The 57,321-nt window shown below is 40.2% G+C and overlaps 2 protein-coding genes across 2 annotated transcripts; both read right to left on the bottom strand.

The window, feature by feature from the left end:
* Positions 1-19,917: 19,917 nt before the first annotated feature.
* On the bottom strand, positions 19,918-23,394 carry LOC124289987. Its single transcript, XM_046726647.1, has 3 exons — positions 23,130-23,394; positions 22,052-22,196; positions 19,918-21,401 (listed from the first exon to the last, which is right to left on the bottom strand). Exons 1-3 carry the CDS (start codon positions 23,358-23,360, stop codon positions 19,936-19,938), a joined length of 1,842 nt encoding a protein of 613 aa, XP_046582603.1. The 5' UTR covers positions 23,361-23,394; the 3' UTR covers positions 19,918-19,935.
* A 7,695-nt stretch (positions 23,395-31,089) lies between these two features.
* Positions 31,090-34,010, bottom strand: LOC124289988. The gene is made up of 3 exons (XM_046726649.1): positions 33,746-34,010; positions 32,836-32,980; positions 31,090-32,549 (listed from the first exon to the last, which is right to left on the bottom strand). Exon 3 carries the CDS (start codon positions 31,969-31,971, stop codon positions 31,108-31,110), a length of 864 nt encoding a protein of 287 aa, XP_046582605.1. The 5' UTR covers positions 31,972-32,549; positions 32,836-32,980; positions 33,746-34,010; the 3' UTR covers positions 31,090-31,107.
* Positions 34,011-57,321: the final 23,311 nt, after the last annotated feature.

Below are 57,321 nucleotides of genomic sequence, written 5' to 3'. Positions count from 1 at the left end.
GACATATGTGCAGGACCTATCGACACCTTTCATGCTTACCAAGGAGGGCCTCAAACGCCGATTGACCACATCATCATCCCAGTAGAACTTCTCGACCTTATCACCTACGCAGAAGTAAAGGACGACAACCCGTTCAACATCTCTGATCACCACCCACTATTATGTTCGCTTAGAACAGATCTTCCTCACAAGCCTGATATACAACCTCTCATCTCCAGACCAGCTTGGGACAAGGCTATAAGGAGCAACTCCATTAAAGATTACACATTTGCTGTCTCACATACTCTCTGGGGAACTCAGCTGCCTGATGTACAATGCAAACTCAATGATATAGCAGATCTACATGAGCTCATCGTCTCGACTGTGCTGAACGCGGCAAAGGATTGCCTACCAATGAAGACATTTAAAAGTTACTTGTAGCCATATTGGAAAACTGAAGTGAAGTTGCATCACGACATGATGTTGAAAGCAAGGTCTCAATGGATCCTTGAAGGTAAGCCTAGAGGAATGCTACACGATTCATTCAGGGAATACAAGAAAGCAAAAGACGTCTTCAGGGCTGCAATGAAGAAAGCTGCATCAGACTATGAATCAGAGCACTTTAATAACTTGGATAACCTATTTGATATTGACAATAAAAGGTTTTGGTCCATCCTAAAGAACGGAGACAGAAAAGCTCAGATAACAAAACTACAGTCTGAAGGAAAGAGCACCAGAGACTCTGCTGAAATATGTCAAGCTCTCTCTGATCACATGAAGAAGATTTTCAGTGATAAGAAGGAAGTTCACTGTAATGAAAACTTCAAAAGTAGGATCAATGATAAAGTAGACAAACTGAAACAAGAAATACTTACCAAGAATGCCGACGCAAGCAGTATAATGACGTCAGAGGCCGAGATTAAAGCATGCTGTCACAGTCTGAAGAACAACAAAGCTGCTGGCTATGATGGAATATCATATGAACATTTGAAATATGGTGGGAAGTGTTTGTACAGATACATGACAGAATTATTCAACCGAATACTTACCACAGGAAACGTACCAAGCCAGTGGAATAAGGGGGTCATCATCCCCATTTACAAGGGAGGTATCAAGTCCAGAACCTCGCCAGACTCTTACAGGGGCGTCACGTTGCTCCCAGTCATATCTAAGGTATTTGAACTAGTATTAGGCAAACGAATCCCTCAGTTAAATGATTCGACAGACTTCCCTGATGGCCAACAGTGTGGTTTTGAGAAAGGTTTGTCATCTCTCCATGCGTCCTTCATGCTGCAAGAGATTGTGTATCGTTACACTGAACGAAACGACTCCCCTATCGTGGTGTTCCTCGACAGCTGCAAAGCCTTCGACACAGTCTGGCACAACGGACTGCTCTGGAAATTGCATCAGATGGACATCCCTCCGGGCCTCTGGTGGATCCTGTGCAACAAACTTACGCTGGAATGCAGAGCTGTGTACTCGCCAACAACATGTATTCACACTGGTTCAGTATCCAACGTAGCGTCCGGCAAGGTAGTATTCTCTCTGCAAAACTGTACCTCAATGAGCTCCTCATGAAACTTGACAAGTTGAAAAGAGGATCCTTTGTAATGGATATACATGTGGCTGCTCCGACCAAAGCAGACGACATCTCGCTGATAAGTCCTATATCTGCTAATGTCCAGACAATGGTGACTCTTTGTCAGGAATATAGCTCTAAATGGCAATTTACATTTTCTCCTCTCAAGAGTAGCATCATTATCTTCAACCCAAAAAGAAGAAAGAACTGTCACATTGAACTGTATGGCAAAGCTATACCAACAATCAAATGCACAAGACATGTTGGAATAACTCTCAACTCCAACTTTAACAACCGAGAAAGAACAGAAAATGCAAGCTCCAAAATGAAGTCGACCGCAATGATACTGATTCGAGCAGGCGTACACCATAAAGGACTCAATGCCATCACTTCCTCGAATCTAGTTAAATCAGTGTGTATACCAAGAGTCACGTTTGGTTGCGAACTGTGGACGGGCATCACTAAAGGGGAACTATTACATTAGAGGGAGCACAACGTTTTTGCCTAAAGCTGTGTCAAGGACTTCCCAAGACCACCAGGACAGACATTTGCAACTCGCTCCTCGGATGGTCTTCAGTAGCATCTCACATTCACACCAGAAAACTATTCTTCCTCGGTTCTCTTTGCAACAGCAAAAAACTTCTGTTGTCCTCTAAACTGTTTGTATCACGCCTCTTTGCATACAGACATTGCCCCATCAAGAAGCAACTTGGTTTTATTCCAGATGTTATCAACAGTCTTCAAAAGTATCACCTTTTACAGTATCTGGACAACTTCATCCATTCTGGCGTGTTCATGAAGCAATCGTCATGGAAAAAGATTGTCAAGAAAACAGTTATAGATCATGAGCTCTCAGACTGGTGTGAGCGCCTCAGAACTGATCCAGACCTGAAGCACTTCCGCGAAATCTACCCCTCACCGACTCTATTAGCTAGGAGACGGCCGGAACTGAAGAAGCAGTGCCAGATTACGGTGCAGCTCTGCGCCGTCTTAAGACCAACCAGATTTGTCCATGGACAGTGTGACCTATGCGGTGACGTATATGATGATCTCCTGGTACATGCCATATGTACCTGTGAGGTCAAAACAGAGACGAGAGACCTTCTGTGGTGCGACCTCATCCAAGTAAGACCTGTGGACCTGAGTGTGAGCTTGCATGACAAGGCAGATCTTGACCTGGTTTGCTGTCTGCTGACCTTCCGACCCCCTGTGACTCTGGCAGATGACGACCTATGGTCGTAGATAGAGACTGTTGTGAAAGGACTATCCTCCCTCTGTGCATAATTCTGCATATCTATTTCAATGAACTCTAAACCCTAATTTATCGAATTATCGCATTTCTATGTACTCTCCTATGGAGGAATAAAAGTGTATATATATATATATATATTCCTGATGTAGGATTTGAATAATAACAATCAAGGTTTAATTGATTCTCAAGGAGAATTTATTCACTGAAGTTTTCCAGCAACGAGTGCAACGGATGTTACGTGGCCACCGTTCCCATCAAAGGTGAAGGTGGCGGTGTTTGTTGCATGGACCCAAGAATGAGGGACTATGAACTCCCACACATTCCATTTCGTTTTCCCCTCAGTCTTCATAGAATCAAACAGCATGTAGCTTGAAAACAACCTATGGCCATTGAACATAACTGCCTTAGGTTCTGTATTAGCATTCTTGACTCGGCTGATTCCTACTCTAAGATAAGCCTCATGGTAGCCAGAGCTCGGTACACTGATGGTTGTCTGAGCACGCCCGTTGCTGATAGGGATGATCATGTCCTTGCCATAGTATGTGTTCTGGTTGTTCGTGTTGAGTCCAGCAAAGTTGTAGCTGGTTTTAAACTTGTAGAAGCAGGTTGACAATCCAGGAAGACTGACACTGCCATGAAGCTTAGACCTGTCAAAATGGGTATTTGGGTGAACAGCTGGCTTACCATTTTCGAACACAATACATGTCTGTTCACCTGTAGAAGGGTTGATCCAGTTGTTTGAAAAGTCTAGTTTTACATTCTCAGATTTACTACCAAAGTTGTGGAGAAGAACTGCTATCTCTTTGTTGTGAGGGTTTGCAAGGGCAAGAGGTGAAACTATTCTCTCCTGCGCATTGTATTGACTAGACAGCCTTAGAAACTTTTGATCATCAATAAAATATTTCCAAAACGTGAAGAATTTGGTGGCCTGAAGGCTGTGACCGTCAGTGGTAAATAAAGAATTTCGAAGGGAAGTGTGACCTGGGTATTGTTCATTTGTGAGGAGATATATTGTAGCTCTGTCCATAAACTCTCTCAGGTTTAGGAAAGAAAACATGAAACCATTTGCTTGATAAATGGTGTGAAACTGAGTCCTTCCATTTTCAACACTGGGTCCAATGCCAAGGTTAAGTAGACCTACCCCAAATTCGGTGTTTACTAACTCAACTTTTTTACCTTTCTTGAGATGAGAGTAATTCTCAACCATGTCAAGAGAAGCAAACAGACGAGCTTCGTTGATGCCGAAGTAGGCGTTGCTCGATAGATTATGCAGGTGATTGTAAGAATGGAAAGAGAAATAGTCCAAGTGATCAAGAGACATGTCCAGAAACTTAGCAGTTCTCTTCCAGGAGCTGAAGTTGTTTTCATCTGACTGTCGTAAGGCCATGCTCGTGTACGACGGTCCGGCAACTTTCATTCCAAATCTTGATTTCAGCTTGTCGGCGACTGCCCGATGGTAGTTTACATTCGTTTGTGGGTCAATATACTGTTCGTCCCAATCAGGTTCATTGATGACTTCAAAAATAGCGGGAAGGCGTCCTCCTGTGTAATCCTTGCAGCTCTGGACCATCAGCGACACAAACTCTGATGCAGCAGCAACATTGTTTGGGAATTTACCTTTGTGGTGAGATTTATCCATCCAGTTGGGCCAGTACAGACCTGAAGAGAAACCACAGTGACAGGGAATTTAAATCAAGGATTAAGTCTTAAACTACTGCAAGCATGACCGAGTGTACGTAAAGAGGTTTTCTTTGGGGACAGTTGAAATGTGTTGTGTGACAGTGTTATTCATAAATTTTGGATTCCCGCCACTGATCAGTGAAAGGCTAAAGGTGGGCTAGCCTAGTGGTTAAAGCGTTCGCTCGTCACGCCAAAGACTCGGATTCGATTCCACACATGGGTAAATTGTGTGAAGACCATTTTTGGTGTCCCCCACCGTGATACTGCTGGAATATTGCTGAACGCGGCGAAAAATCCAAACTCGCTCAATCACTCAACAATTCAAGCTTACTGTCTGTCATTTTGTTTCAACCAAAAACATAACATTTTCTCTTCACCTTTCATTTCCCAGATCATGTTGTCGATCTGATGCCCATAGTTTTGCAGTTGTCGGAGATATGTTAGAAATGTCCTCCTCTGGAGTGATTGGTCCTGGAGATACTTGGGGTCCGGATAACCGTGGTGACTTGGGCTTTGAGGCCACTGCATTAAAGAAAATAATATTGAATAAAATGTTTAGACACTTAGGAAAAAAGAAGACGACAAACAGTTGTATTTGTTACAACGTCTGTTTTAAATGAATCTGTATCAGCATTGAATGACAGTAACATTTGGCAAATGTATAGCACGTTTACAAAAATAAGCTGTGTATCATTCTCTGTTCATGCATCCTTGTGGATAGTCTGTCTCACAGTCCCTGAACCTGGTCTTCTTAGGGCTCATTTTTCAATATATACGGGTTGTTTGCTACTATCAAAATTATATATATTCAGAGACTAAGCCTTAGTCTACCTTGTGGACTATAATCTCTTTGAGAAACCAGTTGCACATAAATTATCTCATTCTAGTTTGGAGAAATAAGTGAGTGAGTGGGTATAGTTTTACGCCACTTTTAGAAATGGGCTTCGCACGTTGTACCCGTGTAGGGAATCGAATCCGGGTCTTTAGCGTGACAAACGAACGGTTTAACCACTAGGCTACCCCACCGGCCTGTAGAAATATGAAATTTCCAACGTTTGAAGTATGAATAAGTGGGAAATTGCTTTCTCCTAACGGTGTGTAACTACAACCACGTGACTGGCGATTCCGCCAGGTGGCGTTGATTAAGAGTATATATAAGGTTGATGAATTTAAATTCGTTCTCTCGCTTGTGCAAACAAGACCGTACATCTTTAAAATGGCCACAGACGCCAAATTAGACGCCATCTTGAAACAGCTGAATGCTAATAAAGATCAACTGGAAGAATCCTTTAACTCCCAGCTCGGTGCTTTACGACAAGAGTTCAGTCAAGCTTCTACTGATTTGAAGAAACTCAAAGCTGAAAAGGATTATACGTGGTCAAGGGAAGGAAATAAAATACAGTACAATTTCAACAGTGAGACAGTAGACTCTTTGAATACAGTTCTTTTGTCGATTCAGAATCAACGTTATGAAGAGGCTGAGACGGTTCTGACGTCAGCGATAGAAAGTGTCCAGAAAAGAAATAAGCACATCAAAATTGCGGATTCTAGTAAAGGGGGCTGGGAAACTGTGAGAAACTATGTTGCTAATGATCTCGCTGATGATTCTGACGATGACAAAAGGATTACTTCGGCTGAGAACAAGGCAGTCAGGAAACTTCGTCAAAAGCGTGCACGCCAATCACCGTACTCCACATCTAGGTCAGCTCGCCGCTCGTCGACGGTCGCTCGGCCCGTACAGTTTGCTGTGCAGCCTGTTCCTGCTCTTCAGCCTAGCCACTATCTTGATAAAGATGATTGGCTTATAAAATTTGACATCCATTCAGCTTATCACCATATTGATATTTATCCTGGTCATACAGATTACCTTGGGTTTGCGTGGCCAGACAAAGCTGGTAAACTTTGCTTCTATAAGTTTATGGTTTTACCCTTTGGCCTCACATCGGCACCCTATGTGTTTACGAAAGTGACTAGACAGCTGGTTAAAAAGTGCTGCCTGCTCTTTTTCGTGCAAAAAGTCAAAGGTCAGGTTCATGCTTGACCTGCGGTGAGTTCTCGCACTACCGACGAGACTGTCCCTACAGCGTCAGTACATCTAAAGCCTCGGTGGTCACAGGCGGAGTCTCGACCCCAGTCAACAAATAGTCAAGATCTGTCAGTTAAGTATTCTCATCGTGTTGATGTTGAGATCAATTCTTACAAACTAACTAACGACTATTATGAGTATGAGCGTCACAATTTGGCATTGATTTGATTGCTTTTGGGTATAAAATTCCATATATATCTATCCCTCCTTCTATGTTTATACCCAATAACAAGTCAGCTCTCAAACAGGATGGTTTTGTCACGCAGGCCATTGAAGAACTGATGATGAAACAGTTGATCCTGACCTGTCATCAACCACCTACCGTAATGAATCCTTTAACAGTGTCTGTTCAATCTTCGGGCAAAAAACGACTAATTCTTGATTTGTCCAGGGTGAATGCATTTGTCTTTAAAAGAACTGTGAAATATGAAGACTGGAAAACTGCTTTGCACTATATTGATAAAGATGATTGGCTTATAAAATTTGACATCCATTCAGCTTATCACCATATTGATATTTATCCTGGTCATACAGATTACCTTGGGTTTGCGTGGCCAGACAAAGCTGGTAAACTTTGCTTCTATAAGTTTATGGTTTTACCCTTTGGCCTCACATCGGCACCCTATATGTTAACGAAAGTGACTAGACAGCTGGTTAAAAAGTGGAGGTCATACGGACACAAAATAGTCACATTTTTGGATGATGGTATTTTGTCTGGATCCTCATCATCTATAACATTTTCAGCAGGTTTGGATATCAAGAATGATCTGCTCTTATCTGGTTTTGTACCTAAAGTTGAGAAATCTCTGTGGGTCCCTTCACAGAATATTGAATGGTTAGGATTTGGTATTGACACTACTACGATGACTATTTCTGTGCCAAAAGGCAAGATTGACAAGGTTAAACTTTCGATTGTTACTTTGCTTCAAAGCATTTGTAAGCCAATCTGTGTAAGGTAAGTTGCATCTGTCGTGGGTCAAATCATTGCCATGAAGTTAGTTGTGGGTCCGGTATCAAAACTTATGACAAGATCAGTCAGTATAGACATTCTCAAGGCAAGTTCGTGGTACAGTAAGATTGTTTTGTCGGATATCAGTATCGAACAGTTGAAATTCTGGTACGAGAACATAGAAACATATGATTCTAGATCCCTTGTACAATCAGCTACTGCTACAACTGTTGTTTATTCAGATGCGAGTGATGTTGGATTTGCAGGCTATAGTGTTAATGTAGATTGTGTACCTAGTTGTGGTCAGTGGTCCAGTGAAGAAGCTAGGCTTAGTTCAACTTGGTGAGAGCTCAAAGCTGTGCAATTGGTGTTTGAAAGTTTGATTTCAAGGTTAAGTCATCAACGCGTGAAGTGGCTCACTGATAATCAGAACGTTGTTAACATCATAACAAAGGGGAGCATGAAGCAACATCTACAGTCCATTGTTCTGAAGATTTTCGATTTGTGCCGAAAGTATAGTGTTGAGTTAGAGGCTCAGTGGATTCCCCGTTGTGCTAACCAAAAAGCTGATATTTTGAGTCGGTTGTTTGATCGTGATGATTGGGGTGTTTCTCAGGATGTTTTCCATAAAGCAGATGCTACTTGGGCACCTCATAATGTGGATAGATTTGCTTCTTACTACAATACGAAGTTGGAGTGTTTCAATTCTAAGTTCAGCAATCCTGGGAGTCAAACGGTAGATTGTTTCACAGTCAACTGGAGAGGAACTATGAGCTGGATTGTCCCGCATATAGGTTTGACTCCAAGGGTCATCAAGCACTTGAAAGAATGTCGTGCAGTTGGTACTTTAGTGGTTCCCGAGTGGCCTTCTGGGTGTTTCTGGCCGTTGATATGTGCTAAAAACGTGTTCATTCCACAGATCAAAGATTGGATGTATCTTCCCACAGTTAAGGAAGCGTATACAGCTTCTAGGATACAAGGGGGTTTGTTCGGCCAATCAGATTTAGATTTTAATATGCTTGCTCTGTTCATTGATTTTCGTTAATTTATGCTGTTTTCGTTTACAGAAGCTTTCCAGCACGTGTACAGGGACGAGTTGAGTGATCTCCCAGATAGTGTTAGAGCATTGGCTGATGATATCCCATCGATGTTGTCTGGAGCTGCAGCTGATTCGACAAACAGAAAGTATCAGTACGGGTTTGCTGCCTGGAAAAGGTGGGCGATATGTAATGAGATTTCTTTTGATTTACCTGTATCGCCGTTGCATTGTGCATTATATCTGGTATCAGTAATTCAACAAAGTGAAACTGTTTCCCCTGTGTTGACAGCTTTTTATAGCTTGCGCCATGCGCATTCAAGTATAGGACTTGTGAGTCCCACTGCTAACGGTTTAGTCAAGAGGGTCATGGAAGCAGCTAAGAGGAAGCTGGGTAAAGCTGTAGTTAAGAAAGAACCTATCACTGTAGCTATTCTTGAACGCTTGTATGATGACAAAATACAAGGAGCTGGGTTACCTGAGCTTAGATTGCTTTCAATGTGTTTATTGGCTTATGCAGGAGTTTTGCGATCAGCCGAGTTATTGTATATATCACGTTCTGATGTTGTATTTTGTCAATCTCATATGCCTTTTTTCATTGCAAAATCAAAGACTGACATTTACAGAGATGGTGCATGGGTTGTTATAGGTCGTACAAAAACAAAGCCTTGTCCAGTAGCTTGTTAAGAACGTTATCTTGATATGGCTGCGATTGAGTCTGATTCGGATCAGTATATTTTTAGATGTCTGACAAAATGTGCTTCTGGATATATCATTTAAAGGAAATGTTCCTATCTCATATACAAGATTAAGAGAGATATTCATTGATGCTTTACGTCCTTATGTTGATAACATAAAACAGTATGGTTTGCATAGCTTGCGCAGTGAAGGAGCAACGGCGGCTGCAAATAACGGATTACCAGATCGAATGTTTAAACGTCACGGACGATGGAGAAGCGGAAAAGCTAAAGACGGGTATATAAAAGATAGTTTGGAGCAAAGGATGAAGTTTCACTTTCTCTTGGCCTATGACTTTCTTTGCATATTCTCACCAGTCACAAGCGTATTCCAGTAAACTGTGTTGTGTTGGATGTCGTGGAACGATGTGATTAGGAGAAATGAAATTTCCAACGTTTGAAGTATGAATAAGTGGGAAATTGCTTTCTCCTAGCGGTGTGTAACTACAGCCACGTGACTGGCGATTCCGCCAAGTGGCGTTGATTAAGGGTATATATAAGGTTGATGAATTTAAACTCGTTCTCTCGCTTGTGCAAACAAGACCATATATCTTTAAGCTTTTTTATGTGTGTCATATTATGTAAAATGGTCCATGTGTGATTAATCATAATTACTGCTTCAGGTCATCAATTTGACTGGATCATTGGAGTAGAGATGAACAAATTTAGTAAGCTGTAAGTTTCATGTATTGTTCATTGGCCTGGCAAGTCATTATAATGTTGCATCTATTCTATATGAAGGTTTTGGCTGGCAAGCCATTATAATACTGCATGAGTTTGTTCTTCTTTGGGCTGGCAAGCCATTAGAATATTGCATATTTCTATATGAAATATATGTTTGAAAGCTATGGTCTGGCAAGCCATTAGAATATTGCACATTTCTATATGAAATGTATATCTGAAAGCTACTGGGCTGGCAAGCCATCATAATACTGTATGTGTTTGTATGTTTTTGGGTTGGCAAACCATTAGAAATTGCCTTTTCCTATATCATATGTATATATGTAAAGCTGTAGTTTGTATTCAGCTGGCCTGGTAAGCCACAGTAAACTGTGTTGTGTTGGATGTTGTTGAACGATGTGATTAGGAGAAAAAGCTTCTGACAATATATCTTTTCAGTAGGTACACGATGACATAAGCATTGTGCACGATTGTAATTTAAAAATCGAATGTTTTACTTCATACGTACATTTGGAAGGAGACTTTCCCTGTAGTCTCTGTTCACCCACCGTCCAGGAACCGCTCGGATAGATTTCATGTTTGGAATTAGGTTGATTTTGGTGAGCCCATTAACGTTGTTCCATCGTTCAACTTCATAATTGACACGTCCACCCTGGGAAAGCCACTCGTTGTAGATGGTGACGGTTGTGTCAGAAAACGCCGATCCCCACAGCAAAAGTGTACACAGAAGATGTGGAAACATTTTGCAGTGAAATATAGCGATATTTTTTTTGATCAACATGAACATGTAAGTGTTTAATCTAGGCCGTAGTCAGCTTGTGAATTAGCATGTGACAGCGCTCAAATAATCAGTAAACATTTATGATAAGAATAGACAATATTAATATGGCGAAGATTCTGGAGAAAGTCTGGATATATACTCTACCAAAACAGAAACGCATCATGAAAATAGCAATTTCATGTAGCAATGAATGAAAACGGGATTCGTTTTACAAAAGGTTTCGCTCTGTTTATGAGTCCTATGGTGTTTATGTTTTGAAACATCACAACAAAACACACCATCCATAAATTACCCGTATTTAGCAGCATGATTTTCAATTTCGGCGTGTAGTGTCACAGAATACACATTTCACATGCAATGCACGTGAAAGTTGGGGATCAGATCGTCTCAATGATGGGTATAAAAGGTTGATCGCTGTCTGTTGATTATTCACTGTATTTGGAATATTGTTGACGAACGCAAAATGCCACATCTAAGTGAAGCCAACCGTCATATCGCCATTGGTTTGCTTGACTGGCCAGTCTCAACGTGCAGTTTCCCGACGCATGAATGTTCACCAAAGCACCATTGCTGGGAGAGATATCGCCGGTAGAATGCGATAGCAGATGCCCCTCGTAGTGGGCGACCTCCAGCGACCACTGCGGCGCAGGATCGCTACATCCGGGTACATCACCTGCGTCATCGAACAGCTACGGCGACCACTACCGCTCGACAAATACCCGGAATGAGGAGGCTTTCTGCACAGACCGTCAGAAACAGGTTGAGAGAGGCTGGTTTACGTGCCAGAATATCTTATACTGGCCCTGTGCTTCGACAACAACATCGTCAACATCGAGTTCAATGGTGCACCAACGTTCGGGCCTGAAACCTACCGAAATGGCGTAGAATCTGGTTCAGTGATGAATCACGATTTCTATTGGAACGACGCGATGGAAGAATGCGGGTGTACAGACGTCGACATGAACGTTTCGCCGACTCTTGCGTTCCCCAGGTGGACAGATTCGGCCGGGACAGTGTTATGATGTGGGGAGCGATCACCTGCCGTAGGAGAAGTGATTTGGTGATGATCCAGGGCAACCTGACAGCTCAACGGTACTGTGACGAAATCCTATGCCCACACCTCCTTCCAATCATTGAGGGGCGGTGGGGTAGTCTTGTGGTTAAAGCGTTGGCTCGTCACGCCGAAGACCCGGGTTCGAATCCCCACATGGGTACAATGTGTGAAGCCCATTTCTAGTGTTCCCCGCCGTGATGTTGCTGGAATATTGCTAAAAGCGGCGTAAAACCAAACTCACTCAGTCAGTCTAATCATTGATCGCCAGAGGGAGTTGTTTCAACAGGACAATGCCAGGCCCCACACAGCACGTCACACTAGAGACTTCCTCCAGAACCACAACATGAATGTGCTCCCCTGGCCCTCAAGATCACCGGACTTAAACCCGATCGAACATCTGTGGGATGCCCTGGACAGACGGACGCGACGCCGTATCCCTCAGCCCAAGACACTTCAGCAACTAGCAGAGGCATTACAGGCGGAGTGGGCTGCGATTGGGCAACACGAGATTCTGAGACTTATTCGTTCGATGCCGAGGCGATGGCGTGCAGTTCTGGATGCCCACGGTAGTCACACGAGGTATTGACTTCAGCGCCACCACACGTCTCCATGTGACACTCAAACTGACTTTCCTCGAGTTGGTGCCAAAGACGGATAAGTCTGCATTCCCAGTGTGCAATTTCGCTATATTTCATTGACTCATAAAGCCTACAAGATGTTTCAAAATATACGAAAAAATAAAGTCGAAATTCCTATATGCGTTTCGTTTTTGGGAGACTATACATTAATCAACAATATGTATGAAAGTTTGATATTTCGTTTCTGTGTGAGTGAATGAGTGAGTTAACATTTAAGTCAATATTTCAGCCATATCGTGACTAAATCAAATTATAAATATATTAACAATTAAAGGTAAATTATAAAAATCAGTCAACGAAGGACAGTAACACAACTAGACTATCACACACATATATATATATATATATATCACGCCGAAATTGAAAATCATGCTGTTAAATAGGGGTATTTTATGGATGGTGTGTTTTGTTGTGATGTTTCAAAACATAAACACCATAGGACTCATATATATATATATATAAAAAACTAGTAATTGAATCTAAAATATTTTAGCTATACATGACAATGCAAAATAAAAACAGGCTATAGATTGCCAACGACTGAAGGTAGATCACCATACTAGGGACCATGGGGAGTTACAGTATATTTGAGTCCTACATGGGCCCTAGCTGGGTTTACACCATCCCTTCAACCGTTAGCAATTTAGACACATCTAGCCATACATTTAACAATACACATATACTACGATTAAAAATAGTGGAGAGGTTGAATTTACTTTGAATGTTTTGGGACTTACGTACCCTCTCAGGAGGCGGTGGGGTAAATTAGTGGTTAAAGCGTTCGTCCGTCACGCCAAAGACCCGGGTTCGATTCTCCACATGGGTACAATGTGTGAAGCCAATTTCTGGTGTCCCCCGTAGTGATATTGCTGGAATATTGCTGAAAGCGGCGTAAAACTAAACTCACTCACATTATCTCCGATGCATCACTTTGATAAAGGCAGCTGTAAAGCTGTAATGTAAATGATATTTTTGATAATAGAGTTACTTTCACATTTAGATTTAGAACTAATATATGGTGCTATATGGCGGCGGTCTGTAAATAATCGAATCTGGACCAGAAAATCCAGTGATCAACAGCATGAGCATCATTCTACACAATTGGGAACCGATGGCATGTGTCAACCAAGTCAGCGAGCCTGACCACCCGATCCTGTTAGTCGCCTCTTACGACAAGCATGGGTTTCTGAAGGCTAATATTCTAACCCGAACCTTCACGGGTCCGGTCTGTAAGTAGCCACGTGTGACAGTGTTATAGGGACATAGTTTCATAAGAACAGGACAGTTTCATAAGAACATATGTGTTACGAAACCATGGTCAAGGTGTTTCTTAATTCGGAAATAATATTCATAGAGCTTCAGGTGATCCACTGAATGGACAGGCAATTCTAAATCGACTACACAGATGGAGGCTGGACGCCCGACGTCAAAGTGTTATCCCTAGATAGATGGATCCTCACATTACTGCGGCAGCGCTGGACAAATGGTCGTTAGGGAAATCTTATGTTTTTGGATGAATAAACTTTTACTTTGGACTTCCTTGACAGGCGTAGCACAGTTTGGCGTAGACGAAATGCCTGTTTTGATGCCTTTATCATACATCTGTAATGCTTCTGAAACAAACATATGCCCATGACATAGTCACCATTGTACAATCAATGCTGCTTTTAGTATAGATGTCTTATGAATGTGGAAAATGTTTTGTCTCTTCTATTTAACGTTGGACAGAAGGATCTTTTGGGGGTTGGCTCAGTAATGGTGTGGGGTGGGATCACTCTTACTACCAGAACACCTTTACATGTGTCACTTGGCAGTACTGTCGTAACATCCTGGAACATCCTGAGTTGTCTTGAGAAAAGAGGGGGTTTCACATGATATTCATGAGATAAGGGGATTTGAGCAATAATCTTACATAATCCCTTGTCATCCATTATTCGCAGAAGATTATGACACCTTTTTAAGGACAAAGATATGCATACATTTCCTAAAATGCTGAACAGTTTGTCGATTCATAAGAAATAATCTACATTGTCTTTTCAAAAGTCAGAATGTGTACCGCACCACAAATCAAGATTCATGTCAGTATGTCATTAGATGTCATTATGACCCGAGTCTATTTTAAAATGTTCACGTGCTGTCCCGAAATATGCTCCATGTTTAATGACAAGGAAACCGCACCTTCATTTTGTCAGATTTAAAAAGTTACATCATTTTCTTAAATTGGTAAGTAAAGATAAGCATTTCCTAACAAAGCACGATCCTACGAGATTTACAAGGCATAAATATTGTGAGTGAGTGAGTTTAGTTTTACACCACTATATGGCGGCGGTCACTAAATAATCGAGTCTGGACCAGGCAATCCAGACAATCAACAGCATGAGCATCGATCTACTCAATTGGGATGCGATGACATTTGTCGTCCAAGTCTGAGAGCTTGACCACCCGTTCCCGTTTGTCGCCTCTTACGACAAACATGGGTTACTGAAGATCAATCCTAACCCGGATCGCCAAGAGTTAATTAAGTTAGTAGTCATATTGTAATTTTGGGGTACTAGTATTACATATGTGTTAAAACATGTGAAGGATAACAAAACAAATTCAAGAACAAGTTATGCAATATTTTCTGTCTAATAAAATAAAAACTCAAAGAATCAGGGTTGTGATTCACTTTCACAATGGTGAACTTATGAAGGAAAGGTACTGTATCGGGATACGCATAGTATCTCACCTATATAATATTGGCTATGAAACGTATCGATTCTCATTACACCTACTAGGGTCAATTGAATGCCTTCACATCTGAATAGAGAACTGATTGAACTGCATTTGATCCACAACTGTCTGGTTTCGTGAAAGAGATCTTCAAGATCAAAAATAGGGAATGAAGAAGAATCTGCTCATTGTGTTATAGAATGGATCAAGCCAGTGTGCACGAGAGAGAAAACAATATTGGCAGAAACATATACACTTCCAAACCAGGTGCCAACTTGCCCTACACGAGAAGCGTATAGCTGTTCCCACTGACAAGGGCCTCGAAGAAAGTATTTGTCTAAGATAGTATCACTTAATCAACTATTTTTAACGAAGACGTGGCTCATGGGGACAAGGTTAAGACATATAGTATTTTGGGTCACTAAGGACCACATTTAGTTTCCACCTGCCAGGTAACACATATGCACGACAGTTCAATACCACAGTCCATATCAACAATATACAGGTATATTAGTTTCCTAATGTAAAGTAAAGGTACATCTGGCAGAGCACTCACGAAACATACTGTTCGAATTAACTGAACATACGCGTAGTTCCGAGAAAGCTATATTGGTCAAAATTGATTGGCTTGGTTATTATGTGTGTTTCGGTGTGAGCCGTGGCTACTTTGTCCTTAAGGGATTTGTCTGGTCCAGGCCATATTATGCACAGGTGACAGGATGAGTTTGGCGTTAAACGGAAAGCAGTATTGCACTGAATAAATATTGGAATATATCTTATCATAATGGCAGTGATCACGCTTGGCTTGATAACGGTGTCATAATCTACATCAAAACATCGCTCTGTGTAATGGACACAGTGTTGTTTTCCTTAAATAGTTAAGCTTTGTGCATAACGAACATAACTGTATCATATTCGATCTGTAATATTTGACAACTTGTCACCTTTTCCGATTCATACCATTCGTCATATGAATCAAAGCAGAGTATTCGTCTGGAGAATTTATTCACTGACGTTTTCCTGCAACGAGTGCAACGAATGTCACATTGCCACAATACAGTACGACAGACAATAGGATGACACATCAATCAAGTCACTGTGAGTGACGCTTGAGGCAGCAAATCGCTACTTATGCATTGTAAATATGTAAGTAAGATTTTGTTTGAATGACCAGTTTTGTCATGAGACATCAAGTAAACATTATGGCAAAATGTTATTTGACAATGTTTGAGCAAGATGGTGTCTCGGTATGCACTGGACCTTGGCACATATGGCATTGTGTCTTCAATGTAATATTGTCTGTTAATGAGAGCGGTTTCGGTTTGGAATAAACGGAAGCATTTATGTTTTATACTTCGTTTAGTTTGCTTGTTCTTACTTGATAAAAGCTAAATTTTCCATTAGACACAATCAATGTTCTAACAGACATTACATTTACAATATAGCACCTAAAAGTGAGTGAGTTAAGATTTTACATCACATCGGACGTCGTCATATGAGCGAAATATTCTCAAGCACGACGTTAAACCCAATTTCACCTCACCTCACCTCACCTCACATCTCATCGGCAATGTTTCGGCCATATCGTGACGAGAACATATTTGACATTGAAATGGAATATATGTATATTATAAAAACCTGTCGGCGAAGGACAGTAAAACAACTAGAATATCACAATTAGAATTAAAACGAGCGTGAAAGTTAAAACTTATAGCACTATTTGGACAATACAATATAAAAACAGGCTATAGATCGCCAATAACTGAAGGTAGATCACCATACGAGGAACCATGGGGACTTACATTACTTTTGCTACCTGCATGGAGCCTAGCTGGATTTACACCATTCCTTCAGCCGCTGGCGATTGTAGGATAATTTAGCCGAAATTTAAAAGAACAAAAATACTACGTTTAAAAACTTGGTACGTGAAAATTGTACTTTGAAAGTTTTGGGCACTTAGGTACCCTCTCGGGAGGACAATGATTTTACGCTATTTCAACCCCCTTTGAGGATACAGCCATATCACCTAGGAATGAATTTCTGCAATGACAGATGATGCAAAGGAGCATTTGAAATATTATCGCTGAATTGTAGAGGCTTAAATAATAACTTTAAAAGGAAACAATTTTTCAGATTCTTGAGAAAAAAAGGCTCAAATCTATTGTTTACAAGATGTTCATTTTACAGCTGATCAGGAACAACTAATAAAACAACAATGGGGTATAGTGAATGGTACATAAGTTCATTTAAAAGAATGCAAGGGGGGCAGCAATTTTATTTAACAATAAGTTTCAATGTAAGGTCATGCAAATAATAACTGACAAAGATGATGGCAACTATGTAGCATTGGATGTGATTATCAATGATAAGATATATACTTTGGGCCAAATTCCGATAAACCAGAATTCATAAGAAACATTAGAGAAATAGCAGAATAATTAACAGGTGAAAATATTGTTATATGTGGTGATTGGAATTGTTGATTTATCCTGATAATGATACCTTCAACTTTAGACATATAAATAACCCTAAATCAGGCCAGGAATTGTTAGAGACAATAGATTTCATAGATCTCAAATACCCATGGCGAGAATTGCATCCTTCTACAAGAAGGTTCACCTGGCCACAACCAACACCACTAAAGCAAGCTCGATTAGACTATTTCTTAGTTTCCCATAATGTTCTCAATTCCGTAGAGGAACCAAGTATCAATTCAGATCACTCGATAGTGCCACTCACAATTATGTTTTCAGATATACAAAAAGGGAAAGGCTTCTAGAAGTTCAATAATTGGCTGTTAAAGGATACGAAATATGTGGAAATTATAAAAAAAATAATAAGCGATACCCTGGAACAATATCAAGACAAAACTATAGAAGATGAAAGAGTGTTTACACTTAATGATCAATTACTATGGGAAATGTTACTGTTAAACATAAGAGGAGCGTCAATACTTTTTTTCATCTACACGTAAAAAAGAAAACCTCTTGTGACACTGAAAAAGGGGGTTGCAAGCCTATTTACTAAAACACCAAGCTTAATCATCGTTTCAGCAGTATACCTACTCCACCAAAACATATAATAGAAATTTTCAGAAAAAATGTTTTCAATTCATCTGGAAGTTCAAACCAGACAAGATCAAGAGGGAGGTAATGGCACTACACTAATTGTGGCATTAGTGTACCTGTTGTAGAAAAAGTAATTGCAGATCAGAAATTAGGATGGTTAAAAGATTATTTACTAGTAAACCAAAGTGGGCAATCATATTTTTTGAAACTGCAGTGAATACAAATGTCATGACTTTGGCTGATAGTTCATATATCTATGAACATATTGCTCCAAATATTCATAACACCTTTTGGAACGAGAAACTGCTATTATGGAACTTATATCTGAACTGTGTTGACACTAAAGAAATACCTATTGAAGACATTATGAGCAAATCAGTTTGGTATAACAATTCCATAAAAAATGATGGTAAGCCCATATATATTGCACAGTGGCATAAAAAGGGTATAACATTTCTGAATGATTTTATTAATGAACATGGTAAAATATATTTGATATATTTGATGAATTCGTTAAAATATAGAATTAGAACCAATTTCGTGACTTATCGAGCAATAAAACAAGCTATGTTGAGTTATTTACAAAATATTAATAGGAATCATTTAGTGAAAATTCCTCAAGGACCAATATTGCCAAAATACATAATAAATCTGGATGTAAGGTACTTTATAAAATCTTGCATGAGCCTAATTTTACAAAACTTAAGACGTACAGAAAGTGGGAAAGCTACCTTAGGAAAACATTGACTGATACAGAATGGATAAACTATAATATGATGGTAAAAAGATGTACCCCGAGTAGTGAATTAAGATGGTTTAAGTTGAAGGTTCTACACAATATGCTGTGTACAAATAGTTATTTATTTAAGATTGGTTATGTACCATTTGCAGCTTGTACCTTATGTAACGAACCAAATGAAACAATTTCACATATCTTATGTAAATGTTTATATTCTGTTGATATATGGGAAAAGCTACTAGAATGGATTGGAAATTATACAGAGGGCAGAATCACCTTTAGTGAAGAGCATATATTGTTTAAAGGGTAAACATAATAATCCGTTGAATGTTGTTATCATGATAACAAAACCTCTCCTTTATACATTTAATAGGAAAAAAATGACTAAACCAAGCTTTATAACCTTTCAAAAAGAAACAGTAAGATATTACGAAACCTCAAGGTTTATTGCATATTCAAATTGTAACTTTGCAAGCTTTCATGCTTTCTGGTCTTCTTTCAATTTACTGTTTAGAAATCCTCTACACTAATTCCTGAAAATTGAATACATTATAAAATTATATATATACATACATGTATATGTGCATGTGTGTGTGCGTGTGTATCTGTATGTGTATGTATATATATATATATGTATTCTATGTGTGTATGCATGTATGTATGTGTGTATGCATGTGTGTGTATGTATGTATGCATGTATGTATATGTATGTATATATGTATGTATGTATGTATGTATGTATGTATATGTGTATGTGTATATATGTATGTGTTGCTATTACATTTACAACAAGTCAGATGAACTTATGAATGTTCAGAATGGATGGGAAAATGTAGCTTCAAAAGATCGAAAACAAATATCAAACAAGTCAGGGTCTGTATCCTCTACTACCCTGTCACCAATTTGTTGCTTATCATGTGGGAAATGAATCAACACAAACGAAGTATTTTTCTGGAGAATTTATTCACTGCAGTTTTCCTGCAACAAGTGCAACGGATGTCACGTTGCCACCGTCCCCATCAAAGGTCATGCTGACGGTGTTGGTTGTTTTTATCAGTGTTTCAGGTACCAAGAACTCCCATACGTTCCATGTTGTAGTCCTCCTTTTTGCATTCTTCATGGAATCAAACAGCATGTAGCTTGGAGACAAAGTGCGACCATTGAACACAACTGCCTTAGGTTTTGTATTGTCTCTCATGCCACGGCTAATTCCAACTCTAAGATGAGCCTCATGGTAGCCAGAGCTCGGTACACTGATGGTTGTCTTCGCACGTCCATTGCTAATGGGGACGAGCATTTCCTTGCCATAGTATGTATTCTGATTATCTGTGTGTAATCTGTTAAAGATGTAGTTGGTTTGAAATTTGTAGAAGCATGTTGATGATCCAGGCAGACCGACGGTGCCATTAAGCTTAGATATGTCGAAATGGGTATTGGGATGAACAGCTGGCTTACCCTTTTCGAACAGAATACATGTCTGTTCACCTGTAGAAGGGTTGAGCCAGTTGTTTGGAAAGTCCAGTTTTACGTTCTCAAATTTGTTGCCAAAGTTGTGGAGAAGAACTACCATCTCTTTGTTGTGGGGGTTTGCAAGAGCAAGTGGTGACACTATTTTCTCCTGTCCATCGTGTTGACTAGAAACCCGGAGAAACTTTTGATCATCAATAAAGTTTTTCCAGAACAGGAAGAATTTGGCAGGCTCAAGGCTATGACCATCAGTTGTAAATAAGGAATTCCGAAGGGAAGTATGACCTGGGTATTGCTCATTTGCGAGGAGATATATTGTAGCTCTGTCCATGAACTCTCTCAGGTTAAGGAAAGAAAACATGAAACCGTTCGCCTGATAAATTGTCTCAAAGTCTATCAGTGGATTTTCAAAATCGTACGCCACACCCAGGGAAAGTAAGCCTACTCCAAATTCAGTGTTGACTAATTGAACACTTTTTCCTTTCTTGATATGAGAGTAATTCTCTACCATGTCAAGGGAAGCAAACAGACGATCTTCATTGATGCCATAGTAGGATTTACTAGACGTATTGAACATATGGTTGTAGGAATGAAAAGAGAAAAAGTCCAAGTGATCAAGAGACATGTCCATAAAGTTAGCAGTTCTCTTCCAGAAGCTAAAGTTATTTTCATCTGCTAGTCGTAAGGCTTCACTCGTGTAGGATGGTCCGGCAACTTTCATTCCAAATCTTGATTTCAGTTTGTCGGCGACAGCCCTGTGGTAATTTATATTCGTTGGTGGATCAATATACTTTTCATCCCAGTCAGGTTCATTGATTACTTCAAATATGTAAGGAAGGCGTCCTGCTGTGTAGTCCTTGCAAGCCTGAACCATCAGTGACACAAACTCGGATGCAGCGTCAACATTGTTTGGGAATACATCTTTATGCTGAGACTTATCTATCCAGCCCGGCCAGGCCAAACCTGAAGGGATGCAAAATATATTGCAAATGAAATTTTCATTTCCAGCATATTTATCGGGTGTTCAGTTATGAAACGCAAATGACTGTGGATGTATTAGTGAGTGAGTCAGTTAAAATTTAAAGTCACATCGGCAGTGTTTCAGCCATATCGTGACTAGGAAAGTTGTAAATTTATAAATAAAAAAAATAAAAACTGTGGAGTATTAAGTCCCGTTGCATTTCAACTGTCGGTAACATTACAGATCAGATAGGTAGCAAAAGTACTGGTCCCTACGGTCCCTAGTATGGTGATCTACCTTTAGTTGTTGGCGACCTACAGGACGGTTTTATGTTGTATCGTCTTCTATAGTTAAGGTATTTTAGATTTAATTACTAGTTTAGAATTTACTTTTAGTTATTATAAATCTATTACATGATCTAGTCACGATGTGGCTGAAATATTGCCGATGTGACTTAAAATCTTAACTTATTCACACACTTAAAGACCAGAGTGGGACTCCCAATACCGACCAGTGAAATGTGAATATTCTCAGTTCAACTTTAAACACAGTGAAATACGTTTGACACCTTTCCTGTCTTCAGTTATGACTGAAACAAAAGCGTAAAAAATATGTTTATAAACTTATAAAATGATTATGTGACTTTTCAAACCTTTCATTTCCCACACCATGTTTGTGGTGTGAGGCCCGTAGTTTTGCAATTGTCGCAGATATGTTAGAAATGTCCTTCTCTGGAGAGAATGGTCCTGGAGATAGGTGGGATCCGGATAACCATGGTGACTTGGGCTTTCAGTCCACTGAATAAAATATATCAATATGGTAGTAAAGTGATGGGTTGTCTCTATGAAGAATTAGAGGATAAACACTTACGTCTTGTACAGCATCACTTTAAATGAGTTTGCTGCCGTTGAAAGACAATAAACTCTGAAAAGTTTCGACATGTCATTGACATTGTAAGCGAATCAACAGAGTGAGTGAGTGAGTTCGGTTTTACGCCGCTTTTAGCAATATTCCAGCAATATCAAGGCGGGGGACACCAGAAATGAGCTTCACACATTGTACCCATGTGGGGAATCGAACCCGGGTCTTCGGCGTGACGAGCGAACGCTTTAACCATTAGGCTACCCCACCGCCCCACGAATCAACAGAAAAAGTGATTTCATGGCAGACTCTTTGACCATGTGATGTGATGTGGCTTAGATCGGATTTGCACTTGAGATCAGCTGTACCACACCAACGCAAAATAGGCAGCACACAGGTAATCATTTTCGATTTTCCATTGACAAATTATTCCTTTGTTATATATCTTAAATGTTCAGAAAAAGACGGTTATTTTTTTAACAGCACTTATTCAGATACTGTCCTTAACTCCTTTCCAAGGAATTCATCTGCATTGACCCATCTGAGCTGACAGTCATGGCGGCCAGACTCGTTCAGAGGAGGTTTCCACAAATAATTACGTTGTTAGCAGTTAAAACAGACTTGGCTATTTTAAACATATATAATAAATAACGCTGGCATGGACGTCTTTGGATTATGAGCACTGAACTGCACCGTGAAATATACAGATACACCAGCTCATACATTCCATATGTCTCATTCTGAATTTAAGACAGAAATAATGCTCCTTACAATATACTGATTCGGTAGGCATACAAATCATGTACGAATCATATCACATCAAGTCCAAAATCCTTTTTGCATTGAAGATGGCTTTACTTCATACGTACATTTGCAAAGAGATCTTTTCTCAGGTCTCTGTTCACCCAACGCCCAGGAACAGCTCCGATAGATTTCATATTTGGAACAAGGTAGAATTGGGTGAGTCCATTAACGTTGTTCCATCGTTCAACTTCATAATTGACACGTCCACCCTGGGAGAGCCACTCGTTGTAGATTGTGACGGTTGTGTCAGCCAACGCTGCCCCACACAACACGGAGCACAGAAGCAATAACAACATTCTGCAGTGAAAGTATGATACTTCTTATCACCAGCTTGGGCTTTTAACTGTTTGCTGAAATCTGCATGTGACAGTCACAGGTGTAGCATTCCTCAAGTAATCTTTGAAACATTTTTCAGATAAGAATAGTGAGTGAATGAGTTTATTTGTACGCCGCTTTTAGCAATATTCCAGCAATATCACGGCAGCGGACACCAGAAATGGGCTTCATACATTGTACCATTCGTATGCTTTAATCACAAGGCTACCCCACCGCCCCAAGATAAGAGTCGAGAAGTACAGCTTTCACAGACTCAACACAATGCTCCTCCCAGTTCGTGTTACAATTTCTAAACGTTTAACAATAGACATCACGTTCATTTTATAACAATGTGTTTTTATAAATTATATCAAGAGACAACATATGCAAATATATCAGAAATATGTCCTGTTATGGAGATCTTGCTGTGCCATGACACCGTTGTTTGTACTGTGACTCGTGTTCCATTCCATGCCATGTACATATATCATACATGTCTGAAAGGAAAACTTAATCTACACAAGCAAACTCTCTACCCACTCGGCTACAACAATGCCCTTATGGAGCTTAACCACACAATCCCTTGTAATGTAAGTGAAACCAAAAACAACACCGCCAAGGTAGGCCTGTTGAGCTTGCTACTTTTAAAACAAAATATTCAATCTGTTTCTAATTTGTGACAAACCTAATAAATGGTGTAAGGAAATATAATTTTATCGTTTGAAAACATATATGTAAGATATTACTATATCAATTCCAGAAAGTATTTTGCGCCAGTAAAGACATGTAACCCTTCTACATTACACAATAAGAGCATTAAAAGTATTTTTCTGTCATTGTTGAAATGATTTACATTTTTTTAGAAACAGTGTTAATTATTCTTTTAAAAATAGTGATCAACGTTACATGAATATGTTATTACAAATTAGAACAAGATTTCCACTAGATGCCGAGGATGTATACAGAAATAGACAAATTAATAGAATAACTCATTTTGAGTCCTAAAAGTATTTATTTTGTTTAACAAAAAAAACCCAAAACAAACAAATAAATTCGAGTCCCACTTGTCTGTTTCCTTTTCTATTCAGCCAATGACGATCCGGGTTAGAATTGGTCTTCAGTAACCAATGCCTTTCGTAAGTGTTGACTTAAAGGATCGGGTGGTCAGGCTCGCTGACTTGGTTGACACATGTCATTGTATCCCAATTGCGTAGATCGATGCTCATGATGTTGAACACTGGATTGTCTGGTCCAGACTTGATTATTTAGATACCGCCGCCATATAGCTTGAATATTGCTGAGGGCAGCATAAAACTAAACTCACTCACTCCATTTCGATTCTGTCCAAATCCTTAACTTTGCCTACAACGAATAAAAAATCTGACTTTTGTAGTTTTCTAGAGTTTCTGTATTTTCGTTTTCCATATTTCCCCAATCAACAGTTGATGTTTGGTCATTGCGTGCCCTAGGGACATAATTCTAAACGTCTATTGTTTTCTTATTTAGGTTCATTTGGTTTGTCTTTGGATGACTTTGTTTATTTACAGTTTTCGATCCTTTGTCTTAGCAGATTGACCCATCTATCTGCAGCATGTACGCAACATTTAATATCATGCACAGAAGAGTCCGCATTGTCAGTGGCAGAAATAAGGTCCCGCAATTTATCAATCCCAGTGAAAAATATTTGTGATATCTAAATGTGCTCCTCATTCCTCTAACCTTAAATCACAAACATCATCTTTGAATGCAAGAGTAGATTGAAAATGACAAACACATGTTCCAGTTTATGGTAGAAACGTGACCCATTAATACGTTGTTCGAGAGGAAATATGTGTGACAATTTGTAACTCTGCATGTGGCAACACTGCAGAAAAAGGTAGAGGTTTTGCTGCAAGAGATTTTCAATTTCAAACCCAGGTAATGGATGTGGCAGAAAGTTATTTGAATCTGCTGGTAATTAATGTGTACTATGTACAGAAAAAAGATTGTAGGTGAGATATTATAAGTTGTTCACTGGTCTCGAGGGGGACATGGGTTGATGTACCCTCGATGTTTGTTTATGTTCCTAAAGAACATAAAGAAACATCGAGGGTACATCAACAACCTGAGGGACCAGTGAAGAACGTATTTATCTCACCAAACAACTCAATGGTAATTTTTAACTGTTTGAAGCACAGGAATCAGATCATAGTATGAAGGACAAGACGACAAGAAAAACAAATTTAGAGTTATCTCCCTTCCATTGATTTGCATTCGCAAAACATCGGTAATTTTCGTAGATCATACGTGATTCAATGTTATTTGAGATAAAGAATTACTACTACGAAGTACCAAATGAGTTCGGCTTCCCCAGCGAGGTACATAGAAACTGTTACTCGCTTGTAGGCGGGGTACATTGAATATAATGGATTAGTGCTCAGCCAATCAGAAAACGACATTTATGTGTGAGGCAAGAAAAATTGCAATTATGCACATACTGCCATCATTATTAAATGAAACAGACTTCATGCACTTTTCGGGATTCCAGTTATGTGATAGCAGTCGGTAACTCTGTTCAGGATCAAGATAGTTTATTGTATCTGATACATCCAGCCTGTCTATATATATGACACAAAGACTATAGCCACACTCTGAAACTTTGGAATTCATCCGAATCATCCGAAATCAACCTCAGCATGTTCAGTTTCGTCTTCTTAAGATACACCTCTGACAAGTGTTTCCCATTTGGAGTTGGGATAATGTTCTTGTGGAGTGCACTCTTTTCTTTAATCTTTAGGTACCCTTGAAGAGCAACCTCCTCGTGGTGGGTGCTGGGTAACGCTATTAGCCCTTCATCCCAGTTGGGACCAGGGATCAAATAGGTCAACAGTGCCCCATTGCTGGTCATACCAGGCAACCGAATTGGGCAACCTGTTTGTCGTGGGTTGCGCCCCTGTGTCGGTGGAGGATGGAAGTCTGGTGGTTGAGGGCATACGAACCAGGACCAGGTGTTCCTGTTGCCCAACACACCACTTTTATTGGTAGAATGGGCCCGATTCTATCAATCGGCTGGTCATGCTAAGCCCTGTGCATGTATATTTTGCTGCACAAAATGTAAAAGCTATTTCATTGTTTTGTCAGTTATCTTGGCTTAATGACCATATATTTGCATTTGGATTGTATAAGTCCAATTGAATAATTTGCCTAGAGTCCTATGTCATGGGCCAACCTGGTGGAATGGTTACTTTTTGATTATTCTGCTGCTTGAGTACATCACCTGGGTATCCTGGGCGCTGCAGGCTTGAATGCCGCCTGTTTTTAGCATTGTCCTTCTGATACTCCGTGGGGGGTTTGGGAGCTCGGATGACAAGTCAATACTGACTCACTATGGAATACCAAACCCCAAGCAAAAAACGACACGTCCACTCGACAATGATGACGACGAACAGCGACCCTCGAAGCCCATTGATCACTTTTTCTGATTCTTGAGACTCTTGAGACTCTTGAGAAGACTCACTTAAGGCTGAATCCGTTTGCACTATCTAAGTGTGTCCACGGAATAGCAGAAGACATTAAAGGCGTGAAACGCTTGCGTTCAGGATTTCTATTACTTGAATGTTATGGAAAACAGCAAGCAACCAACCTGCTGTCCACAGACATGTTTGTTGGACTTCCGGCTATGGTATCTGCACATAGAACTCTGAACACCATCAGTTAAAGTACTGTAAAATTTTTGCCCTCCTGAGATGGTACGTAAGTCCCAAAACATTCAAAGTAAATGTAAACCTACTACCATTTTAATCGTAGAATATATGTTCGTTTTATTTCTGGCTAGATTATCTAAAATTGCTAAAAGCTGAAGGGATGGTGTAAATCCAGCTAGGATCCATGCAAATGTACTGTAAGTCCCTATGGTCCCTAGTATGGTGATCTACCTTCACTTGTCGGCAATAATATAGCCTGTATTTACCTTGTATTGTCATATATAGTTAAACTGTTTTAGATTTAGTTACTAGTTTTAAATTCGAATCTGTGATAATCTAGTTACTTTACTGTCCTTCGTTGACAGGTTTTAGCAATTTACCATTACTTACTATGTATAAAATTAATTGTTCTCGTCACGATATGGCTGAAATATTGCCGATGCGACGATACATTTAACTCACTCACTCACTGAACACCATCAGCGGTATCGTAAGAGATCGAAATCGTCTGTTCGAAGATATGACGGAGATTGACATTGTATTAGAAATGAACGATCAGGGAGTGGTAGATGTAAAGATCTTCTCAACCCGGAAAAATAATGAGACTGTGCCAACTAACACTTCTCTTTTTTTCTTTTTCTGCGCCGAATCCGCCAAAATCAATCAGGGCAGGTTACTGCAATGTGTACACCCCCAATCCTCTGTGGTGTTTTAAATGCCAAATGTACGAACATGGTGTGAATACTTGCACATTGTCTGTTACATGTGCACTTTGTGTTGAGAATACACACCCTAAATATAAACAATATATCTTCGAGTAAATAATCGAGTTATATAATGATCTTGCTATTGGCGAATTCCACACCGTCTTCTGTTGGCTGGCCCGTCATGTTGTAATTTCTGGTAACACAAGGGCTGATTTTGCCGATAAAGAAGCACTCGGTAACTTCATATTCCATACCCTGATTATAAAGATATGATTAGATCGTATATACGTTATCTAATGCAAAAGACGTTGGACACCCAAGTAGGTATCAATAAATTCAAACCAAGTATCGGGTACACGTATTTGGGTTGTCTGTCCAGATTTGAAGAGGTCATTTTAAGACGATTTCGTATTGCCCACTGTAGATATACTCATGAATACCTGTTGAAAGTTTAGGATCCTCCGTTTTGCATCCCTTGTGATGAAAGATTTTTCCATCACATGGGATGAATGTTATAGTGTCAAAACAGCAAAGGACCTTTTTAATGTCGTTCATTCTCATGTAATCTTGGTTTTTTGAAAAGAAATAGATCTAATTCATAAATTCTGATGTACATAGTTATGACTTTTACAATATTTGGAAGGACATAATTATTAACAGAGATTGAATAAGGGGTTGAAGAACCGTCAAATTATTTTCCTCCTGAGAGGGTACGTAGGTCCCATTTCATCTGAAGTATTTTTATATCTTGATGTTGAGTTGGGTTTTGCGTCACATCGGCATTATTCCAGCCTATTTTTATATCTACCACCGTTTTAATAATAGGATATTTGTTCTTTTAAGGTTCGGCGAAAATTCACTAGAGTCGCTGACACCTGAAGGGATGTTGTAAATGCGGCTTGGGACCATGCAGGTAGCAGAAGCCCTGCAAGTCCTCATGGCCCCTAGTGTGCTGATCTGCCTTCAGTTGTTGGCGATCTACAACCTGTTTTTAGATTATGTATTGTCCAAATAGTGCTATTAGGTTGAACCTTACATGCTTGTTTTAATTCTAACTGTGATAGTCTAGTTCTTTTACTGCCCTTTGACGACAGGTTTTATAATATACACAAATTCATTATCAATGTCAAATTTGTTCTCGTCATGATATGGCTGAAACATTGCCGATGTGAGGTTAATTAATAATTACACCGGATCAGATGATTACAGAGATCACATACAAAAGTTTATTACACAATGATCATGTAAACTGCATAGAAATATGAAATATCACTATGAAACTTTCAACAGCTTGAACACAATGCATGAAATACCTTTATATGGTTTACATATAATAACCTATTACATTACTTCTATCTATGTCTAAAAATTTTGAATTACCAACTCTGTTTAGTAATAAACGTAGAAAAAGATTTCAGTGTTGTAATAACACTGACATGTACATATACATGTATTATGTGTCGATGCAAAGGCGTGAGTTATCACTTTATATTTGATTAGGTAACATTATCAACTTTACATTATGGAAAGAAATAGTTACAATCCAGTAAGCTTTAAATTGGTAACTTAATTCATGCCTAATCTATTCTATTCGAGCTTGCGTGCAGATATTTGTGTTTGCGATTCATTATATAAAATATGACAAGGTAATAATACCTAAAAATTAAATTCAAACTATTGAGTTTGAATTATTTTTATGTCCTTGAAGGTTCGTACCTTGTTTCGTATTTTTTAGGTTGTTGAAGAAAATATATTCTCCAGTAACCTCTAAACCTTTACATCTAATTCAATCAATGTGCATAAAAAGTATGTTTGTATCACCGCAAAAATAACTTGGTTTCCGCAATGCGGAACCTGATGGAAAGTGGACTGAAAGTTAAGTTTCCAACTAGAATCCAGTGAGTTTCCGTTCTTTTACATTGAGTTTCAACTTACAATATATCCACTCCCAATGAAGAGTACCAGACACTTACCTCTGTAAAAACATCTCATAATCCCGTGTTCATTTACAAAACGTTGTATAAGCCTATGATAATGAATAGGAATTGCTATCAAAACAAACTAAATACTTCCTGTGATCCACTCAAGGCAGCATCTCACGTAAGAAATGCTAATCTTTGCTCAGTACTTCTAAATTGATTGAAATAATAGCTACATTAATACAATATTGCAGTTTTAAAATGTACTGACACACATGTACGTCACTCGTTGAATAGGAAGTGCTTCATATTGACAAATATATGTGGCCCTCGCTGTGAAAAACTCTCAATTACCTGCCCCATAAACGCGTCACTCTCTGTGAGCAGCTGATTAATTTGTCCCCTTATATGCGGCTCTCGGTCTTAATGAGTTAACTCACTCACTCACTCACACTTAAATCTTTTTATTACCCACGTGGTCAATGTATGGGTAGTTGCATACTAATCTCGTACGTCACACGAGTGTCGTATCCCGTTGACCTGTGTCGTAACGACTTGACCTGAGATTTTAACGATTTTATTGGATAACCGATGACCTCTCAATTAGGTCACATTCTGACGTAACTATTCTTTCATTCATAACAAACACGTGAATTCATTCATTCTACAACTTAGATGCGTTGTGGGAATGTAAACATTGCGAACGTTGCCGTGTCGCTGTTTAATTGTGAGTCGAACTGAGACATTATATCCGTCGAAAAACATAAACGCAATGTTTCCACCAGTGATGTTAGCCGAGTGAAGCAGTTGCAAACCAAGAAACAGGGTGCTACGGAGTAGTTTACTGAAGGAGGCTGTACGAGAGGCGATGACAACTGACATGCATCGTGACGTCGGTTACCAAGGGGACAGACGAGAATGGCGTAGTGACCTCATTACAGTGTGACGTCATGCAAAAGTGTACGTCAGAACAAAATTCTTCCGCAACCTCTTTATGAAACCGGTTTCGGTTTGAAACCATAACAATACCAAAACTACGCTATTTTGTCAATTTAATGCATGTAAGACGTGGGTAATAAATAAAATACCACACTCGGTCTCATTACATACGAATTATACGAAACCCATAACCTTCCTATGGTTTCTGACCTCGCTTTCGTTCGGTCAGATACCATAGGAAGGACACTCGTTTCGTATAATTTGTATGTAATGAGACCTCGTGTAGTATTCTCTATATATGCAACAGATGGCAGTAGTCAGTAAATTGTACCTAGATCATGAGTATTGGTCTTTCTAATGGCAATAAGATGATACATCAACCCAATCAGGATATGCATCTTCCATTCCCTATCACTAATTTCTTGCATATCATGTGGCAACTGGATCAATACAAACAAATTATTTTTCTGGAGAATTTATTCACTGAAGTTTTCCTGCAACGAGTGCAACCGATGTCACGCTGCCACCATTCCCATCAAAGGTCATGCTGACGGTGTTGGTTGTTTTCACCAGCGATGCAGGTACCATGAACTCCCACACGTTCCATGTTGTTGTCCTCTTGTTTGTTGTCTTCATGGAATCAAACAACATGTAGCTTGAAGACAAAGTGCGACCATTGAACACAACTGTCTTAGGTTTTGTAGTAGTATACTTGCCGCGACTGATTCCCACACTAAGATGGGCCTCGTGGTAGCCAGAGCTCGGTACACCGATAGTTGTCTGAGCACGCCCGTTGTTGATGGGGATTATCATGTCCTTGCCATAGTATGTGTTTTGATTATCTGTGTGTAGTCCAGCAAAGTTGAAGTTCGTTTGAAACTTGTAGAAGCAGGTTGATGTTGCAGGAAGACTGACACTGCCATGAAGCTTAGACCTGTCAAAATGATTATTGGGATGAACAGCTGTCTTACCCTTCTCGAACAGGATACATGTCTGTTCACCTGAAGAAGGGTTGATCCAGTTGTTGGGAAAATCCAGTTTAACATTCTCATCTTTTGTGCCAAAGTTGTGGAGAAGAACTACCAATTCTTTGGTGTGGGGGTTTGCAAGGGCAAGTGGTGAAACAATTCTCTCCTGTCCATCGTGTTGACTAGAGACCCGTAGAAACTTTTGAATATTTATGAAGTTTTTCCAAAACAGGAAGAATTTGGTTGGCTCAAGGGGATGACCATCATCAGTAAATAAGGAATTCCGAAGGGAAGTATGACTTGGGTATTGCTGGTTTGCGAGGAGATATATTGTAGCTCTGTCCATGAACTCTCTCAGGTTAAGGAAAGAAAACATGAAACCGTTCCCTGATAAATTGTCTCAAAGTCTATCAGTGGATTTTCAAAATCGTACGCCACACCCAGGGAAAGTAAGCCTACTCCAAATTCAGTGTTGACTAATTGAACACTTTTTCCTTTCTTGATATGAGAGTAATTCTCCACCATGTCAAGGGAAGCAAATAATGCCATAGTAGGATTTACTAGACGTATTGAACATATGGTTGTAGGAATGAAAAGAGAAAAAGTCCAAGTGATCAAGAGACAGGTCCATAAAGCTAGCAGTTCTCTTCCAGTAGCTAAAGTTATTTTCATCTGCTTGTCGTAAAGCCATACTGGTGTAGGATGGTCCGGCAACTTTCATTCAAAATCTTGATTTCAGTTTGTCTGCAACGGCCCTGTGGTAATTTATATTCGTTTGTGGGTCAATATACCAGTCAGGTTCATTGATGACTTCAAATATGTAAGGAAGGCGTCCTGCTGTATAGTCCTTGCAGCTCTGGACCATCAGTGACACCATCTCTGATGAAGCGTCGACGTTGTTTGGGAATACATCTTCATGCTGAGACTTATGTATCCAGCCGGGCCAGGCCTGACCTGTAAAGAAGCGACATATATTGTAAGTGAAATTAAGTGAAAATTTAGGCTAAGGAAATTCACCGAGTGTTACTACTTTAAACGTACATGAGTATGGGTAGGTTATGTTGTTGACGTTTACAACTGTGGGTTACATGAAAAAACACGTGTAATATGCTTTCAGGGACATGAGGATCAACATTGGACTCCTAATACCGAACAATGAATGATGCTGCTGTCAGTTCAACTTTAAACACAGTGTTTGACACCTGTTTGACTTTTGAAATGATTAAATGACTAGAGAAACCTTTCATTTCCCAGACCATGTTTGCGGTGTGAGGCCCAAATTTTTGTAATTGTTGCACATATGTTAGAAAAGTCTGTCGCATGAGAGAACGGTCCTGGAGATAGGTGGGGTCCGGATAACCATGGTGATGAGGGTTTTCGGTCCACTGAATAAAAACAAAAATACTATCACAGAAAATCGTCGATTTTATCTATGTGAAGAATTAAAAGATAAAGAGTTACATTTGTTACGGCGTTCCTTCAAAACAAATATGCAGCTTTTGAATGACAAAAACATACAGCAAAGAAAAATATATAACTGTTTACTGATCGAATGAAAAAGGTGGTTTTGTGCCAAACTCTTTCAAGGTGCACTGTTTGTAGCTTTGATCAGATTTTGAGGTCAGCTGTACCCAGCAACAAAAACTATGTACCTAACATGTATTCCTTCTTTTCCTCATTAATATTATATTCCTTTTTTATATATAGTCATGGTAAAGTCACAATTGTACAGCAGACATTTCTTAAGGATGTGGAAAGGGTTTTGTCGCTACTATTTCTAACGTTTATGTTTCGGGAAAAGAGTCAGATATTTTCAATTGAAAATCTCATGTTCAGATATTGTCCTAACCTCCTTCCAAATGAATTGATCTATACCTTTGAACTGACGGTCATGGCGGCAAGTCTCGTTCGGACATTTTATAACTTGACAAAACAAAAGTGTCATGGTATAGTATGAATTGTGAGCAATGATTTGCACCATGAAAACATATAGTCTCATACCGTCATACATTCCAATTGTCTCATTTCCTTTTAACATATGTAGAAATAGTGCTCCTTACAATATACAGATTCACTGGACATAAAAATCATGCATGAATCATATCACGTTCATAATCGTTTAGCATTGAAGATGGTGTTTACATACGTACATTTGCAAAGAGACCTTTTCTCAGGTCTCTGTTTACTCAACGCCCAGAAACCGCTCCGATAGATTTCATCTTTGGAATCAGGTTCATTTGGGTGAGTGCATTAACGTTGTTCCATCGTTCAACTTCATAATTGACACGTCCACCCTTGGAAAGCCACTCGTTGTAGATTGTGACGGTTGTGTCAGCCAAAGCTGCCCCACACAACAAGGAGCACAGAAGCAGTAACAACATTCTGCAGTGAAAGTATGATACTCCTTATCACCAGCTTGGGCTTTTAACTGTTTGCTGAAATCTGCACGTGACAATCACAGGTGAAAGCCACTCGTTGTAGATTGTGACGGTTGTGTCACAAACCGTCAACAGAATCTGTGGAAACATTCCGCTGTGAACTAATGACATTTCTGATCACCAACGTGGGTTTCAACTGTTTGATGCAATCTGCATGTGAAAGTAGCAGGTGGCATTCCTGAAGTAAACCAATTCAGATATGAGTAGACAAAGTATAGGTGTCATGCTCAAGAGAATGTTCCTCTCAGTTTATTTTGCAATATCTTAACTTTTACCAATAGGCAGCAGGAAAATTTGATGTCAAGTATTTTTACCATAGTGCATCATTAACAAGCGTATTTACAAATTTTACAAATGGGGATCATGCTGTCCATTAATACAGGGTCAAATATAAAAGTGAGTGAGTTAAAATTTTACATCGCAATATTACAGCCATATAGCGATGAAAACAAGGTAATCAATTTAAAATATCTGTCGACAAAGGACAGTAAAACCAACTAGACTATCACAGATATGTATTTAAAACTAGTAATTAAATCTAAAATACTTTAACTATAGAGGAGGATACAATATAAAAACAGGCTTTAGATCGCCAGCAACTGAAGGTACATCACCATACTAGGAACCATTGGAACTTACAGTGCCTTTGCTACTTGCATGGACCCTAGTTTGATTCACACCATCCTTTCAGCTGCTAGCGATTGCAGGAATAGTTTAACCGAATTTTAAAAGAACAAAAATACTACGTTTAAAAATCTGGTAGACTTAAATTTAACTTTGAAAGTTTTGGGACTTACCAAATGAAAAAGAGCACATGTAAAGAAAAGTGTCTCAGAAACAATAGAACTAAGAGTGTCTTCATAATGTTTAATGTGTTGACAAACGTGACACATCGTGACATACAGACAAAAAGTTCAAACAGCACCAGCAGACATCAGTTGTATAGACCACCCCCCAAAATGAAAATGACAGACATTAAGCACGCGGTCAGTCAATATCTTGTGTACCCTCCTCGTGCGTCCACGACACAGGTGCACCTTGTTCTCATGCTCCTTATCAAGTTCATAAAGAAACCTTGCGGAATCGTATTCCATTCCTCGACTGAGTTCATCCCAGGAATGCTGAATTGGGTTGAGGTTCTAGCGAGCATGCTGGACACTCCATCCCCTCTACACTCTGCTGCCTGAGGAATTCCGTGACAAACCTGGCCCTATGTGGCATAGCGTTGTCGCCTTGCAGTAAAGAGGATCGACCATAAAAGTCATGCATAGCTTGCAGGAATGGTACTGCTATAGGAGCCCGAATCGTCCTAATACAGCTGTTCAGTAAGATTAGCGTCGATCATGTGAAATTGAGTACGTCCTGTAGGAGATATCCCTGCCCAAACCATGACCAAACCCTCGCTAAATCAGTTATGCATGGCCGCAGTTGCATCTGTGATTCGCTCTCCATTGCGACAATAAATCATCTGCCGACCACCATGGAAGGACAAATTGATTCTGCTTTCATCTGTGAAGAGCACACGATACCATATGCTTTAAGTCCAGCGGTCATGATGTCTTTTCTATCTCAAACGCGCCTGTCTGTGACGTTGTGTTAGTGGTGGACAAACTGCAGTTCGTCAACAACGGAGTCCGGCTGTCCTTAAACGTCAACGAACTGTGCTCCTGGATATCCTTACATTGTTAACATTGAAGTGTTCTGTCTGAACATCTGCTGCGTTAAGGAATCTGTTACGTAACGCAGTGTTAATCATGTGCCTATCGTGTCGGACTGTTGTGACTCAGGGTCGACATGCATATTCCACGGACCCAATGGCTTGAAATCTCTGCCACAGTCTACCAATAGCACTTTGACTCACATTAACGCGGACAGCTACCTGCCACTAAGTTTGACCAGATTCCAAAATGGCTATAGTCTGACCCCCTTCATCAAGTGTCAAAACACGTCTCATTTTAAGCTGCGGTTTCAAACAGGTACCTGAATAGTGAAAAAGCATCAATGCATGTGTATTGTCCTTCACTTTCCATGGATAGACCGACTTGCAAGTGCAAATCATTGACATTACGTGGCAGGTGGATTTCCATTTTGACAATTTGAATAAAAACTGTGCCATTTGTAACAGTATGTATCGGACGTTAAATAAACGTAATAATGACATTTCAAAGGCCTGATGTGTTTTTCAATACTGTTAAGAAAGTTTATAAAACATTCACTTGCATAAACGAAGATTTTACAAATTTTAAGAAATAGTGTTACCAATAGCTTGACCCTTCATTAATGATATATAGTATATTATTCTGTTTAGCGTGGTGGTACACAAGTCCCAAAACTTTCAAAGTAAAATATAAATTATCACATTTTAAACGTAGTATTTTTGTTATTTTAACTGTTGGCTAAATTTTCCTACAATCGCCAGCGGCTGAAGGGATGGTGTAAATCCAGCTAGGGTCCATGCAGGTAGCAAAAGTAATGTAAGTCCCCATGGCTCCTAGTATGGTTATCTACCTTCAGTTGGCGGCGATCTATAGCCCATTTTTATATTGTGTTGTCCCCTATAGTTAAATCGTTTTAGATTCAATTACTAGTTTTACATACATATCTGTGATATTCTAGTTGCTTTACTGTCCTTTGTCGGCAGGTTTTATAATCTCTATATATATTCTATTTCAATGCCAAGTGTTCTCATCACGATATGGCTGAAATATTGCCGATGTGACGTTAAATAATAACTCACTCTCACTGTTTAGCGTGGTCTAATTCTGACGACTGTATTAACAGAATCAATCAATGAATTAATTTTTATGTATCTTTTGGCAATATTCCATCAAGATCAAAGATATTATTCTGACACTAACTACCAGTCTGGAGTTTGACTCTGCACTAGGGATGTGCAATATTACCAGTAAACCGATATATACCGGTACAGTATCTCGCGATATGATTATCGCGATATGGTTCAGATTCTGCAATGTATTGGTTCATCCAGAGTTAGCTCACTTTGAATCATCTACCCTTGATTTCCATAGCAACAAGACCAAAATACATCCCAGATCAGTTTCATTGTCTTAGTGGAAGTATGCACAAATGATTTACAATAACAGTATTGTTTGTTCGTAGTCGATTCAAGCGTGGAACAAGCCTGCCCTACTAAAACCATGATCAAAGAAATTTCAAATCTCAAGGATTTGCTAATGTACAGCAGGCAATTTTCATGATGTGTACGAATAAAATTTGAAAATTGCATTGAAACGTATATGAGGGTTGCTGTACATTTTAGAGATAAAAGCCAGACTGAAAGTTGTTCTTATATCGTTTAACATAATTAAAGGCTTTCTCAGCATGCGGATTCTGTCACGTCACGTGACATGTTGGAATTTGAAACAAGAACATTGTGGAACCAGCTCTCTACGTTTAATGGTCAGTAGATAGCAGATTGCAATGACGATATCCATAGAAAAGTGACGTTAATAACCGATTAAACGTACAGGACCGTTTCATAAGAACGACTGAATTAGCAGACAATGGCCAAAGTGTCTCTCAAATCGGAAATAATAGTCAGAGAGCTTCAGGAGTTCCACTGAGTGGACAGACGATTCTCAATCGACTACAAAGATGAAGGTTGCACGTCCGACGTCAAAGTGTTATCGCACGATTCACGAATCCTCACATTACTGCGGCAGCGCTGGACAAATTGTCTTATGACATTTAGAAGGCATAAAAATAACCAGTTAAGACAGAATATTTAAATGACACTGTTAGCACTGATTGTATTTACAGTTGACGTATACTTTGGTCAGTAAGGAATATGAACTACAAGGACAGTCTAACGGGATCTACTAAAATTTGACCGTAACACCAGATTCAGTCAGATGGTCAGCAGCTGTAAATTAACTTGATGTAAACAAATTCCTCACTTGAAGTAAGGTTGCAAATATTTAGGAACTTAACAGGTATGAAAATTGCCATTAATACATTTTTCACGTAATTTTCATGAGACATACATTTTCTGCTGGGAAAACCTACAATTCCGCATCATTAATTAGCTCATTAATATGCAGAAATAACGCCATTAATCAATGAGGCTCATAAAGGTTAGGACAGTGGTCATCAGTAGAATCGATAGATATCAATACAGGAAACGAGGCTCACAAGGCATCGATGTACAACTCCTTCATCAAAGTATAGGTCATACATTTAGTTGCAAGACATATTGTAATTTAATTGTATTACATGTATGTAAAAATATGTCAGGATAACACACACTGTTTATTTAAGTTCCCACAAGTGACAATAATCGCTGTCTTATAAAAAAATTCCCCAAAGAATCAGAGTTGTGATTCACTTGCAAAATGCCACAGAGGGTGACCTTAAGAAGGAAAAGTTCTGTATAGGGATACAAAAGTATCTCACCTATATATTCTGGCTCTAAAATGTATCGAGTGCCTCCTATTGACGAATATATGCGGCTCTTGCTGTGAAAAATTAAAAATCTCAATTACCTGCCCATAAACGCGCCACTCGCTGTGAGCAGCTGATTAATTTGCCCCACATATGCGGCTCTCGGCCTTAATGAGTTAACTCATTCATTCACTCACCCCTAAATCTTTATATGGAACAGATGGCAGTAGTCAGTAAATTGTACCTGGATCATGAGCTTTGGTTTTTGTAATGACAATAAGATGGGACTGTTGGCGAGATAACTGACATTGTGCTGACATGGATATTTTGGGTGAAATGGCACCAGGAATATAAAATGCCTGTTAGAAAGAACACACCGCCTTGACCATCCTCAGAAACCGACGAGTAAAGGGCAAAAAGTAAATTGATTGGCCACTGAAAATCGGTGATGAAGCTAGGTGTTCCGGAAAAGGTTAAGCATGTGTTTGCCCTACCAAAAGTACCTGCCATTCACGTAATTTGACATTGTTGCGGAGGCTACAGCTTGTTCAGCTCGACTTGAGCTACTTTATATATGCATGACCTGGGGGATCAAATGGCACAAACGGCAGGTCGAGTTAACTTCATTAAATAGGGGAGCAGAGAATGTTTTTAATTTTGCGTTCCTGCGAAGCATGCATACATTTCATAGCAGAACTTGTCCCGGAAAACAATACTTCTGAAAAAACAATCATTTCATGTTTTAATTGAATTGTTTATACAGTCAAATGCTATCTGGCTTGGTTTACTAACTTTACAACGTACCAGCGTCACAATCCGATTCCCACTCGCTATCACTCTCTACACCCAGTTCAAATACCACTTCTTCTATTTCATGTTAAACCGCAATATTTCTGTCCAAGTAGTCGTTTTACAGTTTTGCAAATGACAACGGTGCACCCCCTCACAATAATGGACTCAACCAGTTGTGACACGGTCACGCAATGCATAAGTATTCACTTGATCAGGTCAAGATGAACAAGCTGCAGGACACTTATTTGTTTTCTATAATAATTGGTATACCCAGCTAACACACACTGTTCTCGCAACGTTGTGGGAAGGTTGTAGATTGGTAACGTCCTGACACAAAGTTATCACAACGTTAGTATTACGACATCTTATAACGTTAGGTCACAACGTTACAGCAACGTTACATATATATATTGTCAACATGTTGTGGATCAACTATTACACAAAAACTTGGTGTCACAATAGGGTTTTCTGTAACTCTTTTCACTTTGAGATTCTTTCTTCACTATTCAGTTACAGCTTCAGAAAACACACCAAACAACGTGCAAATTGACGAATAAACATTGAAGTGAATTTCTGCTTTGATTCTTATGTACCGTTCACTACTGAGACATCTATTCAACTATTAACGTTAAATATAACAATATGACAACGTGAATACGTTAGCATCAAATAACTTTAGCATTGTGACGACGTGAAAATAAACGATAAATGGGAGTCCACAGTCGAAAGCATGACGCTGGGACAACTTGTTAGCTGGGTATACTTTTGTACTGATTTGATGTCTTTACGCAACCTTTTAATTCCCATATCATGTTGTCGATGACACTTCCGTAGCCATTTAGTTGTATCATGTACGACGCCCATGTCTTTGACTGGAGTGAATGGTTTTGGAGATAGGAAGGATCTGGATAACCATGGTGGCTGTGGCTCTGGGGCCACTGTATACAATGAAATAATACAAATCAAGTTTGTAAGTTTTCTCTATGAAACAATATAGGTTCATATTGGCATAACCTAATTGTCAGGAACTATGAAAATGTGGGTTCTCCGAATAGAGTAACTGAAATGTGGTAATAACAAACGAGGTATTACACAGTAATATATGTAGGTTGCTGTAACAATACATAATCATGTTATATGATGTTAATAAACATAGTTATACTTCAGACATTTTTCATTTAGTAAGAATACATCGATGCAATATGATTATAGAAAAGAACATTGAGTTGATTATGGAAAATATAATCTGTAGCAGCAAAGTTGGTCTCCCCAATTCTCGTTTTGAGAAAGCCAAACATATGGTATATTACAGCATACCTACCAATACATCGATTCAGGGACGTAGAAGGACATTAAAATCATGCATGGGTTGTATCATGTCCCTCAAATCATTTCCGAAATGTTTGGGTATTTTTTTTTATCCCATACGTACATTTTGAAAGAGATCATTGCTCAGATCAGGATGAAGCCAACGCCCAGGAGCAGTCCCGATGGATTTCATCTTTGGAATTAGGTTCAAGTGGGTGAGACCATTAATTTTGTTCCATCGTTCAGCTTCATAATGGACACGTTCACCCTGGGAAAGTCACTCGTTGTAGATTGTGACGGTTGTGTCAGAGAACGCCGATCCCAAAAGAAAAAAGGCGCACAGAACCGGTAGCAACATTCTGCTGAGGTATTTTAATCATTCTGTTGACAAACATAGGCTTATAAATATTTGATTCAAGGTTGGAATCTACACGTGGAAGCAGCATGTGACATTCGTCAGGTAGAAAATAGAACGTAAACAAGATAAGAGTAAACAAAGTAAGCCAGTAACACACTGTACAATTTAAACTGACTGGGCAGTCTTTAGACATTTAGCTTGTTTCAACTTCTAGATGTAAAGGAACAGTGGGGTAGCCCAGTGGTGAAAGCGTTCGCTCGTTACGCCAAAGTCTCGGGTTCGATTTCCTACATGAATAGAGTGTAATGAAGCTCATTTCTGGTGTTTCCCACCGTAACATTGCTGGAATATTGCTAAAAGCGCCTTAAAACCAAACTCACTTACTCGAGTAAATAATATATCGTCATCAAGAATACTTGAAATATAATAAGGGTTCATATTGTATAATGCTATATTTTCCCTTTGTATCAACTATAGAAAAACTGCATGGCTTCGGGGTCTAGGTATTCACTGTTCCTTGCATCTGTAAAACAAACCCAATGTGAATAAGTCTGGATTTTAACAATATTTCAATATAACACTAGAAATTGGCTTCAAATATTGAAGCTGTAAGGGGAATCGAACACGGCCGAATGATATATCTACTTGGCTATCCCACTTGGCCTCAAAAACTGAATGTATCCCCTGTTGTGTCAGAGAACGCCGATCCCCACAGCAACAAGGTGTTCAGAGCAAGGGGCAACATTGTGGGGGATGATATAACACTGGTTTTCACCAGCATGTGAGTTTAATGTTTGAATCAAGACTATAATCTACATGTGAAAGCAGCATGTGCCACTTCTTAGGTAATTTATAAAACACATTCGAGATAAGAGAAGAACTAGCATATGAAAAGTAAATATGTGTCAGCCTAAACCTCACGATTTTTCCTCCAGCAACATCCAATGAATGGTGAGTCTGAAAGTTTGAAGTTTTGTTTTCTCCTTGCGTAGCAAAGAGTATGCCAAATATATTAGACTAACGCATAGTCTCTCAATATATATAATTTCGATAGTAACAAACAAACCCATATAAATTGAAAAGGAGCCCCAGGAAGACCAAAGATTCAGAGACTAATGGAATCTGCCTTTGGGGCTACACCTGCTGGGATCATTATCAATTGAGTGAGTGAGTGAGTTTAATTTTACGCCACACTCAGCAATATTCCAGCTATATGGCGGCGGTCTGTAAATAATTGAGTCTGGACCAGACAATCCAGTGATCAACAACATGATCTGCGCAATAAGGGCAGTGCAGAGAAAGTTTAAACGTGATTCAATGGGGAGCCAGTGAAGTGATGTGAGGACTGGAGTAATGTGACATGAATTTGACTGTAACGAAATATGATATTTTCTGTGGTCTTTTAAGCTGAACCCTGTTAACAGCTACAAACAGTCCGTTTGCAATAATTTAGTTTGGAGGAAATTAGACATCTGACTAGAATCCTAGCACTTTCTTTTGTGATGTAGCTCCGGATGGGCCCAATCTTACGCCAATGGAAGTAGCAGGTTTTACACAGTCTGTCGATATGTACATTCATGGAACGATCAGACTCTAGCCATACGCCAAGACCCTTCGCCAAAGGAGAAAAAGCAACCTGTGAGGGACCTATTGTTATGTTATCACTTGTGATAATCTTCAATTGTTTTGATTTGCCAGTAGGTAATACTTCGGTTTTATCATCATTCAGTTTTAAAACTCTACTTGTCATCCATGTTTTTTATCCGGGTTGTGCAGTGTTCAATGGTCTTGTAAGTAGTAGTATACACAATAGGGGTTCTGGACCAGGTCCCTAATCCAGAACCCCTATTGTGTGTACTACTACAGGAGGTGTATGCAAAATTTCACGAAAATCGGTCGAATAGTTTCTGAAATAAGCACTTTTTAGCGAGCATGGGGGTCCGTCTGTCAAAAGGCTAAATGTTCAACGTATTGCCGTACTTGTTATAAAGTAGCAAGGCTGAATTTTTTTTAGCAAAATGTCCGCTGCTGTCACAACCCCAACGAGGGAGAAAGAAATGAGCTGGATGCGATGCGCAAGGCTTCCTCCCTCATGGGATTGCATCCAGCAGCTTACTCTCGATGAGAGCGCCCTGTTCTAGATAACCTTTCTCGAAAGTTTCAAAAGTTGCAAGGAACTCATAGAGGCTAGACAGGATACGAACTCATAAATCGCACAGTTGCGCGGCTGCACGACAGCAAGCTGACCCCAGCAGCTTAGCAGACTGAGCCACCACGGCTCCCGTTGGTCTTAGTAATTGATTTCCTAGTCTATGTTTAGTGAGCGAACGAGCGAGGTGTCAGAGTTGACAGTTCACAGTTCAGAGGTCACAGTTGTTGTTTTCCTACGTTGAGTGTGTGTGTGTGTCTCGGCTCAGCTAATAAGCTTTGCGTTTACAGTCACAGTAACATATCATACTACAACTAATAGCACACACACACACACACACACAAACACACAATCATGAGAATTATTCAACAGCGGACGATCTGTAAGGGACTGTGTCGTGAGGTACGATCATCAACTCCTCTCGGACGAATGCTCTCGGCGGTCCGTCTTTCAAGTAGTATAAGTTCGTTTCGCAGTCCTTGATGTCGACCAGGTCTATGTTGTACGATTTCATGGACCATATCGGATCGGTGGTGCATTTTCTGCTGTCTCCCTCGTATTCGCCCGGCTGGTACAAGTCCCTATGATGACACGGTCCGTTAATTCTGCGGCGATGGATTTCATTTTGATAGCTTCGACGGGTCTCTTACCCACGAGTCTGGTGACTTTGTTGTTGATGGCAGCTGCCACTTGAGGCAAGCGTTCGACCCATTCCGTGTTTCTGTTTCCGGGATCGGCCACGCCTCGTCTCACCTGGACTTGTGCTTGGCCAGCAGCTGCGACACGGCTCCCATGAACGCGCGGCCGGGATCGATTTGCAATAATCGGAATGACCGCGCATTCGTCCTTCATCTTGCTGAACACTTTTTTGTTGGTTTGGCTGTGTAAAGGATGGTCTTTCGGGTAGTCACTGGTGTCGTACAGGTGCATGTTTTCTTCATGTCCTCGTACACATCTTCGGTGTGAATTTCCATCAGCAGGGAATCCGCATCCGTGTTCAGCATTTCGCACTTGTCGCCATACTGCTTCTTCATCTCGTTGTAGTAAAAGTCGTACATCAAGTGTTTGGATAAGTCGAGGGTGCTCATCCCCATGTAAACGGGCCGGTTGAATTTGATGTGACTTTTGTTCATGTGCAGTGCTGCCAAGCCGTCGTCGAATAGCTTGCTTCGGTTGAACGACGTGCTGGCTTTCAGTTTCCTAAGTTTTTCATCCTTGCTGGATCTGACTAGCTTCACGTTCACGCGTTTTCTCAAATTCTCCATCGTCTTGCTGAATACCGAGTTGTTCATGAGCTTGTACAAGTTTTTCTCGAAGTCGCTGGTGGCCCGCTTTTGTAAATCCGTGTAGGGCTCCATCCACGGACTTTGATCGAACTCGAGCACACTGTGAATTTTCGTGAGTTTCATTACCAGTGACAAGTACAGCTGCAAATTGAGATAGTGAATGATGTATTTTGTCTTGTCCATCAAGTTCGGTACGAGTTTTTCGACGTTAGCAGGCTTATTTTATCCCAGCAAGTTTAGTTGATATTCGGACATCCAGTCCGTGTTCACCATCAATCGTTTAGCGCATTGCTGTTGTGTGATTCGTGTAATTCCAGTCCACATTGAATGCGTAGCCTTTGTTCGAATCCGGCGCGATGCTATTCACGTCGATATCGGTCAAAGAGACCCATTCCGGTCTTTCTACTCCGTGGAAGGCATGTAATACTGAGAGAGGGTTGGGGGTTCGTCGTCGAGAGGTTCGAGTCGTTTGCCAGTGAGCAGGTAGTATTCTTGCATGGCATCGTTGATGTTCTTGAACATTTGAATGGCATGGTTTTCGTGTGCGAGTTGGTCGTTGATGAATTGTATTCTCTGCACGCGTTTTTTGGCATACTCGGCTTGAGCGGCTTGCAGTTTCTCAACGGCCAAATCGTGACGTTTACGTTCTGCTTGTATTTCGACCGCGTTCGATGTTCGTTGATGAAACAGCCAGCCTCTGCTGGACGATGACAACGACGATGACGCAGCGGACACCTCGTTCATGTGAGACACCGTGGGCAACGAACTTTTATGGATGATTATTAAGATGCATTAAAGCGAGATAGAAATTACGTCGAACCATTGGGTCGCTACTATAAGAAGTTCGAAATCTGGGAACAAGGGATCACCATCGCCAGCGTTCTGACGGCTTTGGCCTTTTAGAATAAAACGCTCCCGGTCTGTACATATTTGAATTGTTATGTCAATTTTTTATTATACATATCTACTTTCAATATGTACGTGACGCTTCCGGGAATCACGAGTGGTGAGTCCACATCAACAGGCTGTTCGTCAATAACGACCGCAACCAATTAACGGACGGCAGTATGTGTCGAAGGACATACAACCGAAAACCACCGTGACCGGCACGAAATTACCCGATCTCATTCTGTATCGTGAACTGTGCATTCATATCGATCAGCTGAGCACGAACGACAACGTTCAAGGCCAACGACCTTCCACACTGCTGAGAGCCGTGCCGGTGAAAACGGGAAAGTACAACGATGGCAGAACCAAATCATTTTCATCGCGGCAGTACAAGAAATTAATCCGAGGCAACATCAAGGAATTGAAAATATCAGTGTTAGACATTAAACACGATCCCGTAAGTATAGGGTATCTCAGCGTGATGCTTCACATACGACAATGACCGAGTCTCAAGGTCCAGGAACATGCATTATAAAATGCGCCAACATAGCGATGTCCGACTTCTGGAACACGCACGGATTCAACGAACCCGGAGACGACGGTAAACTGTACGCCTTTCAACTGAAAAACAACATTTACAAACACATCGCACTGCCGCCTTCTACTGCAACGACAACAACAAATGGGTATTAGTGCCATCCCAAATCGATTGATTCTCAACATCACGCTCGACTCTCCCCACGTTTTCACGGACAAAAAAAAATCACTATCTGACGAAAGTCGTGAACAACGGAACGCTGCTCTGGCTTACGTCCTGACGTATAGACACTGTGTGATCATCAGCGCGCTGACGCAAAAAAAGAAGCCCAGATGCTGTCGAGCAAACCAGGGAACGTGGTATTGCAGATGGTGTCTGAATTCGACGGCGTGGTAAACATTCTGGAAAATCTGCCGGCGAAATCCACGCTGTACATCCAAGTATACCTCGTCGAACTGCTGTCAGCGCATGGCGTCGTCGAAATCATGAAAGGGATCAAACTCCTCTGGATCAAACAACAACAATACCAAGTTTTCTCCGTTTACGTGCTGGTGAACGTTAATGCCTACACCAGTCTGCAGGGAGTCATCGTGACCGTGGAAGACACGATATTGCTCATTAAAATTGTCCTACCTGACAACATACATATCATTGGTTTGAAGTGCACATCCGAGGAATTATCCGATAACCAATTGAAAACCATTTCGTAACATATTATATACGATATGAACCATCATCCCAACGTCACGCTTGCCGATCTCGGGGACACACTTTAAGAAATACGTGTACAAACGACGAGAAGTGATAATCGAATCTCAATTGAACTGGATCATCAATATTATCCTTACCTACCCCTATCTTATCATGGATGATGATAGTAATATCATCGAACTAAAAAATAATGGGGCTTTACTGACTAGTTTTATTCCAGGTATAAAAAAAGGGATATATACGTATCAACATTACCAGATCAAACAGGAAATATGTTAGTCACCCGACCGGAAAACAAACATACATGGTTAAAATTAAGAAGATATACTGAAGTCCCAAACTCGTGGATCAGTGTGATACAAGGTTCTACACTTATTATCGAAGTCTTTCTTTTAGATGCCCCCGGAGAAGATGTGTTAATTCTGTTTTTTGTTAAAAATACGCTGGTATGATCGCCATTTAAATAAACGTTGTCGTATTTATATACAACCAGGAAGAGTCCCCACCACAAGCGGGGTTATGTTTTTTCAGGAGCCTGACGTTTTACTTCATATCATATTTTTATACGAACATATGTACCTCATCAGCTTAAAATATATTCATCAAAGATTGACGAAAAACCAATTAAATATTATTTTATAAATAAAGATTATATACAGGATGGGACTGTACCCAGTCGTCGACGAAGTAGCAAAAACACTGGAAACCGTAGACGTGTTTCGTTTGCAACAGTTATGCGACATCAAACAATAACTAGAACCTGAATGCGATACACAGTCGGCATTGCAGAAAAAATATCACAGGGCTGTCAATTCCATAGACGGTGTCGACACCGCCCTGATGGCAACCACCTTCGGATTAGGCGTGGCAGGTGTCGGGTTGTTATCCACCGTCGTGGCCGCACCTGTGGTGCTAGGCATCAAAATAACAGCCAGAGTGGCAGGGTTGGTGGGATTGGCCATTAAGTTGGTATCTCTCAGACTGCAACGTTAAGCATTGAAACACAATAAAATTAGAATTCTAGCTGAAGCGCAGTCAAACACGATAGCCGATCATATTTCCACTGCTCTCACCGATAGCAAAATATCCAAGGAAGAGTTTTGCTTGGTGCTCTCAGAAATCGCAAAATACCACAAAATGAAGCAAGATATTCAAACCGAGACTCGTAAAAGCACTGTCATCAGCGAAGACGAGAAAAAAAAGTTCATAGAACAAGGGAAGCAACAGGCCTGGCAAGCCTTCATTACGAAAACCAAACAAATCATAGAAGGAGGTTCACAATAAACTGTTTCACGGACATCAACATAGCCAGCCAGCCAGCCAGCCAGCCGGTCGGTCGGCTGTACAAGCCGAGCCGAGACAGACACACTGCGACTTGCTCACAGCGCTCGCTCGGTGCTTCAGAGACGGCAGCTGGGCGATGCCGGGGGACTGCCGAGAGCTGTGGTATGATTTAGCTTCAAGAAGCTATCGCCTCGCTACTTTATAGCAAGTACGGCAATACGTTGGATAGTTAGCCTTTCGCCAGACGGACCCCATGCTCGCTAAAAAGTGATGATTTCCTAAACTATTCGACCGATTTTCGTGAAATTGTGCATGCATCTCAGAAGTTGTTTGCACTATAGCAGAACGGAACTTAGGACACTCTCGATGACTTCATTAGGTTAATTAAGACGTTATTATGACAATACGTTGAACATTTAGCCTTTTGACAGACGGACCCCCATGCTCGCTAAAAAGTGCTTATTTCAGAAACTATTCGACCGATTTTCGTGAAATTTTGCATACACCTCTTGTAGTAGTATACACAATAGGGGTTCTAGATTAGGGACTTATTAAGGCCTTAATTGGAAGTTAAGGCCTCGGGAAGGACCTGGTCCAGAACCCCTATTGTGTATACTACTAAAGTAGCTACCGCTGTATCTGGAGTAAATGTATTGAGAAGCTGAGTATCATCAGCATAGGAGTAGTGGGAGGTCTTGAAGGATTTGATGATGCCAGGAAGTTGATTCATACACAGGAGGGAGAGGACAGGTCTCATAACGGAGCCTTGAGGGACACCACAAGATACAGTCGACTTCTTTCTTCTATTCTTAGTTTTTCAAGTCCTACTTTTATGGCTTTCTCGATATCTTCATTCCTGTTCATATTCACTGTGTTTGATTTGCTAGCACACAACAAACAAAATATCTGTTTCTGAAACAAATCCTGACATGTGATCAAAGTAGCGATAGTAATGCCTTGATCAAATCAATCAGATAAACATGTTCCCTGTGCGCAAATAGGTTCTTGCCATATGTTGACGCCGAGTTTTACTGTTGGGCAAGTGAGATAATCAAAACATGACAGAGTTTTCCAAAATAATCCTATACCAGGAATGAAAGAAAATAATCCTTGTTTTATTTATAATTAAAATATTAACCATATTAACAACGGAACTGCCAAGTATATTGACCCAAGTATCACAATGAAATAATACTTTTACAGGGTAAGAATCAGGAGGAATCTTTGCTTGATTTGTCTTTAAACACCAGAAACTGTGCACAAGGCCTCCACTATAGCTTGTGTCACCCCGTGTTAATCAAATGAGTGAGTGAGTTTAAGTTTTACGCCGCACTCAGCAATATTCCAGCTATATTGTGGAGGTCTGTAAATAATCGAGTCTGGATCAGACAATTCAGTGACCAACAGCATGAGCATCGATCTGCGCAATTGGGAACCGATGCCATGTGTCAACCAAGCCAGCGAGTCTGACCACCAAATCCAGTTAGAGTTGACAGATGAAAATGTGAGGTAAGATTCCAGACCACTGGTGAGGATGTTGCTCTGGCCAGCCATGGCACTTAGATATGTCTACTTTGTAACCCGACCCCCAAAGCTAGTTAGTTTTCTTGCAGATGTTAACAGACCCTGAACCTGAAGAAATGCAAAGCTGCTTCATTTAGGGCTTAAAGGGGCACTGATCCAGAGCAATTTCCGTGGACTGGTTGTTGCTTTTGTTATTGTTTTTCTCCCGTGTGTACCCGGATGATATCCTAGAATTCTTGGCTGGTTCGTGACCCCTGCTGCGCCACTCGCATGCGCAACTGTTAGTATAAGCATAGATTGATCAACAAAGATGAAATCGTTTTTACTCGATAATACTTCCATCTTCATTATTATGATAACAAATGAATTTATTTTTTGTTTAACCATCTGCCAGTGGTAAAAACGGTTAGGACTAAAAAATAACGAACTCAATGTACGTCTATATATTTTTTCTTATAATTCTGATTAGTTTATTTTCATATTTGTATGCAGAAACTTAATAAAAAGCACACGATCTGCTTATGCTTATGGAGAATTTATAACATGACTGTAATATCTGTACATTTTATAGATTGCCAAAGTGATTCATATTTCACACGCGCGCTCTAATTGCAACCTAGTGTATGTTCTGTCTCAATACCCCCACATGGGCACAATGTGTGAAGCCCATTTCTGGTGTCCCCCGCCGTGATGTTGCTGGAATATTGCTAAAAGCGGTGTAAAACCAAACTCAGTCAGTCAGTCTGTCTCATTACAGTGCACGGCGAAATGCACTTCCCTTGAATGCTACAACAAATGAATAAAGACAAAATGCAAATATTAAAATTAAAACTGACTGTAGTTATAGAAACCTTGTTCGAGGAATGTATCCATCGCTACCCACATGAAGGAACGCTATGCCATTCATCTGCAGTTGACAATGAATCCTGTTCCATGTCATGCGTCTTTTAACAGTCTAATGTGCGAAAAAGTGATATGACTCGTTTCAGGTTTTTCACATTGGTGTATAGTCTCATTGGTCACCCGAGATAGCACACCTGGCAGCTAATTGTATGATGCCCGCCCTTCTTTAAAAAAGTAATTCAGTTAACCAATAATGAGCAATCAATCAACGTATTGGCGGTTAATCAATTGAAGAAAAGACGTTTACACAGGCACTTTACGACAGGGTGTATTCAATATAGTGAGACGGGTGAGTTTAGTTTTACGCCGCACTCAGCAATATTACAATATGGCGACGGTTTGAAAATAATCGAGTCTGGACCAGACAATCCAGTGACCAACAGCATGAGCATCGATCTGCGCAATTGGGAACCGATGACATGTGTCAACCAACTCAGCGAGCCTGACCACCCGATCCCGTTAGTCGCATCTTACTACAAGCATGGGTTACTGAAGGTTCATTCTAACCCGGAGCTTCACGGGTCGAGCCATTATGTATAAAACGCATGTGTTTGAGTCTCCCATCGTTCATGGCACTATCCTTATTAAAACTTTGAGTGAGAGAGTGAGTTATTTTTTATCGTGACAGTATTGTATTTCTCAGGTTTCTTGGTTATTGTGGTATGAATGTTGCAGGTCGAGCTAATGTCATCAGCATAAGGTCATCAGCATTAGGGAATCATTAATTGTTTACATGTTTCCATTCCTTATGCTAGAATACGACGCAGAATATGTTGAGGACGTCATGTAAAACAACAATCATGAATTTCTTTGGAATAGACACGTATATTAAATTTTCTGTTCATTTTAACACAAAATGATGTAATTGACAATATTCAAGAACATCATGGCAAGTATGCAGACCTCAGCTACGAACTACATGTGTCGTAAGTACCGTGCTGACTGGCTCTTCACTGTTTTTGATGCCTTAGATTTGGTACCGCCACATTGGGAGACTACCCCAATTTCCTGACAGGCACACATCTGGGTAACAGGGAAGGCAGTAGTGTTGAGCAGTCTACACCTTCTACAGTAAGTTGGATCAAGAGGCAGCGCTGTCTGGGAGGCGTTAAGAAAGAGAAAAGGGCCCGAGCTGATGATGAGTCTTATCTGCCTGACTGTGGCCCTTCACTGCAGTTATTTGCCGTTATTTGGTTTAATATGTATATAGTACAATGATGATAATATTGTAGTTTGCATACGCTGCATTACCGAACTGCTCAGACTCACTCACTCACTCACACAAAGATACTTGTGAGCATCCGGGTCTTCAGCAATCTGTGAGTGAGTGAGTGAGTTTAGTTTTACGCCGCACTCAGCAATATTCCAGCTATATGGCTGCGGTCTGTAAATAATCGTGTCTGAACCAGACAATCCAGTGATCAACAATATGAGCATCGATCTGCGCAACCGGGAACTGTTGACATGTGTCAACCAAGCCAGCGAGCCTGACCACTCGATCCCGTTGGTCGCCTCTTACGACAAGCATGGGTTACTGAAGGTTCATTCTAACCCGGACCTTCACGGGTTCAGCAATCTATGCTTGTCGTAAGAGTAAGCGAGTAACTCACTATCTCACTCAGGCTCACTGATTTGATCGAAGCATGCAATTTTAAAGCAGATCGATGGTCAGGAGATATCAATCACTGGATTGTCTGGTCTAGACTCAATAGTTTACAGGCCCCCACCAGAAAGCTGGAATATTTCTAAGCGCGGCGTTAAAGGTCAAGCAAACAGTCGATAAATGTTGAAATATGAATTAATATAAAACAAATTCATCGTGTATGGTATCGTATAAACATTGCCAGGGACGCCCTGGTCCATTGGCAAATCGTGACATTACTATTTACAATCAATACAGATAACTGGGCCTGACGAGAAGAGTGAGTGTGTGAGTTTAGTTTTACGCCGCTTTTAGCAATATTCCAGCAACATCACCGGGTGGGGGGGAAGTCTTCGGCGTGACGAGAATAGGAACCTCATGAAGGCCGCATGCAATGGGTATAATCAGCGTGCGTTGTTGCCTTTCCTGGAATGCCCAAGCTAAAAACAGGGGAAATTGTTTTGAAGAAACCCATTTTGAATGAAAGCAACGAAGTATTAAACAATATACTTTATTTACCGAGTTTTCCAGCAATTAGTGCAACGGATGTTACCTGACCACCGTTCCCATCAAAGGTCATACTGATGGTGTTGGTTGCGTGGACTTGTGATTCAGGGACGACGAATTCCCACACGTTCCATTTTGTTTTCCCCTCAACCTTCATAGAATCAAACAGCATGTAACTTGAAGACAATGCACGGCCATTGAACGTAACTGCCTTAGGTTTCGTATTGGCATTCTTGGCTCGGCTAATTCCAACTCTAAGACGAGCTTCATGGTAACCAGAGCTCGGTACACTGATGGTCGTCTGCGCATGTCCGTTGCTAATGGGGATAATCATACCCTTGCCGTAGTATGTGATTTGGTTATCTGTGTGTAGTCCAGCAAAGTTGAAGTTAGTTTTAAATTTGTAGAAGCAGGTTGATGTTGCAGGAAGACTGACACTACCATGAAGTTTTGACCTGTCAAAATGGGTATTGAGATGAACAGCTGTCTTACCATTTTCGAACTGAATACATGTCTGTTCACCTGAAGAAGGGTTGATCCAGTTGTTTGGAAAAATCTAGTTTCACATTCTCAGATTTACTACCAAAGTTGTGGAGAAGAACTACCATCTCTTTGTTGTTGGGGTTTGCAAGGGCAAGAGGTGAAACTGTTTTCTCCTGCCCATTGTACTGACTAGAGACCCGGAGAAACTTTTGAGCATTAATAAAGTTTTTCCAAAATGTGAAGAATTTGGTGGCCGTAAGAGGATGGCCGTCTTCTGGTAAATAAAGAATTCCGAAGGGAAGTGTGACCTGGGAATTGTTCATTTGAAAGAAGAAATATTGTAGCTCTTGTCCATAAACTCTCTCAGGTTAAGGAAAGAAAACATGAAACCATTTGCTTGATAAATTGTCTGAAAGTCAGTCCTTCCATTCTCAAAACTGGGTCCCATTTGTAAGCTATTTAGAAGCTAATCCAAATTCAGTGTTTACTAACTCAACTTTTTTGCCTTTCTTGAGATGGGAGTAATTCTCCACCATGTCAAGAGAAGCAAACAGACGAGCTTCATTGATGCCGCAGTAGGCGTTGACCTGATATATCATGCAGATGGTTGTAGGAATGGAACGAGAAATAGTCCAAGTGATCAAGAGACATGTCCAGAAACTTTGCAGTTCTCTTCCAGGAGCTGAAGTTGTTTTCATCTGATTGTCGTAAAGGCCATACTCGTGTACGATGGTCCGGCAACTTTCATTCCAAATCTTGATTTCAGTTTGTCTGCAACAGCCCTGTGGTAGTTTACATTCGTTTGTTGGTCAATATACGGTTCGTCCCAATCAGGTTCATTGATGACTTCAAAAATAGCGGGAAGGCGTCCTCCTGTGTAATCCTTGCAGCTCTGGACCATCAGCGACACAAACTCTGATGCAGCAGCAACATTGTTTGGGAATTTACCTTGGTGGTGAGATTTATCTATCCAGTTGGGCCAGTACAGACCTGAAGAGAAACCACAGTGACAGGGAATTTAAGTCAAGGGTTAAGTCTTAAACTACTGCAAGCATGACCGAGTGTACATAAAGGCGTTTACTTTTTGGACAGTTGAAATGTGTTGTGTGACAGTGTTATTCAGAGATTTCGGATTCCCGCCACTGATCAGTGAAAGGCTAAAGGTGGGCTAGCCTAGTGGTTAAAGCGTTCGCTCGTCACGCCAAAGACTCGGATTCGATTCCACACATGGGTAAAATGTGTGAAGACCATTTCTGGTGTCCCCCACCATGATACTGCTGGAATATTGCTCAACGCGGAGTAAAATCCAAACTCGCTCAATCACTCAACATTCAAACTAAGGGCAAACTGTCATTTTCTTTCAACCAAAAACATAAAACTTTCTCTTCACCTTTCATTTCCCAGATCATGTTGTCGATCTGATGCCCATAGTTTTGCAGTTGTCGGAGATATGTTAGAAATGTCCTTCTCTGGAGTGATTGGTCCTGGAGATACTTAGGGTCCGGATAACCATGGTGACTTGGGCTTTGAGGCCACTGCATTAAAGAAAATAATATTGAATAGAATGTTTAGACACTTAGGAAAAAAGTAGACGACAAACAGTTGTATTTGTTACAACGTCCGTTTTAAATGAATTTGTATCAGCATTGAATGACAGTAACATTTGGCAAATGTATAACACGTTTATCAAATATAATCTGTGTATCATTCTCTGTTCATGCACCCTTGTGGACTATAATCTCTTTTAGAAACCACTTACACATAAATTATCTCATTCAAGTTTGGAGAAATTAGTGAGTGAGTGGGTATAGTTTTACGCCATTTTTAGAAATGGGCTTCACACGTTGTACCCGTGTAGTGAATCGAATCCCGGTCTTTACACGTGACAACGAACGGTTTAACCACTAGGCTACCCCACTGGCCTGTAGAAATAAAGCTTCTGACAATACATCTATTCAGTAGGTACACGATGACATAAGCATTGTGCACAGATTGTAATTTAAAAATCGAATGTTTTACTTCATACGTACATTTGGAAAGAGACTTTCCCTGTAGTCTCTGTTTACCCACCGTCCAGGAACCGCTCGGATAGATTTCATGTTTGGAATTAGGTTGATTTTGGTGAGCCCATTAACGTTGTTCCATCGTTCAACTTCATAATTGACACGTCCACCCTGGGAAAGCCACTCGTTGTAGATTGTGACGGTTGTGTCAGAAAACGCCGATCCCCACAGCAGAAGTGTACACAGAAGATGTGGAAACATTTTGCAGTGAAATATCGTGATATTTCTTTTAATCAACATGAACATTTAAGTGTTTAATCTAGGCCGTAGTCAGCTTGTGAATTAGCATGTGACAGCGCTCAAATAATCAGTAAACATTAAAGATAAGAATAGAAAATATTAGTACGTCGAAGATTCTGGAGAAAGTCTGGATATACATTAATCAACAAAATGCATGAAAGTTTGATATGTCGTTTCTGTGTGAGTGAATGAGTGAGTTAAGATTCTAAGTCACTATTTCAGCCATATCGTGACTAAATCAAGTTATAAATATGTTAACAATTAAGGGTAAATTATAAAAATCTGTCAACGAAGGACAGTAAAACAACTAGACTATCACAGATTTATATATATATATATATATATATATATATATATATATAGTCAAATCCCGATGAGTCGAATCGCTGGGGACCAAGTAATAAATTCGACTTATCAATGTATTCGAGACATAGGTATGTCTATGAGGGTAGAAAAAAAGATGATCCAGTCCTAATTCCTCCGCCTAAGCATTTGTTTATCTAATGATTTCCATATCACTAATAGGGGCACCTTATCAGTTCCAGTCTGATTAGCACAGTGATTTCAGTAAAATCACTAATCTGCCTTTTGAACTCGCCTGTCAATGGCGGAAAGGTGTGAGCCGCGCTGGTTTGTTAATTGGATCAGTTTGCTACACCAATCAACTTCTTATTGACTGACTTCGGCTTATGTATACAAGATTACTGTTGTTTGAATCTCATGGGACCAAATTTCCTTCTCGAGTCATCGTGTGTATTTATGAGACGAATTCGTGTAACCGGTATTCAAATGATGACAACTATAACAGGGAATGGTCGGGACCGACAGGTACTTCGAGTTATGCATAATATTCGAGACACCGGCATTCGACTCATCGGGATTTGACTGTATATATATATATATATATATATATATATATATATAACTAGTAATTGAATATATAATATTTTAACCATACATGTCAATACAAAATAAAAACAGGCTAAAGATTGCCAACGACTGAAGGTAGATCACCATATTAGGGACCATGGGGAGTTACAGTACATTTGCTTTCTGCATGGGCCCTAGCTGGGTTTACACCATCCCTTCAACCGTTAGCAATTTAGACACATCTAGCCATACATTTAACAATACACATATACTACGATTAAAAATAGTGGAGATTTGAATTTACTTTGAATGTTTTGGGACTTACTTACCCTCTCAGGAGGCGGTGGGGTAAATTAGTGGTTAAAGCGTTCGTCCGTCACGCCAAAGACCCGGGTTCGATTCCTCACATGTGTACAATGTGTGAAGCCAATTTCTGGTGTCCCCCGTAGTGATATTGATGGAATATTGCTGAAAGCGGCGTAAAACTAAACTCACTCACATTATCTCTGATGCATCACTTTAATAAAGGCAGCTGTAAAGCTGTAATGTAAATGATAATTTTTGATAATAGAGTTACTTTCACATTTAGATTTACACTAATATATGGCGCTATATGGCGGCGGTCTGTAAATAATCGAATCTGGACCAGAAATTCAAGAGTTCAAGAGCATGAGCATCGATCTACGCAATTGGGATACGATGACATGTGTCAACCAAGTCAGCGAGCCTGACCACCCGATCCCGTTAGTCGCCTCTTACGACAAGCATGGATTACTGAAGGCTAATATTTTAACCCGGACCTTCACGGGTCCGGTCTGTAAGTAGCCACGTGTGACAGTGTTATAGGGACACAGTTTCATAAGAACAGGGCCGTTTCATAAGAACAACCGTGTTACGAAACCATGGTCAAGGTGTCTCTTAATTCGGAAATAATATTCACAGAGCTTCAGGTGCTCAACTGAGTGGACAGACGATTCTTAATCGACTACAAAGATGGAGGCTGGACGCACGACGTCAAAGTGTTATCCCACTATAGACGGATCCTCATCTTACTGCGGCAGCGCTGGACAAATGGTCGTTAGGGAAAACTTATGTTTTTGGATGAATCAACTTTTACTTTGGACTTCCTTGACAGGCGTAACACAGTTTGGCGTAGACGAAATGCCTGTTTTGATGCCTTTATCATATATCTGTAATGCTTCTGAAACAAACAAATGCCCATGACATAGTCACCATTGTACAACCAACGCTGCTTTTAGCAGAGATTTCTTATGAATGTGGAAAGGATTTTGTCTCTTCTGTTTAACGTTGGACAGAAGGATCTTTTGGGGGTTGGCTCAG

Source organism: Haliotis rubra, unplaced genomic scaffold (genome assembly GCF_003918875.1).
Source record: "Haliotis rubra isolate DU_JTF1 unplaced genomic scaffold, ASM391887v1 Scf453, whole genome shotgun sequence".
Taxonomy (NCBI): Eukaryota; Metazoa; Mollusca; class Gastropoda; order Lepetellida; family Haliotidae; genus Haliotis; species Haliotis rubra.
This window is presented reverse-complemented; position numbering and strand designations above follow the sequence as displayed.

Coding starts and splice junctions, on each gene's coding strand:
- LOC124289988 (XM_046726649.1), bottom strand. CDS start 31,971: ATGTTTTCTTTCCTTAACCTGAGAGAGTTCATGGACAGAGCTACAATA.
- LOC124289987 (XM_046726647.1), bottom strand. CDS start 23,360: ATGTTGTTATTGCTTCTGTGCTCCGTGTTGTGTGGGGCAGCGTTGGCT. Junction 22,197..23,129: donor GAAAAGATCTCTTTGCAAAT/GTACGTATGAAG, acceptor TATTTTATTCAG/TGGACTGAAAGCCCAAGTCA. Junction 21,402..22,051: donor CATGGTGTGGGAAATGAAAG/GTTTGAAAAGTC, acceptor GCATCCCTTCAG/GTTTGGCCTGGCCGGGCTGG.